This window comes from Cryptomeria japonica, chromosome 5 (assembly GCF_030272615.1).
Source record: "Cryptomeria japonica chromosome 5, Sugi_1.0, whole genome shotgun sequence".
NCBI classification, from domain to species: Eukaryota; Viridiplantae; Streptophyta; class Pinopsida; order Cupressales; family Cupressaceae; genus Cryptomeria; species Cryptomeria japonica.
Genome location: NC_081409.1, coordinates 350,369,055 through 350,441,143, shown reverse-complemented (window position 1 = coordinate 350,441,143; position 72,089 = coordinate 350,369,055).

Here is a 72,089-nt window from a genome sequence, read left to right as displayed (position 1 = left end):
TTGAATCTCTTTTGGTGACTTTGATGATGATAAACATTATCATTTTATAAGAACAACTTTTATAACAGTGATTGCTCCTTTATACTTGACTGCATTCTTTATCACTCTAAACATTAATTAAGACCATAGTATTTTGTACCATGTTCTTGCTACTTGAATGTCATGGGGCTGTAAACCATATTGTAGTTGTTCCTTGAATAAATACTTTATGAACATAATATGTATGTATGTTCACTATCATCCCATGATCATGTTGATATAATGACTTTTAACATTGCATTTCCTTCTTGAATAAGCTTAAATGAGCTCACTATTTGATATCTCAGCATGCTAGGCTCAACCCTTGTTGGAGCCACATTTCAACCCACATGTTGTAATTTGATGGACAATAACATTACTTTTCCTATATCTGCATAGTGAAAAAACAAATTAGTAAAAATAAAGAATTCATTGATTTCTTCTTATGATTTGATCTGGCATTTGTCTTTCTGGAGTTATATGACATGCTAGTTGTTATAATGCATATGAGGATTAGATTGTGTGTATATATATGCATTTGCATATAATGAATGATGACCCTCATTGCTCTAAAAACATTCTTTTCCTCAGATGCGGGAAAGGATTAGCAAGGAAGTGACAACTAAATGCAAGATTGGTGGAAGATGATATGAGGAAACTCAACCAGGATTCGTCATTTAGAAAATGACGAGTTACCCTTATATGCATTTGGTTTTCTCTATATCTACAAATATATATATTTTTATTTCATCTTCACTATAATAGTTAGTGTCATGGATTGTGTGAGACATTATGCAATCAAATTATCAATAAAGATTAATTTTTTCAAGAATTGTGCACTCTCTCCTATGCATTTGCATAATGCAATGTAATAATGTAATCTTTATTCTCTTCTTCATACACATGAATGTGATATAGAAAAAATAAAATGTACCTTTTTTTCATTAAAATATAAAAGCTCTACCTGATTGAGCTTATTAGCGAAAATAGGTAAAACTAACCTGTTAGGCATACATACAATAAAAAAGTAGATGTTGAATACTTTCCTCAGCTTCTTCACATAGCACACATATGTTCACCAAGCATAACCCTCTCTTCTAAAGATTATCAATAGTTAAAAAAACTCTATGGCTAATTGTTCACCAATAGAAGAAAATATTAGGAATAGTTTTAGAGGTCCACAATAATGTCTAGTTACAGGATGACCTAGGGAGAGGAGATAAGAGGTCAAAACAAAATTTGATAGAATAATTCCCATCCTTAGAGAGAGCCCAAATGACATTATCAATAGCCTCAAGATTGAGGAATCTCAATAGTTTGAGAATCCAAAGCAGTTCAATAGTAGCATCTCTTAAACGAGGAGAAAAATACTTCATAGTGAATCCCAATGTTAGAGGAAAGAAATGAGGAACCCAATAGTCAACTAAGAAAACACCTATCTTATTCACCAAAGCCATCTCCAAAGCTTAGTATAAAAATTGGCACTGTAGACTAGGGGTAGTCAAAATCCAAAGGTCATTCCAGAACCTAATGTTTTTCCCATCACCAACCTATCATAACAAACCTTTCTAAATAAGAGTTTTTTATTTAACCACATTGTTCCAAATGTGAGAACCTCTTGGGGGATCATCATGATAAAGGAAGGATACACGACTACCACCATTGAGATTTCTTCTTAAAATCACCTTAGTCTAGTCTTGAACACCTTTAGTGATTTTCCAACCAGTCTGAGCCATTAATGCAAAATTAAGGGATTTAGAACCTCTAATAATAAGGTCACCATTCAATTTAATAGAGAAAACTATGTTCCAGTCTGCCAAGGAGATTCTATTTTTAAGTTCAAATCTCAACCATAGAAATTTTCATTGAATTTGATCCAGATTCTTCACCCAAGTAGCTAGGATAGGAATTAAAGAGAGGGGGTACATTGTAGTTCTTTGGAGAGAGGCCTTAACAAGTTTAAGCTTTCTTGCATTACTAAGCAAGGCCCCTTTCCAACCAACTAGATTTTCTTTTTTCAAGAAGGTTAAAAAAAATAGAGATTTCCACTTTACTAGAAGTGAGCAAAAATCTAGGCAAATATGAAACAATAAGGGAGACAACCTGACAATCCAAGAACTAAGTTATATGTATCTAAATTGGAAGGGGAACACTCATCAAGAAAAGAGAACTCTTACTAAGGTTTATCACCTACCTCAAAGCGATGAATATTCTAAAAGAAGATATTACCATCCTTTAGCCTCAACCACAAAAGAATTTCCTATTAGAAGGTTGTCATTAATGAATTTATGATGCGAAATGAACAAGAGGGATGATGAAAGGTTAATGCCTCTAAGTGACCCATGTAGAATTGTGTCATCAAAGTTTATATCTAGTACATCTACCATAAGGATGAAGTGGTAGGGAGACAAAGGGTCCCCCTATATCAAATCTCCTAAGGAAGAAAAATAGCCATAAGACAATCCATTAACTAGGATGTACAAAACATAGGAGAGCTACAATAGGCCTTGAATAATTCTAAATTATTACCTTTGAAATCAAATCTAATAAGGACCTTCATAAGGAAGGCCCAAGACAACTTATCATATGCTTTGGAAAAGTTCAATTTTAGGAGCATACATTTTGTCTTACAAATCTCCATAGAGTGAAGGCCTTCCTGAACCAAGAGAACAACATCTAAAATTGGTGGCCTAGAAAAAAACCTTTGGTTATGAATCATTTTAGTTAGTAGGGGCTTTAATATATTCACCATTTTTTTGAGAAAATCTTATAGAGAGTATTACAATGGTTGATTGGTCTAAAATCAGACGTAGAATTGGCACCCACTTTCTTTGGAATCAACACAATATGTGTTTGATTAATCTCTCTGGGAATGCACAAAAAGAAGAAGAAATCACAGATCGCCAAAGTGGCATCCTTTCCCACAATATCCTATAACTCTTAAAATAAAAAAAAGGGGAAATCCATCAGGTCCTAGGGATTTGAATGGACCCATGGAGAAAGTCACCCCCTTGACTTCCTCTTCAAAAACTTTATGTTCCAAAGGAAACATGTCCTCATTGGTAATAAGTTTGGGGATGACCCTAACAAGTCTATCCAAAATATCATCCTCTTATTGGTAATGAGGGGGAGGGTTAAGCAAGGTAGATAAGTAAGACACTACCTCCCTATGAATATCTTCCTACTTCGAAAGATAGGCACCATCCAATCTTACTAACATTTTGATTTTATTTCTACTATGATATCGAGAAGCATATCGCTGAAAGAAAGCAATGTCTCTATCACCCTCACTAATCCATAAGATATAAGATCTCTTGTTCCATTATAACTCTTCTTTCTAAACAATGTTACGAAGGTCCACCAATAGAGACTTCTCCTCATATCCCCTATCATGAGATGCACCCAATTTTCTATTTCCAGCCCAAGAGGCTAAAGTTTATCTTTTAGCTCCTTTTTAGAAAAAATATTACCAAAGGAGGATTTGATCTAGATCCCAATGTTATTTCTCAAAAGTATAAGTTAATTAGAAATCTAGAATATAGTAATGCCTATGAAATACAAACTCGACTAGTTCGCAATTAGGTCCCTAAGATTGGGATCATGAATCCACAGATCTTCAAAATGAGAAGGGAAAAAATTGTTGGGCTTAAAGGAATACCATTTGAAAATGATAAGGTAATGATCAAATCGTAATTGAATTTTAGAAGAGAGGGTGTAACAACTAGAAATATCCCATGAGGCAAACAGAAAACTTCTATCCTTTTTACATGGATTAAGCTTGTACCAAAGTGGAGGTTATACCAAGTAAAATAATGGCCTAGCATCTCTAGGTCAACCAATCTTCCATCTGACAAGAAATCATGAAGATCTAGTATACTACAAAAAGAATCTGAAGAACTCACCCATTTTTTAGAGGGAAAAGGGAGGAGTTAAAATGTCCCATTGGCAACTGTCAATCATTATTGAAGTCTCTCAAACCCATTAGAATGGAAGACTAGAAAATCCTCCTAGAAACCAAATACTTAGGTGTATAGATGTTGATTAAGATCCAATCAACTTTAGTGGATTCATCAGAAAAGGAGATGATCTGGAATTTTTATCTTGGCACTTAAGGACCATAATAAGATTGTTTGGCTTCCACATAGTCACTAAAACACCTGAAGATCCTTCAGCACTCATAGCAATATAGCTAGAAAATGACCAAATAAAATTACTAATTTTTAATAAGGTGTCAAAATTCATTTTTGTCTCCTAAAGCAACAAGATGTCCAGATTTAGCTCTTTCACTACTTTTTTCACCAAAATTTATTTGTGGGAACCATTTAGTCCCCAAATATTCCAAGATTGAGTAATCATTTATGTAGGGTCCAAGGGGATATTTTCTCTAGGGTTCTTTGGCCTCTTTGAGTTTCCTCGCATCTCTGGTAGATTTTCTACCCACCTTCAAATATTTTCCCACTTCTGTCAATTTACTTGAAGTCTTAGAAGGAGAGTCAAACTAGAAACCAATCACTGAGTGGATACATGGAAAGACTGTTCCAACATATCTACCATATGAGCAAAGAAGGATAAAGGAGGAAAATCTCTCAAATGAGTTACTAACTTGGGAGAGATTAAGCTGGTATCCACCAATGAGGGAAACCCCTTGAGAAAGTTTGGTTTTACTTATGAAACAATATCCATATCAAGGAGGATAATTCTGAAAGAAAGGGATTGAAAGAGAGAACAGGGCCAATATCGACTATAATATCCTATAAAAAGAGAAACACCTCCAATAAAACTTCAATATGAGTGTCCATAGCCCTATGAAAGGAGTAATGAATATTGTTGTGAACAAAGTGAGAGAGGAACCATCATCCTATTGAGACACATAAACCATAGAATAGTTCACCACCATTGTCCACAAACAACTAGGAGCTCCAAAACTAGAGCCACCAACAACCCTCAAGGAAGGGGGCACTAGATCTTCACCTCTTACCTTCGATTTATCACCTTTGCATATAACCTTTCTGGTAATGGATACTAAGATACTCTATTAAAGATAATATTTTGAAAAAGAAGGTAGAGTTCTCATAGTCAATCAGCTGAAGCCAAGAGCCCAGATGTAACTTCAACTTAGTAGAAACTAGAAGAGGTGAACTGGGGACCACACTTACATAAAATTGAGAAAACACCAACCTGAAATAAAGCTAAGTGATAGAATCTAGGGAAATAAATTGGCCAAAGGAGTTAGGTATGGTAGCAATAATCTCATCATCCTAGAACTCAAGGGGAAGGCTACGAAAGCAGACCTAGGTAGGGATAGCCCCAGAAGATTTTTTGGCTAAAAACCTAGGCACCGTTTGCATAGGGGTTGTATCTTAGTAAAGAACCATGGCCCAGAGGAGAAAATATGGAGGAATTGTTATTTAAGGGAAAAGGAGAAGAAAACCATACCTTTAGGGAGTACAAAGATAGAGGGACTTCCTTTCACTAGCCATTTAGCATACGTCCACTTTCTAATAATAGAAATCTTGGGCCTTCTGCCTAAGAACATACCGACTAAGGAGTTCTCCATTTTGTTGAATGAGCAGTTCAAGTGGATATCCTTCATGTCCAAGCAAGTACCCTTTTTAAAACACTCTATAGAAACCCAAGGTCCATGGGGATACAAATTTCATCATCAAACAGATCCTTCCAATAGCTCTGGGATAAATTGTCATCTTGCTCCGATGAGGGAGGAGAGGACCCACATACACCTTGATCCATGTTGAACTTTTTCACTAGGTGAACCTCTAAGGAGGACACACTTCCAACTCTAGAATATCCAAGGATTTTTGGGAAAAAAATATGAAGTTTGTCCTCTTAAAATATGTCTAAAGAGGATAGCAATCCCTGAGTTGCAAGTGCTCCAAATTGTTCTAGAATCTAAAAAACCCCATCCCTAGCACCATCTCTAAGAAAATTTTGCCCATCACTCACACGTCCCATTGAATTAAGCTACATCTTTTTATAATTTTGTTTAATTGAAGTAGAAAAGTAAGGTTGAATTCATCATAAATTTTTAATTGTGGTGATGAATTTAGTCCAATTTAAAAAAATATCTTGCTCAAATGTTTGTGCTAAATTATATAAAAAAAAGAGATACATAGTACATCATTTCCTTCCAACAAGATATTAATTAAAGGTGAGTGAGAATAAATTTTGTGCCATGTACTTTTGTGCAGTTGTTGGTGATGGCAGTGATAGTTTGTGTGATGGATAACCTCTAAATAATTTACAATTATAAGAAATTATACAATTTAATTCTTGCACACAAATTTATGTGTTTGTCAAACTATAACCAAGCACATTAGAGGCCTACCATACCAATGATTACATGCTAAGGTGGAGTTAATTTCACTGAAAAACCTCTACACAATTTACTATTTTAGCAAAGTGACAATTTAATTCCTATGCATATATTTATATGTTTGTTGAACTATAACCAAGCACAAAAGAGGCTTGCCATGACAAGAATTACATGGTAAGGTGGAGATAATTTGACTATAATTTAGATTAACATGGAATTTAATGGAATATACAAGGTTAAAGCCTACTCTTGGAAATTATCTACCACTTGAGGTGAGTTAGACTTATATAGAAGATATGTTATTTTTAATGGCATATCAATGGTTGTTTGAGTTTGCAATTCTATTATTTTCAATGCAAGTGAACTATTATATATTCAAGTACAGGCACATGGTGTTCTCCCAACATAATCATTTAAAAAATCTTGAGACATGTGATTCTCCATTGAATCATACTCTATTTGAATATGCACTTAACTTCCCATCATTTTGTGAATGTTTTTGTAAGACCAACAAAACTAGATGTGGCTTGATGTTAATGTTTGCATGTATATTTCTTAGACACAACTTATATAGCTAACCAAAAAATGAAATGTAACAAACCAAGAATTAAAATATGTAGGGAAAGAGAAGAAATTTAGGGTTATTGACCAAACTACTTACCTTTACAACTTCTGACATTCTAGTGGCTAGGTGCAACCAGTGAGCCTAGGCTTTGTTAGTGTAGTTTTTTTTATATTTATTTATTCTACACATTATTAATCATACTTAGGCTATATTAGGATGGTTTATATGAGGACACATGGCATAGTCCTACATTTACATGTATCATTCACACCCACATTTGGGTGGTTGAATGTCACACCCTCTTTTGAACTCTTTTGCCACCTCCACATAACCATTTGTTTGTCCCCACTTGAGTTAGTTTGCCACATGTTTGGCATTTTCCAGGTAGGCACAGCTCCCACCTAATTTGGTTATTTGGGAGTTATTATTTTTCTTGGAATTATGTGCCCACATTTTTCTATATAATCAACACTCGCCTCTCCCTTATGAGGTAATCTAGTTGAGCACATATCATCTCTATCAGTACAAGGGAGTGTTTATCCATATTGTATCTTTTGGAGTGTGATAATATCATCATTCTATAATTTCACCATATTTCAACATTTCAACCTCTTTGTTGCTTTCATGTAGAAGGTTGATCTTGGTTTTGTAGGTGATCCAGGGAGATTGATAACATTAGTACTCTGACATGGTATTAGAGCTTCCAGAATAGCAAGCCCCTTCTCGAATTTGGGAGATTCAACATTGACTTGTTGTTTGGTGCATTTTAAGTCTAAAAGGATATCACGATCGAGTCCACAAGGCTTAACAAATGAATTTTAATATAAAAACTCTTAATCTCAGAGAAATTCAAATTCAAGACAAAATTAGCCCCCATGCATTTAATATGGTACATATTTGAAATTTTATTCAAAAAAAAAATATTATATATTTTTTTCTTGCATTAGGAAATAAATATTATTAAAAAAATTTATTGTAGGTTTTTAAATTATTTCTGAAAATTTTATTTATATTGTAATAGACTTTTGAAAAAAAACAATTTAAAATAATCATTTGAAAATTAAAAAAAAAAAATTGAAAAAATTAAAAAGACAAATTTTGGGTACCAACAGGGTACCCTGTACAAGTCACCATTAGCCCCTTTGTACCCATAGGCTACTACATTGCAAGTATAGCATAGCCCTCAGCCACCATGCTACTTGTGTGGGGTTTTGAAACCCTTGCATGACCCTCTCAGCGGGTGGGGTGTGGCTTTAACCCCCGTGTCACAATTTTTTTAATATATAAAAAATAAAAAATAAAAAATAAATAAATTGTATATCCTGTATCATCCATACATCCGACCTACAATAGTACACCACCTTGGCTCTTGTGCTTGTGAGTTGGATCACTACCACATTTGGTGGTTATTTGGCAAGACTAACAAATTCATTGGTTTAGCTATATTTGTTGGTAGTTTTCTAAACAATCTGGTTGTTCTTCTATTTGGTGGTTTCAACAAATATAGCAGCAGTTTCATGAAATTTGGAGGCGGATACTTTTTCAATTTATTGACCCCCTCTCCATTGGAGGTTTTCATTTTGCACCTCAACTTTGGAAGGCAATATCTCGATCCTACGGAGGTACTTTTCAACACAATTTTAGTTATTTATTTAGGGTAGAATTTTGCAAGGTTTGCAGTGCTATCATCATTTTTTCTTCAAGTGATCTAGATTTTCCATAAAATTAGTTTTCTTAGCAAATTTGAAGGACAATCCCAATTTTTGGAACTTTAAATGGTTATAACTTTGACATATGACCTGAGATTGAGGTGATTCTTTGTTTGAAAGTTGATATTTTTCTTACCACTATCCATTGGTGCTATTTTGAAGTTGTATTTCTAATATTATATTATATCTTCAATGTTTGAGTCCACATTTGGATATTGTAAAACACAGGAAAAACTCTAGAATTGTAAATGCATGGATTTCTAAAGTGCCACCATCATATTTTTCTAGGGGGAATCATTGATTTAGTGAATTTTGGGGGTAATCTTGTTGTGTTTTTATTTCTTCTATTGTGTGTTAGTAAAATGGGGAAAACTCAAATTGAACTCCTAACTCCATATAATTATGAAACATGGAAAAAATTAGTATGAAATTATCTAAGGGAAAAAGGTTGCACTGGCTAAGTTAAAGAAACTATTCCTATACCTACTGATGCTAATGCTCTTCAAGAATGGGAGATCAATCATGAGAGAGCTCTTGGTTACATTTGTTCACTAGTCTCTTTTGAGTTACAATTTCATATTGAATCAAGCAAGACACCAAAGGAGGCTTGGGATACTCTTGAAAATTTGTATGGTAAAATTGGTAAGATTAGGGGTTATTAAATTGATAATGATATGATGAATCTTGATCCAAAAAGTTTCAACAACATCCAAAACTATATCTCCAAGATAAAGAAACTAAGAACATAGTTAACAGATTGCAAGATTACCAAGGAGGATTTATATTTGATTTTGAATGTGTTATCCAAGCTTGGTCCTGAGTATTATGTCTTTATTTATGGCTTTCATACCAATATGGTTTCTATGGGAACTGCATATGTTCAACCCACTTTTGATTCATTTTTAGATCTTCTAATCCAAGAAGAAGTGAAGCTAATTCAAATAGGTATCATCAAGAATTCCAAATCACAATCATTGGTTGATAATAAACCTAAGGTACATAAATAATTATGGAATCCTAATCAGAAACAAAAGAAGGAAAATAACAAGTCATAGAAAGAATTAGAATCCTCTTCCTGAAAAAAGAGAATCATCCAAAAAGGAGAAGCCCACTTGTGCATATTGCAAGAAATATGGGCATGATGAACATCAATGCTATTCAAAATAAGTTTATGAGTTGAAGTATCTTTTGGAAAATAATAAAATCAATCTACCATCAACTATGTCAAAGGATTCATCATCTTCAAGTAATAAAAAATTAGAGAAACAAATGGGGAAAGCACTTGTAGTAGCTGCAGATTCTAAGTTATGCAGATGGATCCTTGATCTTGACATCACATGGCTTCATCACAAGATATGTTCTCTTCATTTAAATTTTTTTCATCACCCAACATTTTGATGGCTAACAACACATATATGCATGTTTGTGGGAAAGGGTTTATTGACATAGAGGAAGGATCATTTGATGATGTCCTTTGTGTACCCTCATTATCAACAAATATCCTTTCTATCTATTGTTGGCAATTTGGAGGAATAGATTATGTGTTGCATTGATGTTTTTCATTGATGTCAACACTAGCTATTTTGCTATCTACCGGCTTTCGATAGAGTGGTTGGTCTCTAGTGTTGATCTAAAGATTTATCTCCAGTTTTGGTCCAGCTATTGGACTTGATTTGGATTGGTTATTAATGTATTCCTAGTTTGTATCCCATTCATTTGGTTTAGGATTTGATGATCGGGATGCTATCGTTTGTTCTCATAAGCCTTTTGGTTATCGGTAAGGGTTTTACCGGCAACACTTTGTTGAAGATATTTTGATGAGTCCTATAAGTAGTGTTGGTGCATCTTCTAGAAGGTTATCAGGATGTTGATGGCTATCATTTGCATGTTCCAGTTGTTCGTGGTGTTTCATTTGTCTTATGGTGACCTACTTTAGGTCTGGTGGTTATTTTGTTAGGTTATGGACCGATTTATGTAACGTGTTGGTTGATGCTCCTGACACATCACTAGTTGTATTTATTGTTTGGATTATGTTGTTTCGGTCTTAGGCTGACTTGGTTTATCATTGTTTTGCTCGATTATGTAATGGATTTATTGTATTATCTTTTAGGTGGCCAACCTAATTGTTTAGGTCCTGGGTTGGTATAAATATGATGTAAGATCTCATTGTAGATCGTGGTCTTATGCGATATAGGATTATCTATGTGCAAATAATGTTGTAATCAAATGTAAAGGTTTTGGTTGATTATAGGTGATCGAATTAGGTTTGTGGAAGAGGTTTAAGGCCTTTTCTATTGACCTTAACGAAAGCTGTACTAAGGCATATGAGATGCTATACTTACAGTTCAATCTTCACTCTGGATTATAGTATGATGTTTTCTATAGTCAGTGAGGCTCCTTTTGTGATGAGCAGTGTGCTCTAGGTTGTTGGCCTTCCTACATGTGTAGGCCCCTTATTGTAATATTTATTCACATGATCAGTGGATAGATATTGTGGGTGTCCAATCCCACCATGGTTTTTCCTCTTTGAATTTTTCCACATATAAATTTGTGGTGTTATGGTGTTCATCTTTGTGGTTGCATTGTAACTCATTGCTATATGATTTTATGTTTACCAGTTGTTGAGTTGTTGTGTTAATAAGGTTAAATTTATCCATTATGGTAGAACACTGATTCACCCCCCCCCCCCCTCAGTGTTCTAGGATCCCAACAATTGGTATCAAAGTCTGGTGCCTCAGAGTAAGAATAATAGCTTGAGGAAGATCTTGTATATAGAATCTATGGAGATAAGTTTGAGGAAGGAACTTCAAGTAGCACTTGAAGACTATGATGTTGAAATGTTGAGGAACATGAAGTTGCAAGATGAGTTGAGATCTGTGAAGGAAATCATTTTTACTCTACAGGAGAGGCTGTCATCTGCACAAGCTAAAAGGAAGGAACTTTGTGATCATTTACAAAATTAAATGATGGAGAGAAGAATACTTTAAAGGAATTATGTCAAAAGTTGAGTCAAGAGAATGGTGTCATGAAAAATGAAATGCAAGCCTTGACTATGAGGATGTCTAAGGAGATTGAAGACCGAAAGAAGAATGAAGAAAATATTGCTATATCTCTGAAATACAGATTTGAGGAATGCATTAGGTTGGCTCATGAGAATGATATATTAAGAATTAAATTGGTGCAATTACACAACAATGAGCAAGAGTTGGAAAGAATTATGTCAATAAAGAAGTGATCTGGATGGTGCAAATGAATACAAAGATAAGTTCAAGGTTAGTTCTTCTAAGCTTGATGAGTTATTGAAGGATCAAAGAGACACTAGAGGTCTTGGATTTGAGCATGGAGAAAGCTCTAGTACTGTAAATCAAGATAACACATCCAGTCAGAAGGTCAACTGGAACTAGAATTCATTGGTTAGACAACCTAATGCACATAAATGTAATGGTAGATGCTTTGTTTGAAATAAGTTTGGTCATAGAGAAAGTCAATGCAGAAATAGAGAAAATCAAAATAATAATGCAGTTCTCGGTCAATTTTCAAATTGTAAAAAGTATGGTCATAGGACATAAGATTGTAGAATGAATGTGAGATGTGATGAATGTGGCAAGTTTGGACAAATGGCTAATCAATGCTGATTAATGAATGATGAAAGATATAGTAAGGCAATTCAGAAAAATGATGTCACTTGTTATGCATACAACAAAGTAGAACATCTTGCTAAATTTTGTAGAAGCAAGAACCTACCAGTAGGAAGTGATAAATATAATGAGAAGGGAAAGCAAAAGGTTGATGATATTCAGAAGGAGCATGAGAAGAAGTGGATTATGAAGTCTGAGGCTCAATCGACAAAATCAATTGCCCCAGATGTTCATTTGGCTAAAGCTTATACCCTGGTTACTCAATCAGCAGAGCAGACTGTCCCTGCATGGACAAAAAACTTATCCTAAATCTGAGGCATTCACCTTAGCGGGAAGAAAATTGATGACATATCTTGCATTGCCCCTCATAGTGGTCTGAAAGCTTGTTTCAGATTTTGGAGAAGTTAGTTTGAAGGTTAACCGACGAAGATTTGTTGGATCTTGGATCTAGTTTGGTTTACTGGTAAGTCACTTTATGAGTCATGGTTTTTTCATACACCTACAGTTAAGTATTTCAGAATCTTTGGTAGTGAATTGGAAATTTGATCCTAGATGTGATGAAGGGATATTTCTTGGTTATTCTAATGGAAGCAAAGCATATAGATGTTATAACAAAAGATTGCAAAGAATTGTGAAGAGTGCATATGTCAAAGTGGATGAGCAGAACATAGGTCAAATCAGAACTTATGAGAGAGAACCGGAAGTGGAAATCATTATAATTGAACTAGTAGCAGCTGTACTAGAGCATAATGTTGAACTAGTTACCCTAGTAGTATCAAAAAATTTAACTATAATAGAAGATTAGAGCCAAGAAACAAAAAGTCAGAAGACTCCTAGGTATGTAAGGTTAAACCATTCAAAAGATCAGATAATTGGACAAGAAGAAGGTTGGCAACTGATGAGGTATGCTTAATTTCTTTAATTTAACCGACATCAATGGATGAAGCTTGTAAGGATGAATGTTGGATGTGAGCTATGGAAGAGGAATTGGATCACTTATAAAAGAACAACACATGGACTTGGATGTTATGTGAACTAGGCTTGATTGGTTTGTAATGAATATTCTCAAAAGGAAGGAATTGATTATGTTGAATCCTTGCTCCAGTAGCTAGCATTTTCATATATTTTCAAAGATTTTTAGGTTTGGTTTTTGGTTTATGAGGACTTTACACTATGAGCATAATCAGGTGCATATTGGGATAGAGATATAAGTAGCTAGATAGGCTCATCCGGTGAAGTTTTCCTTCTTAGAAAGACACTTGTTTCATGGATCATCAAGAAACAATCATGTACTTATTTATCTACTACTGAAGTTAAGTATGTTGCTATTGCTACTAACTCTACACAAGTTCTATGCATGAAGAAAATGTTGAAGGATATAAGGGTAGATTGTAATGAACTAGTAGTTACTCACTGTGATAACTTTGTTGCTATTGACATATCAAAGAATCTGGTATTTCATTCCAAGACTAAGAACATTTCTATCATGTATAACTTTCTAAAGGGAAAGGTGGAAGCAAATGAAGTTAGACTGGTTTATGTGAACACTAAAGAAAAGATTGCACATATCTTCACTAAACCTTTGCCTAAGGAATTATTTGAGTACTTTAGAGATAAATTGAGAGTTTCTGCCCCTCTAGTAGAAACTTGAGTGATGTTGATTGGCATCAGTCCGACATGCATTATCAAAACTATCATTCATTCTGGATTGATGAGTTGGTGCTACTACTAAGGGGGAGTAGTCAGCTTAGTGGTTTAGAGGATTTTTTAGTTTTCTTTGATGTTTGTCATATGTTTGGCATTGATGTCAAAGGATGAGATATATATATGTGAAAAATAGTTCTTAACAGAGATACCAATCTAAGGGGGAGATTGTTGGCACAAGGAGGAGGAACAAATTTTAGATCGGTTGTATCCCATTGGGCCAATTTTGTCCAGGACTATGGATGGTTAATTGGTACACAGATAATTGTTTCAGAACTTCATTATATCATCTTGGGGATATTGTTGATGTCTTCCTTTTGTGGGATAATTGTTTGGCATTTCTTGGCATTTGGATGTTTTTCACATCTAGTGTTGCCATCAATGCCAAAGGGGGAGATTGTTGGCAATTTAGAGGAATTGATTATGTGTTCCATTGATGTTTGTCATTAATGTCAACACTAGAAGTTTTGTTGCCTACTGACTTCTGGTAGAGTGGTTGATCTTTGAAGATGATCTAGAGTTTTGTCTCTAGTTTTGGTCCAACTGTTGGAATTCATTTGGATTGGTTATTCAAGTGTTCCTGGTGTGTATCACATTCAGTTTGTTTGGTATTTGATGTTCCAGATGCTATCATTTGTTCTAGTAAGCCTTTTGGTTACCGGTAAGGGTTTTACCGACATCGCTTTGTTGAATATCATTTGATGAATCCCATAAGTGGTGTTGGTGCAGCTTCTAGAAGGTTATCAGGATGTTGATGGTTATCATGTTTTCATTCCTATTGTTCATGGTGTTTTATTTGGCTTATGGCAACCTATTTTAGGTCTGGTGGTTATTCTGTTAGGTTATGGACCAGTTTATGTAACATGTTGGTTGATGCTCCTTATTCAATGCAGTAGGACATTCATTATATTTGAAACACAACTACTTTGGATGAGTACTTGACAAACATTGCAGGTTTGCTTTGTGAGTCCTAACTTTAAAACTTAGAGGACACTATTGAGTACATACATCTTATCTTTGATGAAGTCACTTCATCTTCTTCAGATGTTGACCAGGAACCTTTCAAACCTCTTGGTCTATATCCACATGATCATTCCTCATAGTTTAACATGACTATGGCCATTGTTGGCATTTTGAATATGTTGATATGGTTTTGTCATTGATGTCAACAACTATCATCACCTCTCAACACTTATCATCACTTGGAGATCTTTGGTTATGTTCACCAGCAAGTCAGAGACTTATGCACAGTCAGTGGTGTTTGGTTCACCGATAGATTATATTGTTCATCGGCACTTCGAATGACTTGGAGACTACTTGGTTATGTCGAAGACATTATTCGATCACTTAGTTTCGATGATTTGGTTATTTTCTTATTCGGATTTGCATATTTGTTGTTACCGACAAATAGGTCTAGGATAAGAACTGATAGGCATATCTATTCTAGATCAGCATGACATGTTATGGAGATGATTTATTATTATTGTAAATGCATTGAGCTGACATCATGCATCGGATAATGATTTATTTGTAATTAATTTTATTGTCATATCTTTTAGTGAGCTGACCTATTCAAATTAGTCTTAGGTTATGATATAAATGTAAGATTTCATTTGTGAGATTAATATGAGATTACGAAAAGGATTGTAATAAGATATATGTGAAAATAAGAAGAGCTATACACACAAACATCATTTTGAAGGTTGAAGGAAGGATTTTGTGAAGGCAATCAGAACTAAACCGATACTGAAACCAGCATATGAAGATGTTATTTTGTGCAATACATTATCATTGGATCTAACCATCTAGTTGTAGTTAGTATGACTCTCATTTTGTGATTGAGTAGTGAGCTCTAGGTAGCTGGCCTTTCTGCATGTGCAGAATCCATATTGTACACATGTACTATCTGCAGTAGTATCATTTGATTGTGGGTAAGGCTTCCCACTGTCATTTTTCCCCTCAAAAGGTTTCCATGTACAAATATTTATGGTATGTGTTGTGGATGTTATTGTCTTTTTGTTTCATGCATCAATCTTTACCGGTACTACAATTTACTCTTAAGACTGTCTACCGGCATAAAGTTTAGTTTACTGGTATTAAGCATTAAGTTTTGGTTAAGTTAATTTTGGTTGAATTTATTGGACAACTGATTCATCCCCCCCCCCCTCTCAATTGTCTCTGGGACCTAACAATTGGTATTAGAGCTTAGTCCTCTTTTTGTAGAAGTTTAACATCTTGAGGAGATCCAATGTCTTCTAACTATTTCAGGAAGTAACTATGGCATATCGAAGATCAGGATGGGGACACATTTGAATTGCATTGGAAAGGACATATGGGATGTTACAAATAATGGCTATATTGCTCCTACTCAAGGTCAACCTAATCCACCAAACTTGGATAAAGATGAGGAAAATGATTACAAAGCAAGAGAAGGACTTTTGAGCGTATTATCAGATCAGCAAGTCATGGGATTGTCAGATAGATCTACTGCTAAAGCTATTTGGGAGAAAATAGAAACATTTAATGAAGGAGATTCCATAGTCAAAATTGCAAAACTTGAATGCTTCTGGGTCAGGTATGAAAGTCTAAAAATGGAAGAAGAAGAAAAAATTTCTGCTTTTATGGAAAGAGTAAATGAAATTGTTTTGGGTATACAATGTTGTGGAGGAACCTTAAGTGAAGATGAAATTGTTTCTAAGTTTTTAAGATCTTTGCCACCGGCATATAAAATGAAAGTTGCTACTATAAATGAATTGAGAACAATGCCTAATGCATCAATATCTAGAGGCACTTTCATTGGAAAACTTTCAAATTTTGAGCTTGAGGAATTTGGTCCTCTTACTACTATCAAGACAGATCTATCTTTCAAGGCATCATCATCAACTGCAACATCATCATCATCATCTAATAAATCTGATTGGAAAGCCTTCTATGCAAGAGAACTTGAACAAAGCAAGAGAGAAAATGAAGAACTTGAAGAACTTGAAGCACTATTTGCAAAAAAAATGCCTAAAGTTCCAATTGGAAGTAACTATGAAGGTAAATCATGCTTTAAATATTTTAACTATAATAAGATTGGTCATATGGATTCTAGATGTCCTGATAGACATGCAAGATTAAGAGAAGAAGCTAAAAGAACATATAAGCCTAACCCTGATTATCAGAAATACAAGTTTAAGAAGAATAGAGACAAATCTTTTTATTATGCTGATGAAGGAGTCACTAATGATTCTGATGAGGATCTAATAGACAGTGGATGGGATTTTGTTGCTATAACAAAAGATCAATGGACACCTACTATTCAACCGGTAGAGTGGGCCCTAGCAGCTAAAATTGAAGATAAGTATGAATGGATTATTGATTCAGGATGTTCACATCATATGACTGGTGATAAGAGTAAATTCTTAACCTATTAGGATTACAATGGAGGTCTAGTAAGTTTTGGAGATGATAAAGCTTGTTTGATCAAAGGAAAAGGAACTATATATTTTGATGGTAAGCACAATACTGATAATGTTTACTATGTTGAAGGTTTGAAGCATAATCTTTTGAGTGTTGGTCAATTAGTTGAGAAAGGATTTCAGTCACAATTCAAAAATGGTAAATGCAAAATCTTAAACAAAAATGGTTTGGAAATTGCAATCGATAATTAGACTAGAGGTAATATCTTTCACTTGAACAACAATGAGAAAGCATGTTTGATTGCACATATTGATGAAAGTTGGTTATGGCATAAGAGACTTTTTCATGTAAAATTTGATTACACTGTGAAAATCAGTACTACTAAGGCAGTTAGAGATTTACGTAAGATTGTTAAACCTCACAGTCCGGTATGTAAGGAATGTCAATTTGGAAAGCAAGTTAGAGCAACTTTCGGGAGTATTCTAGAGAAGTCTAACAACATTCTTGATTTAATTCATACCAATTTATGTGGTCCAGCAAGAACTAGAAGTATACAAGGAGATAGGTATTTTATGCTTATCATTGATGACTATTCTAGAATGTGTTGGGTTACTTTACTCAGGGAGCAATTAGAAGCATTTGGGAAATTCAAACTATTCAAGATGATGGTAGAAAATGAAATGGACAAGATAATCAAATGTTTGAGATCAGATCAAGGAGGTGAATTCACATCTAAGGAATTTAATACATTCTGTGAAGTGAATGGGTTCAGAAGACAGTTATCAGCACCCCAGACACCCCAGCGGAATGGAGTTGTGGAAAGGAAAAACAAAAATATCTTGGATGCAGCTAGAAGTATGATATCTAAAGAAAATCTACCTCATATGTACTGGAGAGAAGCGGTCAATACAACTATTTATACATTCAACAAATTTCACATCAGAGGAGAAACGGGTAAGACCCCACATGAACTATGGTTTGGTAATACTCCTACTCTTAAATATTTCAGAATATTTGGAAGTAAATGCTATATTAGAAGATGAGTATATTGGAAAATTTGATCCTAGAAGTGATGAAGGAATATTTCTTGGTTATTCATCTAAGAGCAAGGCATATAGATGTTTTAACAAGAGATTGCAGAAAATTGTTGAGAGTGAAAATGTGAAGATTGATAAACAATTTAGAGGAAATTCAAGGTACACAGACTCTAAACTGGCAATATAGATAATCACAAATAAACCTACTATGAATACACCGGTACAGAATGGTGATCCAATAACACTGACATCATCTGGAGACTCAATAGTCACTGAAGAACAACAACAAATAAAAATACCCTGGTATGTAAGACTGAATCATTCTGAAGATCAGATTATTGGAAACAAGTTTCAAGGAGTTATGACTAGAGGAAGATTGGTAAATGATGAGGTATGTCTTAATTTTCAAATTGAATGTACACCAATTAATGAGGCATGTGAAGATAAATACTGGATTAAAGCTATGAAAGATGAATTGGAACAAATTGAAAGGAATAACACTTAATCATTAGTTCCCCAGCCTAAAGACAAAAATGTAATTGGAACTAAATGGGTTTTCAGAAATAAACTTAATGAAGATGGTATGGTAATCAGAAACAAAGAAAGATTAGTGTGTAAGAGATATTCACAGAAAGAAGGAATTGATTACAATGAAACCTTTGCATCAGTAGCTAGAATTGAAATAGTCAGACTTTTATTGGCTTTTGTAGCACATAAGAACTACAAAGTATATCAAATGGATGTTAAATGGTTTGTAGGTTAAGGAAAGCTTTATATGGATTGAAACAAGATCCTAGAGCTTGGTATGCTAGATTGGACAAATATCTTTTGAAGCTTGGATACACTAAAGGTAATGCTGACAACAATCTATACTACAAAGTGACTAATGATGACATCTTGTTTATTGAAGTTTTTGTTGATGATATAATCTTTGGAGGAGAAGATGGATTGTGTAAAGACTTTTCTAACAAAATACAGCAAGAATTTGAAATGTCTATGATTGGATAGATAAAATTATTTTTAGGATTGCATATTTCACAAATTGATAAAGGTATATTCCTATGTCAATCTAAGTACTTGAAGGAATTACTAAAGAAATTTGGCATGGAAAATTGTAAACCGGTAAGCACACCTATGACTACAACTGATAAATTATCTTTGAAGGATGAATCTACACCTGTTAATCCGACTAGATACAAGTTTATGATAGGAGGTTTACTATATTTGACACAAACAAGACCTAATATTATGAATGTAGTATGTATTGTACCTAATATTATGAATGTAGTATGTATTGTTTCAAGATTTTAGAGTAATCCTAAAGAAAATCATGAATCAGCAGTAAAAAGGATTTTTCGATACCTACAAAGCACTACAAATCTTGGTTTATGGTATCCTAGAGATGAAAATTTTGATTTATGTGCATACACAAATGCTAATTGGGCCAAAGATGTGGATGATAGAAAAAGCACCATCGATAAAGCATTTTTTCTTGGCAGTAGACTAATTTCATGGTTGAACAAGAAACAGTGTTGCATAAGTCTATCAACAACAAAATAAGAATATGTTGTAGTAGCAACTAATTGTACATAGGTATTATGGATCAAGAAAATGTTGAAGGAAATAAAGGTAAAATGTAAGGAACCTATAACTATCTACTGTGATAATATGGCAGCAATTGATATATCAAAGAACCCAGTATTTCACTCTAAGACTAAACGTGTTTCTATCAAATTCAATTTTCTAAAGGAGAATGTTGAAGCAAAAGAAGTGAAATTGGTTTATGTGAATACTAAAGAGCAGATTGCAGATATTTTTACAAAGCCTTTGCCTAAGGAAAATTTTGAGTATCTCAGAGAGCAACTTGGAGTCCTACCCCCACTGGTAGAGAGTTAGACAATTGATGTTTGTCGTCAACCGACAGAATTAACAGAGGAATCTTTTATTCTGACTTTTGATGAGGAGAGCTACTTGTCAGGGGGATTAGTTGGTATTTTGTATTTGGTTTTGTAATGCTTTGGCATTTGATGTCAAAGGGCTACAGATTGATATGGAAAAACACATTATCTTTTTCGTTTAGGGAGAGATTATTCCTAGGGGGAGAGATATTATGTATTTTGATTTCTGGTTAATGATCTCTTTGGGAGATTGTTGGTTTTTGGTTTTTGGTATTTCTATTTTGGCACTTTGATGGTTTTTCCATCTTGTGTTGCCATCAATGCCAAAGGGGGAGATTGTTGGAATTTTGGATATGTTGATATGGTTTTGTCATTGATGTCAACACCTGTCATCACCTGTCAACACTTATCAGCACTTGGGGATCTTTGGTTATGTTCACCGGCATGTCAGAGACTTATACACAGTCACTTGTATTTGGTTCGCCAGCAATTGAAATGACTTGGAGACTACTTGGTTATGTCAATGAACTTATTTGATCACTTGGTTTTGGCGATTTGGTTATTTTCTTATTCGGATTTGCATATTTGTTGTTATCGGCAAATAGGTCTAGGATAAGCACTGACATTTATATCTATTCCAGATCAACATGACATGTTATGGAGATGATTTATTATTATTGTAAATGCATTGAGATAACATCATGCATCAAATATTGATTTATTTGTAATTGATTTTATTATAATATCTTTTAGTGAGCTGACCTATTCAAATTGGTCTTAGGTTATGGTATAAATGTAAGATCTCATTTGTGAGATTAATATGAGATTGTGAAAAGGATTGTAATAAGGTATATGTGAAAATAAGCAGAGCTATACATGCAGACATCATTTGAAGGTTGAAGGAAGGATTTTGTGAAGGCAATCAGAACTAAAACGGTACTTAATCCAATATACGAAGATGCTATTTTGTGCAGTACAGTATCATTGGATCTAACCATCCAGTTGTAGTCAGTGTGACTTTCATTTTGTGATTGAGCATTGATCTCTAGGCAGCTAGCCTTTCTGCATGTGCAAAATCCATATTGTACACACATATGATCTGTAGTAGTATCATTTGATTGTGGGTAAGGCTTCCCATTGTGGTTTTTCCCCTTACAGGGTGTCCACGTAAAAATATTTGTGCAATGTGTTGTGGATATTATTGTATTTCTATTTTATGCATTAATCTTTACCGATACTGCAATTAACTATTAAGATTGTCTACCAGCATAAATTTTAGTTTACCCGTATTAAGCATTAAGTTTTGGTTGAATTTATTGGACAACTGATTCACCCCTGCCTCTTAGTTGTCTCCAGGACCTAACAACCACTATTGAGAAGCATTTGGAGGAGGCACCTTTTTCTTTGGAGGATATCCCTTTGTCTTTGGATTTTGTTCTACATGCATCTTCACTATTTTCTAGATTGTCATCTTCTACAGTGTGGCCTAGAACATCCGATTTGATGATGACAAATTGTGGCATCAACATGGGGACACCTAAGCAGAGATTAGAGACATCATACATCTTCAACATTCTTCCTACATATTCCATTTAGGAATGGGAAGATGTCATGTATTCATCCTTGGTCTTATTTCTTCCTAAGGGGAGGAATATCATTCAACAATCTTGGACCATCTACAAATTCTTTTTTCCAGCATTCACTAACAATGTAGGAGATTCTACATTGAGGGACTGTATGGTCTTAATTTTTCACTCTTGGGGGAGGGCTTTGTCCTACAGGTTTCCTCTTTCTCATCTTTTGAGAGTTGTCATCATTATACATGGGTGCCTAACATGGCCTAGTATCTGAGACCCATATTTGCATCTTTTTACCCACCTAAGCTATTCTTCAGGGGGGGTTCTAGTATAGGTTTTTTTTATATTTATTTTTCCTACACATTATTAAGCATACTGAGGCTATATTAGGATGGTTTATATGAGGACATTTGATACAGTCCTACATTTACATGTGTCATTCACACCCACATTTGAGTAGTTGAAAGTCACACCCTCTTTTGGACTCATTTGCCACCTCCCCATAACCATTTGTTTGTCCCTACCTAAGTTGGTTTGCCACATGTTTGGCATTTTCAAAGTAGGTACAACTACCACTTAATTTTGTTATTTGAGAGTTTTATTTCTCTTGGAATTATGTTGCTAAATTTTTCTGTATAATTAGCACTCACCTCTCCCTTACGAGGTAATCTAGTTGAGCACATATCAGCTCAGTCAATACGAGGGAGTGTCGATATTTAATCATTTGGAGTGTGATAATATCATCATTCTATAATTGCACCATATGTCAATATTTCATCCTCTCTTTTTCTCTCATGTAGAAGGTTGATCTTTGTTTTCCAGGTGATCCTTAGAGATTGAGTCCATTAGTGACTCTGACAGGCTTGGGTCATTCATAACTTATTTTACACCTAGTATACATGGATCCTACACAAAAAAATTGCAATTAGGAACGTACAATGATAACAAACATGCAATGGTTCAAATTTCAACGATTACAAATAGATGCAATAATAAGATAAATATTGATTAATATATTTTAAAAAATGTAAGACTTATTTAGGTAAATATTAGTTGAAGTGGAGGATTATCTCTTCTAAATTGTAATTTTTTTATGTGCTTGTAAACTTATAGATCATTTTTGTATTTCTTATTTAGAGAAAATAAAATAATATGTTAAAAATTTAACACAATTCTTAAAAAATTTCTATGTAAGAAAACATAAAATACTTCTTTTATATAAGCCAAGCATCTTCAATAGTTTTTGCTTCTCTTTATAATGACTATTTTTTATTTGGATTTATTACATATCTAAATATGTAAATTACTTTCAAGTCTTGATATTTTTAAATTTGACTCTGAGGGATTGCACAACTCACAAAACTTATCTACATACCCATTTCTCCTACCGAGCAATGAATTGATTCAACAAAAAATCAATCTAGAAAAGGCTTCTTGGTGCTTTTCATAGATGTATGAGTGCACAACAAACCAATTCCCACACTAGTCAAAACTTTGTATTCTAATTCATAATACCAAATTGACTCTTTGTCTTCATATACTTCCTTCTATGCACTCCCCATATTTTCTCTTACCTGCTCATGCTCTCTCCAATGCCTCTCTTATGTCTTCTCATCATGTTTCCTTATCTTCATCTCGTAGGCCCTTCATCCACCTCTATTTTTTATGCCTTGTTTACAATAATAGACCTTCCATTCCCTAATATGCATTGAATATATCCACACTCAACACCCAAACTCATTCTATCAACCATGCCTAGCTCCAATTTTTCACCTTTTCTCCCTTTTGTCCTCCTCCTTACATTTATATGGTCTTCCCTCTCAAAGGATAATGAACACTAGTCATAAAATTTTAATTTTTTTAAGATGTAATATTCTTAAATCTATATATACAATAATATATTCTAAAAATTATAACAAAAAATTTAAAAATAATGAAATAATTTTAAATTATGTATTATTTTGAATTTTATTATTATTTTTGTATTCTATCACCTACCAATCGAATGAAGACTTCTTCCTTTATGTAATTTTACCTTTTTCAAGGGAGTAATAATGTATCATTGTATATCATTTCAATTTTACATTCAAAAATATTTTATATTGGATCTATGTTAGTTGTTACTCATATCTATTGAACATAAGACAAAACCTTGGAAGGACTCATTTCTTGCACTAATCTAGTGTTGTCCACCCATTTAGTGCATAGATCCTTTCTAGTAAATGTGTACTTTAGATGTAGACTACAACTATACATTCAAATATAATAAAAATAAATATATAAATCTATAATAGAATCACCAATAAAGTAAATATTTATACTTGTAACTATGAGTTATTTTCAATTATGCAAGGAATTTTGTCATAGTTCTTGATTATTTAGGGCATTTGTCATATTGATTGATAATTATGGTTGTGAATATCTATATATGCAGGGTTACTGATGTATTCTATAGTTCATCAAAACTTGCAATGTCTTAGCATATTCAATATCTCTAGTACTTTTGTTGACAATTAGGTCTATTATTTTTCTTAAGTTTTTTGGCAGGTTAGTTTTCTCTTTTGGAATGGAGTCATTTGTCTAGGGTTTTCTAGGAAACAATAGTTGTCAATGTTCAAATACATTCATCAATCTTTTAGCTAATATTTTAATAAAATCTTATCAATTTATACAACATAATATCTAAATCGACTATATTTAAAAAATTTAATTTACAGATTTTAATATAGTCATCTAAAAATGTATATGGAAGGAACCAACTTGACACAATATAAAATAAATAAATTTTAAGGCTTATTTAGATGGTTGTCTTTAAATTTATAAATTATATTTTTTAAACTACATATAATTTAGATATTTTGTTGCATATATTGATAAGCTAAAATGTTAACTAACAAAGACCAAAATATGTGAAACGTGGGTAAGTGCACAAAGATGGTGGTCAAAAAGGGGGGTATAAGTGGACACTTTTTTTTAGAAATCAGGTGAACATGAACTTGGAGGCAAAAATTGAAAGTCATCTTCTCAAGATATGAAGATAATAAAAGAACAAATATTGTAGTACTATGAATCTAGTTTCCAAACTACTAAACGTTTTCAAAATTGGATAAGATTAAGGGAGTCAAATCCTTCGTGCAAAAAAATAGACCCTGATTTTTTCTGAAGAACATTAACATAGTGTCTAACATGCACATCAAAAAAGTCATAGTCAGATTTAGTATTTTGAGAAATACTTTGGTATAAATATAGTTAAGAGTGAGCACTAGAGTTTATGTATATTTTGTAATTTTTTGTTGAGTATTTTTTTTTTTATGATTTTTCCAACCCAGCACATCCTAAAAATTAGGTACCTGTTCGTGTGCGAAGCATAACTTGCACTAAAAAAATTGAAAATAAAAATTTGTTCTTGTAAAGTGTAAAGAATCAAGTGCACTACAATAATAAATAAAGATTTTTAAATTTGGATAAGTAGATCAATATTTATTAAAAAAATGGTACATGTATGTTTGTGAGAACTATGGAGACACTGGTAAAAGAAATTCAATAATAATATGTTATTATTGTTCAAATTTTTTTAAAAAAATATATGGTTAGAAAGCTCAAAAGATGGGTTAAAATATGGGGGAAATTTTAGAAATACCCACTTCATGAAGTGTAAACCTGATGATGACAAAGTCGAGAAAACAAGTTGATAAAATAAAACACGTCAAAAAGGAGGGAAATGGAGGGAAATCAAACTTCCAACTCATAGGTTTGTCATCCAGGCCTATTTCCAGGCCTAAACAGTCAAAATCATGTACGAGGTACCTATGGTATAAGAAGCGTGCATGCATTGTCTTTATTGTAAACAGTGTGTGCGTGATAATAAAGCTAAAACAACGAACACGGGCTACTTTTATTTAATATTTGGGAGTGTGTATAATACGATATTGTATGTATAATGTGTATATACATCTAATATATAATATATTAAGTATATATACACACACATATGTGTGTATCCATGTGTATTGTCTCCCTCTCTCAAGCGCATACAGGGTGCCTCTCTTTCTTTCCCTCTCCCTCTCCCCCTCTCTCTCCTCCTCTCTCCCCCTCTCTCTTCCCCCCTCTTTCTCTCTTTCTCTTTTCCTCTCCCTATCTCTCTCTCCCTCCCCCTACCTCTCTCTCCCTCTCTCCCCTTCTCCCTTCCTCCATACCCCATCCCTCTCTCTTCTTCTCTCCCTCGCCACTCTTTCTCTCTCCCTACACCCTTTATCTCCCTTACTCTATATTGTTGTATTGCAATTAGGTCTTCCATGTAGTGGTCACCATTTGGATGAGCAATAGACCTAACAATCCCAAGGTCCATAATTTGAGCTAGAGAGGCTATTCTTTCCTTGCTAGGCTTAGCATTTGACTCAGTGTACAAAAACCATTGTGCATCATTTCTCTCTCCCTCTCTCTCTCTCTCGCTATACCTCTCTCTCCTTCTTTCCCCTTCTCCCTTCCTCCATACCCCATCCCTCTCTCTCTCCATCTCCCACTCTCTCCCTCTCCCCCCCCTCTCTCTTTATCTCCCACTCTCTCTGATGGTATGATGTGATGAATACTAAGAGGGGGGGGTGAATTAGTATACTAGAAAATATTGAACTCAAACACTTTAACAATTTAGTAGTAAACTAGTATAATAGTTTAACTAACAAACCGATTAACACAAATGCAAACAAAACAACAAGGAAGGCATTCACCCACATAAGAACAATCACCATAAAATAAGAGATTTTGACGTGGAAACCCAAATGGGAAAAACCACGGTGAGATGAAACTCATAAGTAATTATCTGCAGAATAGTAACCAGACCGGTTAAGGTCATACAATGTTCTTTACCAGAACAGATCCTATTAGGAATCTCAATCTCTATTAGGAGATAAGTCTGATTAAAGACTACCTTGTGAGACGATTTCAGATCCACAGATGTGAACCACCTTGTTAGAGGATTTACAAAGGCTTTTCTGGGCCTACCTAGTTAAGGGTTTCCAACTTGTCAAAGATGTGAGTAATCAACAAGTGAATGATCTAGCAAATAGCACAATCTGCTTGGTTAGATCCATGATAGCTCATTGCTAATGCATTTCAGCATTACAGTTTTCAGTAAATCCACACTCTGTTACAGCACGCAGATTTGATCATCTCTTCTAAGATCACACATACAAAAACTCATCAACCACCAAAAAGCCTAACAACTACCACACCTAAAACCCTAGACATGATGTCCTTAAAAAAAGGATCTAATTTCATGTCGGTCCAATAGGATTACATTGCAAGTTCCTAGGTTCATTGCATATAGACACATTTGATAACATGGCACAAATCACCATCAAAGTGTTCGTGGATTGTAACTCATCACAAAAATACTAGTTGGTAACTCTCATAGAGTATTATCGGTTCATACAACTTTACCGATTACTGGTTGGTAACTCATCATAGAGTAATATCAGTTTAAACATTAAACCGATTACCGGTTGTCCAAAAATGAAGACTATAAAAATGATAACTGTGCTTCAGTTTCTTCACTCCGCTTTAGATCCTTGAACCGCTTGAGGTCTTCATACCCCTTGAGATCAGTAAACACTGTCTACAAAACACTGATAGCCTATAGACTATAATGCAATACTGGTTTGGAACAAATACCGGTTGAGCATAACTCATACATACAAAAAGTGATCTCAAAGCAAGTGTGTGTCCATCAATGGCAATCACAACATAAACATAAAAAATGCCAACAATCTCCCCCTTTGGCATTAATGGCAACACTTAGGAAAAATTTGACATCTAAGTGTTTTACAACAAAAATATGCGATAATCACAACTACTCCTCCTAAGCATATGCACTATCCCTTTTGTAGAAAATACAATGTATACTACTCCCTTATAGAGATAAACATGGAAGTATACATAGCATGCATCAAAATTTTGAATACAACAAACTAATCCCCCTTTGCCAATAATGACAAAGTGCACCTGAATAACCCCTATGTCCATTAACATTAAAGTAATAAGAGTTTATGACAATAAAGAGTTAAACTTGTCAAAAACCGATTTAAAGTCTTGCATAAATGTCTTCATAGAGATAGACCATGACTCAAGCAATGATGTAGCAACCTCACTCTCCGTTTGCATCTGGGATACCTATTAATCCATGGTGTCCAAGGTACTCATCTCTTGAGTAACGGTCAAGGCATCTGGATTGAGATAGCATTTCTGAAGTATTTGCAGTCTTGGTAGGAGAAGTAGTTGCAGTCTTGCAAATCCCTGGTCCAGTTGTTGATCTCCAAATCAATTCTTCCGGCTTGAAGTTGAAACCAGTGAACGGTTTACCCATAAGTGGTAAAGGAATCATATGGCATCTTGAAGGTGCTTATGAATGTTTGCAATTCAGTTTTTAATTTGTCTTTCTGAGCAAGCACATCATCATAGAATAGATGGGGTTGACATATCTTGCTGAGCAGTAGATTCCCCTCATCTAGAACATCTTTAATGTCCTTCTATGCCTTTTGTAGATCGGACCTGAGCTCATTCAACTTCTTCACCAAGGTAGTGTTCAGAGCCTTTTGATGCTTCTTTTTGGCATTAGCTTTGGTAACATCTTCCAGGCATTGCACTTGGTCCTCTCTAACTATGTATAAGAGCTTCAATTGAGCTAAAGAGGAATCGATACTTGGGAGATTGGTACCAGGAATCAAACTGGTGAGTGTTTCCACCATAGTTTGAATCACATCTTCGTCCTTTTTCCTCCTTAGTGCATCCAATCACTCTTGAGCAAGCTTAATGCTTTGCAGTAACTCCATATCATTTGTAAATTGGAGGTCAATGGGACTGGTGATGTCAGCCAGTTCGGCTTTATCACCGATTGCCTTTGGGGTCTCTGTATGAGCACTCTTTGTCGCTTCCTCCTTTTCTTTGGCTTTCTTCTTATCTTCTTCTGCCTTCTTCTGCTCTTCAAATTCTTTCTTTATTTTCTCTTCTTCCTTCTTCTTTTCTTCTTCTTTTCCTTTCTCTTCTTCTTTCCTTTCCTCTTCCTTCTTCTTCTTCTTTGCTTCCTATTTCCACTCTTCTTCCTTCTTCTTCTTCGCTTCCTGTTTCTTCTCATCGTCCTTCTTCTTCTTCTCCTCTTCCTGTTTCCGCTCTTCTTCCTTCTTCTTCTCTGCTTCCTGTTTCTTCTCATCTTCCTTTCTCTTCTCCTCTTCCTTTCTCTTCTCCTCTTTCTTTTGCTTCTTCTCATCTTGTTTCTCCTTTCCTACCATTTTTGATGGTGTATCAGGGGTAACATCTTTACAATTTAGGGCATCAACGTCAATGGGGTCCATTTTCTCAGTGACCTGTTTTCCCTCACTATTATACAGTTCATCTAGTTTTACATTTTTTGGTTCTTATTCAGCCTTCTTGCTGGCTTTGGATACTTGATGCAATTTCAGAGCAGCTTGAGTATGAGAGTGGGTATCTTTTACCACCTTAGGGACTTTCCCTTCTAACAACAAGAGTCTCCTTCTTCACATAAAGAAGAGGCCTTTATATTTTTCCATAACTTCATAGAGTTTGAAATTGGATACATTGGGAAAATATTGTGCAAATATTTCCTCTCTTATTTCCTATTCTTTTTCTATGGTAATGCACCATTTGTTGTCCAAAGAATTATATAAAGAATCCAGTGTCATAGATTTAATTTCTAATGATGACCAGTCATTAATACATAAATATTGAATGACTACCTGTTCTACTTCCTCCTTATCATTAATATTGAAATCATCAAAATAATCTACTAAGTCACTCATCACTTTCCTCTTAATATTCTTAATGGTTCTTTGACAATGTGTCAAAGGTTTGTAAGAGGAGATATCAATATTTACCAGTGCTGATGATGCTGGTTCACTGCAGGTTGCCTTTGTCTTCTTCCTCATTTACCTAGTCTTCTTAGGCGGTTATTCAGATATTGTGTCTTCTGAGTCTGGTGTGTTGCTTTTTGTTTTCCACTTTCTCTCAAAGACTTTGGCAGGAGTAACTTCCAGTTTCTTCTTTTTCGATGACCGCTTGGTCACTTTAGGACTCGTTGGAGTAACTAGTACTGATATAAATGGTACTGCTTTCCCTTTCTTCACTGAGGGCTCCTCAATGGGTATAATCCTCTCTAGATAGGTGCCAGTTCTCTTCTCCTTGGGATCAAGTGGTGAGGCAAGTAGGGTAGAAGCATACCCATCCAACATGTTGTACAGTACCTCATAACCCATAGGCTCCACTTCTTCTTTTCTGGGCTCAACAGCCTCCATTATGCACTCATCTACTTTGATGATAAAGGAGATGTCCTCTTCATACTTCTTGACAATATCACTAGATATTCTCACCCTGTGGCTCATCTTGCATCTGAACTCATCAAAGTATTTGTTCAGGACTTTAGGGTAACCGGTTCCAACCGCTTGTAGACTTTCCCTAATTTTCTTTGTAACCTATTGGTCAACAGACCACTAAATATCACCGACTCCTGGAAAGTAGCCTTGGAAGTAGAAGAACAATCTAACCAATAGTTATCCAAATTTAAATCTCAAGGTATTGTCCTATTTTATTGACTTCAGGTTCACCAAGATTTGCCTTTGCATACATGTGCATAACTCAAATGAGGCATCTTCCATAATCATCCAGTACCCAACATTTACTGCTGCAGCAAAGACAAAGTTGATCCTACTAGCATAGAATGTCCAGTAACCTATCACCATGCATGCATACTTGACCAGATCATCCTTGATGTTATTGATGGTCATTCCCCTTTGGTCGCTCATAGAATTGGTGAGCCTAGTCATTTCAGTCTTGTTGATCTTCCTTAGGGCTGGCACTTCCCCAATGTTATAGAAACTGATGACAACATGAATTGCTTCCGGTGTGATGTCATGCATCCACTCCAAATACATTTTGTCACCATGCACTCTGCTTCGAATGATGCGAATGTGATCATCTGAGAATTCTTCAAGGAAGTAGACCGCATTGTGAAGCTTCTTCTTTTCCAAGATGCTGAATTCCAGTTTGATCTTCTTGTCCTTTCCACAGAACAAAATCAATTGAGAATGGATCACTAGAGATCCTAGGTCTTTAATTTTACAATCAATGTAATCTGAAATACCTTCCTCTACTATAACACCAGTAGGAATTTGGGATAGGGCATTATATTTTGCCTTTCGTTGTATGAAATCAACTGAATCAATGGGTGTACTAGAGCTAGAGTGAGATGTTGAAGCCATGATAAACAGAGAAACTCGAGAAATACCTTCGAATGTCAAGATTTAGGGCTTGCAATTTCTTCTTCAACACTCACCACTTCATTTGTTGGATTACCGCTTTGGGTTCTACAATTAACCGATTGATGATACCTTCAGATTCTTCTTCAAGGTTTTGAAATCTCACTGAATTGCAAGACAAATCGCATTTTGCCATTCTGTGCTTAAAAAATTCTTCACTCAAAAATTGATAAGTGAAAATGACTTGAAAAAACTTTTTAAATAAATTCTTTGCCTACCATAATAAATGCTCCACTATTAGGGCGTAAACCCTAATTTGCCTTTTACCTTTTCCTATCTTCTCCCAATTGACAGGTATCATATACAAGTTAAGGTCTTTTATCAGTGTAGACTGGGGGTTCAAAACATTTCACCGATTTGTTCCCCCTAAGCTTTTATGTTGCTTAGTTTGCCGATTCAGTGACTTCCACATTAGGTGCAGAAATCGGTTCTTCTTGAGACACTTCTTCTGGCTTCTTCTTCCAGGTTTTCTTCATATCCACTTGAATAGTTTCAACATCAATCTTTCCTTTTAGAGTGACTGGTATATCATCTGATATATTCTTTCTCGTTTCACAAAATCTTGTTGTATGACCCGGTTTGTTGCAATGATAGCAAATCATTCCAGGTGCTCTCCAAGGTCCATTATCCATGTTTCCATTCTTCCTTCTAAATGTTGTAGTTGTGTGGCCACTACGATGATAGATCAAATAGGTTTCTCTCCATCCGGTTGCCGCTTGATAGCCACCGCTTCCTGACTGATGATTATAGGTATTAAATCGGTTTGGATTTTGGTTCCCAGAGGGTTTGGGAAAGACTCCTTGACTCCTTTGAGGATACCTTCTGGTGGTGTGCATGATAGACCTACATTCAAATTCTCTATGCCTAGACTTGTTGCATGAATAACAATTTCCATTGAATCTATTGGATCTAGGCTTATTGTTTAGAAAGTAAGGAAAGTTATTGTAAGCCTTGTTTCTATATACATTAGCAATATGTCCTTCCTTGAGACAATTAAAGCAAACAGGTTTGAATTTTTTCTTACCTTTATCCTTTGGTGTCAATTGCTTCTTTGATGCTACATCTTTTTCTCTAGAGGTCTCACCTTCCTCATAACCAGAAAAACCAAGTGCAATGGTATTCTTCACCAGCTTAGCTGATTCAAGCTTTTGCTCTAGCTTGATAGTGCTTTTATTGAATTTGGCAAGTATTTCCTTTGACTTAGTAAGTTCTTTGGCAATAGCAGCATTGGATTCCTTCAAGGTTGCATTCTCAGAAATAGCCATGTTTATTTCACCTTGTATTTCCTCATTTTCCACTTTTCTCTCTTGGAGATGAGCAGTAAGTGCACTGATTTCTTGCTTCAGCTTGGAGATCTGATGATCTTTGTCTTCTACCAAATCTTTAACTTTTCTCTGGTTCTCAAGTTCTTGACACATCCTGATAGTCAATCCTTCAAGTTCCCTTCTTAGGTTGGCATTAGACTCATTCATCTTTTCAACTTATCCAATTAGGTCTTCCATGTCCGCATCATCAAAGGAATTGTTTTCAGTTAGCTCCATCAGTTTCTCAACATGCTCTCTCCTTTTTGCCAAAGAGGCCTTATACTTGACTTTGAGTTCATCATAGGCTTTCTCAGACTGAGTGAGATGATGAGTAAGTTCCCTCACAGTGTACTTCGCCATATCTCTTTCCAAGTGATTAAAATTATACAAAGGCTGCATCTGATACCAATTGATGAATACTAAGAGGGGGGTTGAATTAGTATACCAGAAAATAATGAACTCAAACACTTTAATAGTTTAGTAGTAAACCAGTATAATAGTTTAGCTAACAAACCAGTTAACACAAATGCAAACCAAACAGCAAGTAAGGCATTCACCTATAGAAGAACAATCACCATAACTCAAGAGATTTTGATGTGGAAACCCAAATGGGAAAAACCATGATGAGATGAAACTCACAAGTAACTATCTACAAAAAAGTAACCAGACCAATTAAGGTCATACAATATTTTTTACCAGAACAGATCCTGTTAGGAATCTCAATCTCTGTTAGGAGATAAGTCCGATTAAAGACTACCTTGTGAGAGGATTTCAGATTCTCAGATGTGAACCACCTTGTTAGACGATTTACAAAGTCTTTTTTGCACCTACCCGGTTAAGGGTTTCTGACTTGTCAAAGATGTGAGTAATCAACAAGTTAATGATCTAGCAAATAGCATAGTCTACTTGGTTAGATACATGATAGCTCATTGCTAATGCATTTCAGCATTACTTCAGTTTTTAGTAAATCCACACTCTGTTACAGCACACAAACTTGATCTTCTCTTCTAAGATCGCACATATGAAAACTCAACAACCACCAAAAACCCTAATAGCTACCACACCTAAGACCCTAGACATGATGTCCTTAAAAAGGAATCTAATTTCATGTTAGTCCAATAGGATTACATTGCAAGTTCCTAAGTTCATTGCATCTAGACACATTTGATAACACAACACAAATCACCGTCAAAGTGTCGGTGGATGGTAACTCATCACAAAAATAATGGTTGGTAACTCCCATAGAGTAATACTGGTTCATAAAACTTTACTGATTACCAGTTGGTAACTCATCATAGAGTAATACCAGTTTAAACATTAAACCAATTATCGGTTGTCCAAAGATGAAGACTAGGAAAATGATAACCGTCTCTTTAGTTTCTTCGCTCTGCTTGAGATCCTCAAACCACTTGAGGTCTCCATACCATTTGAGATCGGTAAACACTTTCTGCAAAACACCGATAGCATATAGACTATAATGCAATATCGGTTTGAAACAAATACCGGTTGAGCATAACTCATACATACAAAAAGTGATCTCAAAGCAAGTGTGTGTCCATCAATGACAATCAAAACATAAACATAAAAAATGCCAACAATGATGATAGAATAAGTATCCAGTAGAATACTCAAAGCGGGGGCTGAATCAGTACATTGAAAAACTAATACAATGTTCCCAAACTCAAACTTAGTCAAACAAAGTAAACATATCTCAGTTGAGATCAATACTCATAAGAATACTTGACATCAATCGGTTTAATTGTTATGACAACTTTAATAGTAAACAACTTCAATCTTGTAAACATCAACAATTCTTAATCATAACTCAACATATTCATCTCTCAATGCTTCTACTTAATATGCCTTATTAGAAATTAACCATATCAACAAATAAGATCACATCCACAAAAGCATTCACCACTTGACACAAATGTTTATACATGGAAAATGCAAATAGGTAAAAACCACGGTGAGATGGGACTCACAAGGATAGCTATCTGAACTCTTTTGAACTTCACCCTGTTAGGAGCCAAGCTTGTTAAAGCCTTACAATAAGTCATGTTAAGAACTAGTTTCGGTTAGGAATCACCCGATTAAGGGATTTAGAAATATGCCTTGATTAAAAGTAAAATACCCTATTAGGAGTAACCTCGATGGAGGATTTAAGAATCCAAGATAACGGTGTTATGTCCCAGAGACAAGTGAGAGGGGGGGGGTGAATCATATGTCTAATAAATTCATATAAAAAACCATTTAACCAACTTAATGCTTAATACCGGTAAACTAGTTAAGTATGTCGGTAGACAGTGTTCACAGTAAATTGCTATACCGGTAAAGATTAATTTATGAAACACAAACATAAAGTCATCCACAACACATAACACCAATATTTGTACGCGGAAAACCTGTAAGGGGAAAAACCACAGTGGGAAACCTTACCCACAATCAGATGATACTACTGCAGATAGTAAGTGTACATAAATGGGGTATGCACATGCAGAAAGGCCAACAACCTAGAGCTCACTACTCAATCAAAAAATTGGAGTCACACTGACTACAGTTGGATGGTTAAATCCAATAAGAATGTACTACACAAAATAGCATCTTCATATGCTAGATTCAGTACCGGTGTAATGCTGATATGCTTCTACAAAAACCTAGCTTCACCTTCAAATGATGTCTTCATGTATACCTCTACTTAATCTCGCATATACCTTCTCACAAATCCTTTTTTGCATTCCACATTCGATCTTGCATATAATATCTTACATTTATACCACAACCTAAGACCAATTTTAATAGGTCGGCTCCACAAGATATTACAGTAAAAACATTTTACAAACAATATAATATCCAATGCAATAACCAATTGAACATGTCGGCTTAATGCATTTACAACAATAATAAATCATCTCCATAGCGTGCCATGCTGATTTGGAAAAGATAAACCTGCCAGTGTAACCCTAGGTAACCCTAGACCTATTTGCCAGTAAAAGCAAATATGTTAATATGAATGTACCAATGATTAATTCTTCAAAACAAAGTGTCCACATGATGTCTTTGACATTACCAAGTGTCTTCCATATCATTCCAAGTGCTGGTGATCATTATATCTTGTCAGTGAACATTATATCCTATCAGTGAACATTATATCTTGCTAGTGAACCATATACCAGTAACTGTGCAATAGTTACTTACTTTCCAGTGAATGATGTTGGATCTCCAAAGTGCTAGTGTTCTAGTAGGTGTTGACATCAATGACATAACCATACCAAAATACCAACAATCTCCCCCTTTGGCATTGATGGCAACACAAGATGAATACTAAGAGGGGGGTTGAATTAGTATACCAGAAAATACTGAACTCAAACACTTTAATATTTTAGCAGTAAACCAGTATAACAGTTTAACAAACAAACCGGTTAACACAAATGCAAACCAAACAGCAAGTAGGGCATTCACCTATAGAAGAACAATCACCATAACTCAAGAGATTTTGATGTGGAAACCCAAATGGGAAAAACCACGGTGAGATGAAACTCACAAGTAACTATCTACAGAATAGTAACCAGACCAGTTAAGGTCATACAATATTTTTTACCAGAACAGATCCTGTTAGGAATCTCAATCTCTGTTAGGAGATAAGTCCGATTAAAGACTACCTTGTGAGAGGATTTCAGATTCTCAGATGTGAACCACCTTGTTAAAGGATTTACAAAGGCTTTTTTGGGCCTACCCGGTTAAGGGTTTCTGACTTGTCAAAGATGTGAGTAATCAACAAGTTAATGATCTAGCAAATAGCATAGTCTACTTGGTTAGATACATGATAGCTCATTGCTAATGCATTTCAGCATTACTTTAGTTTTTAGTAAATCCACAATTTGTTATAGCACACAAACTTGATCTTCTCTTCTAAGATCGCACATATGAAAACTCATCAACCACCAAAAACCCTAACAGCTACCACACCTAAGACCCTAGACATGATGTCCTTAAAAAGGAATCTAATTTCATGTTAGTCTAATAGGATTACATTGCAAGTTCATAGGTTCATTGCATCTAGACACATTTGATAACACAACACAAATCATCGTCAAAGTGTCGGTGGATGGTAACTCATCACAAAAATAATGGTTGGTAACTCCCACAGAGTAATACCAGTTCATACAACTTTAGTGATTACCAGTTGGTAACTCATCATAGAGTAATACCAGTTTAAACATTAAACCAATTATCGGTTGTCCAAAGATGAAGACTAGGAAAATGATAATCATCTCTTTAGTTTCTTCGCTCTGCTTGAGATCCTAAAACCACTTGAGGTATCCATACCATTTGAGATCGGTAAACACTTTCTGCAAAACACCGATAGCCTATATACTATAATGCAATATCGGTTTGGAACAAATACCGGTTGAGCATAACTCATACATACAAAAAGTTATCTCAAAGAAAGTGTGTGTCCATCAATGACAATCACAACATAAACATAAAAAATGCCAACAATGATGATAGAATAAGTATCCAATAGAATACTCAAAGCGGGGGCTAAATCAGTACATTGAAAAACTGATACAAAGTTCCCAAACTCAAACTCAGTCAAACAAAGTAAACATATCTCAGTCGAGATCAATACTCATAAAAATACTTGACATCAATCGGTTTAATTGTTATGACAACTTTAATAGTAAACAACTTCAATCTTGTAAACATCAACAATTCTTAATCATAACTCAACATATTCATCTCTCAATGCTTCTACTTAATATGCCTTATTAGAAATTAACCATATCAACAAATAAGATCACATCCACAAAAGCATTCACCACTTGACACAAATGTTTATACATGGAAAACCCAAATAGGTAAAAACCACAGTGAGATGGGACTCACAAGGATAGCTATCTGAACTCTTTTGAACTTCACCCTGTTAGGAGCCAAGCTTGTTAAAGCCTTACAATAAATCATGTTAAGAACTAGTTTCAGTTAGGAATCACTCGATTAAGGGATTTAGAAATATGCCTTGATTAAAAGTAAAATACCCTATTAGGAGTAACCTCGATGGAGGATTTAAGAATCCAAGATAATGGTGTTAGGTCGCAGAGACAAGTGAGAGGGGGGGGGGGGTGAATCAGTTGTCTAATAAATTCATATAAAAAACCATTTAACCAACTTAATGCTTAATACTGGTAAACTAGTTAAGTATGCTGGTAGACAGTGTTAACAGTAAATTGCTATACCGGTAAAGATTAATTTATGAAACACAAACATAAAGTCATCCACAACACATAACACCAATATTTGTATGCAGAAAACCTGTAAGGGGAAAAACCATAGTGGGAAACCTTACCCACAATCAGATGATACTACTGCAAATAGTAAGTGTACATAAATGGGGTATGCACATGCAGAAAGGCCAACAACCTAGAGCTCAATACTCAATCAAAAAATTGGAGTCACACTGACTACAATTGGATGGTTAAATCCAATAAGAACGTACTACACAAAATAGCATCTTCATATGCTAGATTCAGTACCGGTGTAATGTTGATATGCTTCTACAAAAACCTAGCTTCACCTTCAAATGATGTCTTCATGTATACCTCTGCTTAATCTTGCATATACCTTCTCACAAATCCTTTTTTGCATTCCACATTCGATCTTGCATATAATATCTTACATTTATACCATAACCTAAGACCAATTTTAATAGGTCGGCTCTACAAGATATTACAATAAAAACATTTTACAAACAATATAATATCCATTGCAATAACCAATTGAACATGCCAGCTTAATGCATTTACAACAATAATAAATCATCTCCCTAACATGCCATGTTGATCTGGAAAAGATAAACCTGCCAGTGTAACCCTAGGTAACCCTAGACCTATTTGCTAGTAAAAGAAAATATGTAAATATGAATATACCAATGATTAATTCTTCAAAACAAAGTGTCCACATGATGTCTTTGACATTACCAAGTGTCTTCCATATCATTCCAACTATCGGTGATCATTATATCCTGTCAGTGAACATTATATCCTACCGGTGAACATTATATCTTGTCGTTGAACCATATACCAGTAACTGTGCAATAGTTACTTACTTTCTGGTGAATGCTGTTGGATCTCCAAAGTGCTAGTGTTTTAGTAGGTGTTGACATCAATGACAAAACCATACCAAAATACCAACAATCTCCCCCTTTGGCATTGATGGCAACACAAGATGAATACTAAGAGGGGGGTTGAATTAGTATACCAGAAAATACTGAACTCAAACACTTTAATAGTTTAGTAGTAAACCAGTATAACAGTTTAACTAATAAACCAGTTAACACAAATTCAAACCAAACAACAAGTAAGGCATTCACCTATAGAAGAACAATCACCATAACTCAAGAGATTTTGACGTGGAAACCCAAATGGGAAAAACCACGGTGAGATGAAACTCACAAGTAACTATCTACAGAATAGTAACCAGACCAGTTAAGGTCATACAATAATTTTTACCAGAACAGATCCTGTTAGGAATCTCAATCTCTGTTAGGAGATAAGTCCGATTAAAGACTACCTTGTGAGAGGATTTCAGATTCTCAGATGTGAACCACCTTGTTAGAGGATTTACAAAGGCTTTTTTGGGCCTACCCGGTTAAGGGTTTCTGACTTGTCAAAGATGTGACTAATCAACAAGTTAATGATCTAGCAAATAGCATAGTCTACTTGGTTAGATACATGATAGCTCATTGCTAATGCATTTCAGCATTACTTCAGTTTTTAGTAAATCCACACTCTGTTACAGCACACAAACTTGATCTTCTCTTCTAAGATCGTACATATGAAAACTCATCAACCACCAAAAACCCTAATAGCTACCACACCTAAGACCCTAGACATGATGTCCTTAAAAAGCAATCTAATTTCATGTTAGTCCAATAGGATTACATTGCAAGTTCCTAGGTTCATTGCATCTAGACACATTTGATAACACAACACAAATCACCGTCAAAGTGTCAGTGGATGGTAACTCATCACAAAAATAATGGTTGGTAACTCCCACAGAGTAATACCGGTTCATACAACTTTAGTGATTACCAGTTGGTAACTCATCACAGAGTAATACTAGTTTAAACATTAAAACCAATTATCGGTTGTCCAAAGATGAAGACTAGGAAAATGATAACCGTCTCTTTAGTTTCTTTGCTCTGCTTGAGATCCTCAAACCACTTGAGGTCTGCATACCATTTGAGATCAGTAAACACTTTCTGCAAAACACCAATAGCCTATAGACTGTAATGCAATATCGGTTTGGAACAAATAACGGTTGACCATAACTCATACATACAAAAAGTGATCTCAAAGCAAGTGTGTGTCCATCAATGACAATCACAACATAAACATAAAAAATGCCAACAATGACGATAGAATAAGTATCCAGTAGAATACTCAAAGCGGGGGCTGAATCAGTACATTGAAAAACTGATACAAAGTTCCCAAACTCAAACTCAGTCAAACAAAGTAAACATATCTCAGTCGAGATCAATACTCATAAGAATACTTGACATCAATCGGTATAATTGTTATGACAACTTTAATAGTAAACAACTTCAATCTTGTAAACATCAACAATTCATAATCATAACTCAACATATTCATCTCTCAATGCTTCTACTTAATATGCCTTATTAGAAATTAACCATATCAACAAATAAGATCACATCCACAAAAGCATTCACCACTTGACACAAATGTTTATACATGGAAAACCCAAATAGGTAAAAACCATGGTGAGATGGGACTCACAAGGATAGCTATCTGAACTCTTTCGAACTTCACCCTGTTAGGAGCCAAGCCTGTTAAAGCCTTTCAATAAGTCATGTTAAGAACTAGTTTCGGTTAGGAATCACCCGATTAAGGGATTTAGAAATATGCCTTGATTAAAAGTAGAATACCCTGTTAGGAGTAACCTCGATGGAGGATTTAAGAATCCAAGATAATGGTGTTAGGTCCTGGAGACAAGTGAGAGGGGGGGGGTGAATCAGTTGTCTAATAAATTCATATAAAAAACCATTTAACCAACTTAATGCTTAATACTGGTAAACTAGTTAAGTATGCCAGTAGACAGTGTTAATAGTAAATTGCTATACCGGTAAAGATTAATTTATGAAACACAAACATAAGGTCATCCACAACACATAACACCAATATTTGTACGCGGAAACCCTGTAAGGGGAAAAACCACAGTGGGAAACCTTACCCACAATCAGATGATACTACTGCAGATAGTAAGTGTACATAAATGGGGTATGCACATGCAGAAAGGCCAACAACTTAGAGCTCACTACTCAATCAAAAAATTAGAGTCACACTGACTACAGTTGGATGGTTAAATCCAATAAGAATGTACTACACAAAATAGCATCTTCATATGCTAGATTCAGTACCGGTGTAATGCTGATATGCTTCTACAAAAACCTAGCTTCACCTTCAAATGATGTCTTCATGTATACCTCTACTTAATCTCGCATATACTTTCTCACAAATCCTTTTTCGCATTCCACATTCGATCTTGCATATAATATCTTACATTTATACCATAAGCTAAGACTAGTTTTAATAGGTCGGCTCTACAAGATATTACAATAAAAACATTTTACAAACAATATAATATCCAATGCAATAACCAATTGAACATGTCAGCTTAATGCATTTACAACAATAATAAATCATCTCCATAGCGTGCCATGCTGATGTGGAAAAGATAAACCTGCCAGTGTAACCCTAGGTAACCCTAGACCTATTTGCCAGTAAAAGCAAATATGAAAATATGAATATACCAATGATTAATTCTTCAAAACAAAGTGTCCACACGATGTCTTTGACATTACCAAGTGTCTTCCATATCATTCCAAGCGCCGGTGATCATTATATCATGTCAGTGAACATTATATCCTATCGGTGTACATTATATCTTGTCGGTGAACCATATACCAGTAACTGTGCAATAGTTACTTACTTTCCGGTGAATGTTGTTGGATCTCCAAAGTGCTAGTGTTTTAGTAGGTGTTGACATCAATGACAAAACCATACCAAAATACCAACAATCTCCCCCTTTGGCATTGATGGCAACACAAGATGGAAAAACCATCAAAGTGCCAAAACAGAAATGCCAAATGCCAAAAACCAACAATCTCTTCTAAACAACAATCTCTCCCCTTAGGAACAACATGTGTTATCAAAAGGTTTTCAGTACCAATCTTTCTTTAAAAGATAATGTGTTTTTCCATAGATATCTCTCCCCCTTTGACATCAAATGACAAAGTTACAAAAATCAAGTTCATATACAAAATACAAATCAATTCAATATACCAACCAATACTAATCAATACCAACTACTCCCCTTGAGAAGTAGCTTCCTCATCAAAGACTAGAGTAAAAGATTTGTCTTTTAATTCTGTCGGTTGATGACAATCATCAACTGTCTAAGTCTCTACCAGTGGTGGTATGACTCCAAGCTGATCTCTGAGATATTCAAAAGTCTCCTTAGGAAAATGTTTTGTGAAAATATCTGCAAGTTGTTCTTTAGTATTCACATAAACCAGTTTTATCTCTTTTTCTTCAACTTTTTCCATTAGAAAATTCAGCTTGATAGAAACAAGTTTTGTTTTAGATTGTAATGTCAGATTCTTAGATATATCAATTGCTACAGTGTTATCACAATATATAGTAATAGGTTCCTTGCATTTTACCTTTATGTCTTTCAACATTTTCTTAAGCCATAGTACCTGTGTACAGTTAGTTGCTGCTGCAACATATTCTGATTATGCTGTTGATAAAGATGTACAACTCTATTTCTTACTCAACCAAGAAACTAATCTCTTTCCAAGAAAGAATGCTACTCCAGTGGTGTTTTTCCTATCATCCACATCTCCTACCCAATTTGCATCTGTGTATGCACATAGATCAAAATTTTCATCTCTAGGATACCATAATCCAATATTTGCAGTGCCTTGTAAGTATCGGAAAATCCTTTTTACTATTGATTCATGATTTTCCTTAGGATTACTTTGAAATCTTGAAACAATACATACTACATTCATAATATCAGGCCTAGTTTGTGTCAAATACAGTAAACCTCCTATCATAGATTTGTATCTAGTTGGATTAACAAGTGTAGATTCATCCCTTTGAGATAATTTGTCATTTGTAGTCATAGGTGTGCTTACCAGTTTAGAGTTCTCCATCCCAAATTTCTTTAGTAACTCTTTCAGATACTTGGATTGACTAAAAAATATACCTTTGTTAGTCTGTGAAATCTACAATCCTAAAAATAATTTTATTTCTCCAATCATAGACATTTCAAATTCTTGCTGCATTTTAATAGAAAATTCTTTACATAATCTATCTTCTCCTCCAAAGATTATATCATCAATGAATACTTCTATAATCAAGATGTCATCATTAGTTATTTTGTAATATAAATTGTTGTCTACATTTCCTTTAGTAAAACCAATCTTTAAAATATACTTATACAACCTTGCATACCAAGCTCTTGGGGCTTGTTTTAATCCATACAGAGCTTTTCTTAACCTGCAAACCATATCATTGTTATCTGTCAAAGAAAATCCATCAGGTTGTTCAATATAGACTTCCTCTTCAAGATCTCCATTCAAGAATGCACATTTAATATCCATTTGATAAACTTTGTAATTCTTATGAGCTGCAAAGGCTAAGAATAATCTGACTACCTCAATTCTAGCTACTAGTGCAAAGGTTTCATTGTAATCAACTCCTTCTTTCTGAGAATATTCCTTACACACTAATCTCTCTTAATTTCTGACAACCTTACCATCTTCATTAGGTTTGTTTCTAAATACCCATTTGGTTCCAATTACATTTTTATCTTTAGGCCGGGGAACTAATGTCCAAGTATTTATTTTCTCAATTTGTCCTAATTCTTCTTCCATAGCTTTAATCCAAAATTTATCTTCACATGCCTCATTAACAGATGATGGTTCTATTTAATAAATAAGACATACCTCTTCATTTGCCAATATTCCTCTTTTCATAACTCCTTTAAATTTGTTTCCAATTATTTAATCTTCAGAATGATTCAATCTTACATACCGGGGTGTCTTAGTTTGTTGTTGTTCTTCAATTACTATGGAATCCTCTGATGGTATCGGGGTAACTGAATCTTCATTCTGTACTAGTGGATTTAGTATAGGTTCATTTGTCACAACTTTTATTGCCGGTTCAAAGTCTATATACATTGAAGTTCCTTTGAATTGTTCATCAATCTTTACATTTGTACTCTCAATAATTTTCTGCAATCTCTTATTAAAAAATCTATATGCCTTGCTCTTAGATGAATAACCAAGAAATATTCCTTCATCACTTCTAGGATCAAATTTGCCAATATACTCATCTCCTTTAATATAACATTTACTTCCAAAAATTTTGATATACTTAAGAGTAGGAGTATTACCAAACCATAGTTCATGAGGGGTCTTACTAGTTTCAGCTTTGATGTGAACTTTGTTGAGTATATAGATGGCTATGCTAACTACTTCTCTCCAGTACACATGTGGTAAATTTTCTTTAGATAACATACATCTTGTTGCATCCAAGATAGTTCTGTTTTTCCTTTCAACAACTCCATTCTGCTGTGGTGTCCGAGGTGCTGATAGCTGTCTTCTAATTTCATTCACTTCATAGAATGTATTAAAGTCCTTAGATGTGAATTCTTCTCCTTGATCTAATCTTAAACATTTTATTTTCTTATGGGTATCATTTTCAACCATTACTTTGAACAGTTTGAACTTTCCAAGTGCTTCTGATTTTTCTCTAAGAAAAGTAACCCAACACATTCTAGAATAATCATCAATAATTAGCATGAAATATCTATCACCTTGTAAGCTTTTAGTTCTAGCTGGACCAAATAAATCAGTGTGAATCAAATCAAGAGCATTATTGGATTTTTATGGAATACTTTTGAAACTAGCTCTAACTTGTTTTCCAAATTGACATTCCTTACAAATTGTATTATGAGGTTTCACAATTTTGGGTAGATCTCTAACTGCCTTAGAAGTACTGATCTTCACCATGCAATCAAAGTTTACATGACATAGTCTCTTATTCCATAACCAACTTTCATCTATATGTGCAATCAAGCATGCCTTTTCACCATTATTTAAATGAAAGATATTACCTCTAATCTGATTACTGATTGCAATCTCTAAACTAGTTCTATTCATGATTTTGCATTTTCCATTTTTAAATTGTAACTAAAATCCCTTCTCAACCAATTGACCAACACTTAAAAAATTATGCTTTAATCCTTCAACATAGTAGACATTGTTAGTGTTATGCTTACCATCAAGAGATATTGAACCTTTAGCTTTGATTGAACATGCTTTGTCATCTCCAAATCTTACTAAACCTCCATTGTATTCTTGAAAGTTCAAGAATTTACCTTTGTCTCCTGTCATATGATGTGAGCATCCTGAGTCAATGATCCATTCATCCTTTACTTCAACTTTAGCTGCTAGGGCTTGTTCTATCGGTTGAGCAGTAGGTGTCAGTTGATCTTCTTTTATAGCAACAAAACCCCATCCATTGTCTGTTGGATCCTCATCAGAATCATTAGTCACACCTTCATCAGCAATGTAACAAGATTTGTCTTTGTTCTTTTTAAATCTGTATCTCTGATATTCATGATTAGTCTTGTATGTTCTTCTAGCTTCTTTTCTTAGTCTAGCATGTCTATCAGGGCATCTCGAAGCCATATGACCAATCTTATTGCAGTTAAAACATTTAAAGGGTGCTTTACCTTCATACTTACTTCCAAGTGGACCTTTTGGCATTTTTCTTGCAAATAGTGCTTCATGTTCTTCAAGCTCTTCATTCTCCTTCCTAGTTTCTTCAAGTTCTCTTGCATAAAAGGCTTTCCAATCTGATTTGTCAAATGATGGAGCAGATGATGTTGATGCTTTAAAGTCCAAATCTGTCTTTATCATCGCAACAGGACCAAATTCCTCAATTTCAAAAGCTGAAAGTTTTCCAATCAATGTATCCCTAGTTACTGATGTATTAGGCATTGTTCTCAACTCATTTATAGGAGTAACCTTCATTTTATATGTTGGTGACAATCCTCTTAAGATTTTTGAAAAAATTTCATCCTCACTCAAGGTTCCTCCACAGCATTTAATACCCAAAACAATTTCATTTACTCTTTCCATAAAAGCAAAAATCCTTTCATCTTCTTCCATTTTTAGATGTTCATACTTGACTCAGAAGCTTTCAAGTTTTGCAATCTTGACTGTGGAATCTCCTTCATTCAATGTTTCCAAATGATCCCAAATAGCTTTAGCAGTAGACCTATCTGATAATCCCATGATTTGTTGATCTGATAAAGTGCTCAAAAGTGCTTCTCTTGCTTTGCAATCATTCTCTTTATCTTTAGCTAAGGTAGTTGGAGCAGTCTGACCAGCTACAACAACAGTATAGCCATTCTTTGTAACTTCCCAAATGTCTTTACCAATGCAATTCAGATGTGTCACCATCCTCATCTTCCATATCGCATAGTTGGTTCCATCAAGTTTAGGACTGTCCTTCCTAAAATAATTAGTAGTTATTGGATCTCCTCAAGTTGTTAAACTTCTACATAAGAGGACTATGCTTTTATACCAATTGTTAGGTCCCAGAGACAACTGAGAGGGGGGGGTGAATCAGTTGTCTAATAAATTCAAATAAAAAACCATTTAACCAACTTAATGCTTAATACTGGTAAACCAGTTAAGTATGCCAGTAGACAGTGTTAATAGTAAATTGCTATACCGGTAAACATTAATGCATGAAACACAAACATAAAGTTATCCACAACACATACCACCAATATTTGTACGTGGAAACCCTATAAGGGGAAAAACCACGGTGGGAAACCTTACCCACAATTAGATGATACTACTACGGATAGTAAGTGTACATAAATGGGGTTTGCACATGTAGAAAGGCCAACAGCCTAGAGCTCACTGCTCAATAACAAAATGGGAGTCACACTGACTATAGTTGGATGGTTAAATCTAATAAGAATGTACTACACAAAATAGCATCTTCATATGCTGGACTCAGTACCAGTGTAATGCTGATATGCTTCTACAAAAACCTAGCTTAACCTTCAAATGATGTCTTCATGTATACCTCTTCTTAATCTCGCATATACCTTCTCACAATCCTTTTTTTCATTCCACATTCGATCTTACAAATATGATCTTACATTTATACCATAACCTAACACCAATTTTAATAGGTCGGCTCTACAAGATATTACAATAAAAACATTTTACAAACAATAAAATATCTGATGCAATAACTTATTGAACATGTCGGCTTAATGCATTTACAACAATAATAAATCATCTCCATAGTGTGCCATGCTGATATGGAAAAGATAAACCTGTCGGTGTAACCATAGGTAACCCTGGACCTATTTGCCGGTAAAAGAAAATATGTAAATATGAATATACCAATGATTAATTCTTCAAAACAAAGTGTCCACATGATGTCTTTGACATTACCAAGTGTCTGTGATCAGTATATCCTAGCGGTGAACATTATATCCTATCGATGAATATTATATCCTACTGGTGAACCATATACCAGTAACTGTGCAATAGTTACTTGCTTGTCGGTGAATGCTACTGGATCTCCAAAGTTCTAGTGTTTTAGCCAGTGTTGACATCAATGACAAAACCATACCAAAATACCAACAAATGGACCACCTTGTTAGAGGATTTAATGAGTAAACAAGCTTGTTAGAGCTTACCTGGTTAAGGATTTTACTTCTACTATAATTGTTAGAAATCAACAGGTTTTCTTGATCTGTCTGAGTAGCACTATATTTTCTTAATCAGATCCTTCTATGCTTCAATCTGCCTTCACTCAAAGTGAAGATCCATTCACCGATTAGGCAACTACACACTCAATTGATTTTCTACCAATCTTGCCAACAACATTTACAACAACTTCATCAACTTAAATAGAAATCAATTAGGTCATTAACACAACAAAAACCTTACTCTCATCATCAAGATTACAAACAAGTCGGTACAATCTTTACTTTTGGAAATCATGACAATCTCTTCACATTCTTTAAGAAATCATGACAATCTCTTCACAAACTTAACATACAGGTTTACAACATCTTCCACAAAGCTCTTCTTACCGATTACTAGCCAATATCAACAATAACATAAATACCATTACCAATTCAATTGACATCAATGCCAACATATCATTAATGCAATCTCTATGCAAAATACCAATAGACTCAAAATACCAACAATCTCCCCCTTTGGCATTGATGGCAATACAAATATCAACACTTCTGATTGCTGCTGAGACTGGTGAATAGGAATCCTATTTTACATTACCAAGTATTCACCTTGCTCTGTTTGTCTTCAGCCTACCACTGATTCACCTAATCAGACACATAATTCTTCTCCCCCTTTGACAACAATGCCAAAGTGAAAGTAAAACATGTTTTTCTTCTCTCATTGCGATGTTGATGCTCCCGCTATGGAATACATCTACTTCTTCACCAATCCATGTAAAATTATGCAAGTCGTTCAGGGATTGATACAATAAGCATCATGCTTAACTAACTTCATGAAGTGGGATAACCCCGAATTGACTTCTAAGATACTCGAAAGTGATCTTAGGCAGAGGTTTGGTAAAGATATTTGCAAGCTGCTCCTTGGTAGAAACATGCTCCAAGATAACATCTTTACTTTGAAATTTTTCCCTCAAGAAGTGATATTTCAATTCAATGTGATTAGTCCTTGCGTGCAAAATAGGATTTTTTGAAATATTTATTGCACTTGTATTATCACACAAAAAAATTTATTGGTTTTAATATTTCCATCTTCAAACCTTCCAAAATATCCCTCATCCACATAGCTTGTGTGCAATTCATATAAGCTACTACATACTCATTTTCAGTAGTAGATTGTGAAGTGCAACCCTACTTTTTGCTACTCCAAGAGACTAGCCTTCCTCCTAGAAAGAATGCTCCACTGTTAGTACTCTTTCTATCATCAATATTTACAGCCCAATTAGCATCTATGTATGCTTTCAAATCAAAATTTCCACCATATGGATACCATAATCAATAGTCAACAGTACCTTTCAGATATCTGAAAATTCCCTTGGTTCCATCAGATGTACCTTCTTTGGATTCTTCTGAAATCTAGCAACAATACCAACTGCATGGGAAATATCCGGTCGACTATGAACAACATAGTTTAATTTTCCAATCATTGACCTATATTCTTTTTCATCTGTAGACTTAGATGCATCTTCCTTGGACAATTTACAACTTGTAACCATGGGGGTTCCAACTGGTTTAAAATCACTCATAGCGAAAGTCTTCAAAACCTCTTTCACATACTTGGATTGAGTAATAAAAAAACCATTCTTCATCTGCTATATTTGTAAGCCTATGAAATTTTTTATTTCCCCTACTAATGACATCTCAAATTCATTCTTTATTTCATCTACAAATCAATTACTCATGTCATCATTACCTCCAAATATAATGCCATCTACAAATACTTCATTGACCAGTATATCATCTCCTTCAGACTTGAGATAAATGTTGCTATCACCATTGGTTCTAATAAATCCTATCTTCATCAAATGAGTATGAAGTTGTTCATACCATGATCTAGGTGCCTGCTTTAATCCATACAAGGCTTTATGCAATTTGCATACCATATCTTCCTTATCTGTTAATGCATAGCCATCAGGCTTCTCTATATAAACCTCTTCTTCTAATATCCTATTCAAGAATATAGACTTGACATCCATCTAGTATACGTTAAACTTCTTATGAGCTGCAAATAGAAGTAGTGTTTTGACACCTTCTAGTCTTACTACTGGTGCAAAAGTTTCTCCATAATCTCCTCCTTCTTCTTGTCCATATCCTTTGCATACTAATCTTAACTTATTGCAAATTACAACACCATCTTCATTTCATTTTTTTCTAAACACCCATTTAGTACCTATAACATTCTTTTTTACCAGTAGGGGTACCAAGGTCCAAGTGTTGTTCTTCTCAATTTGATCTAACTCCTCCTCCATAGCTTTCACCCAATGATCATCACCAAATGCCTCCTTATCACTTCTAGGTTCAAAGGTGGATATCATGCAAGAGTTCTCTCTTATTCTCCTTCTAGTTAGTACTCTAGCATCCTTATCACCAATTATCTGTTAAGGACTGTGATTCAGTCTCACATACCTAGGAATAACATGATCATTCTCTTCAGGTTTAGCTTCTTCATTATCATCTTCCTCTGAATTTATTTATTCTAGTTGAACAAGTACATCGGGATTTTCTTTACCGATTTCTGATTTAATAGTTTCAGGTTCCAAAAGAAAAATGCTAGTATCTTCATCCTTCTTCTCAGAACTGGTTCCTTCTGAATTTTCAGGACATTCATCTACACGAACATCAACACTCTCAACAATTTTTTATGTCTGATTGTTGAAGCATTTATAGGCCTTACTCTTGGTGAAATATCCAAGAAATACACCTTCATCACTCTTAGCTTCAAACTTGCTTATGTAATCACCTCTTTTAATAAAACATTTACTTCAAAATATCTTAAAATAGCTAACATTAGGTGATCTCCCATACCAGTACTCATATGGGGTTTTGTCCTTACCTCTTTTTACCAGAACTCAGTTCATTGTGTACATAGTTGTACTTACAACTTCTTTCCAATTTTTTTTTGATACACCTCCTTGTATTAGCATAGTTCTAGTCACTTCAACCACTGACCAATTGTTCCTCTCTTCTATACCATTCTTCTATGGTATCCTTGGTGTAGAAAGCTGCCACTTGATACCATTATCATCACAATATTTAGTGAACTCTGTAGAAGTGAAATCACTACCTTGATCTGTTCTAAGACATTTTATCTTTTTGCCACTCTCTTTCTCAGCTAAGGCTCTGAATGCCTTGAATTTACCAAAAGATTCATTCTTATCCTTCAAGAATGTGACCCACATCATCCTTGAATAATCATAAGTGAAGATCATGAAGTATTCATCACCTTGAATTCTTCTTGTTCTTATTGGTCCACATAGATATGTATGAACCAAATCTAACAAGTTCTCTGCTGAGAAGGACTTGCTCTTAAAATTTGAAGAAGTCATCTTTCCTAGTTGACATTATTTACAAAGAGCATTAATCGGTTTGTCTAGCTGAGGCAGACCTCTTACTGTCTTAGACTTGCTTACTTTAACAATATTATCAAAATTAATATGACAAAATCTCCTATGCTAGAGCCAACTGTCATCTATTTTTGCAATCAAACAGTTGCTAACTTTAGGATTGCCATGAAATAGATTACCTCTAGTCTGTTTCCTGGTTGCAATCAATTCACCTTTGTTGTCAAAGATTTTGCACATTCCATTTGCAAACTCTAGTGGGTATCCTTTGTCATTAAGTTGTGCCATACTTAACAGATTGTGCTTTAAGCCTTCAACCCAATAGACATTGTGAGCACTGCTCTTCCCATTAAGAGAAATAACTCCCTTACCTTTAACCATATAGGGTGAGTCATTGCCAAATCTGACAACACCGCCATCAAATTCTTTCCGGGAAAGAAATTTTCTCCGATCACCGATCATGTGATGTGAACAACCACTATCAATGATCCAATCATCAGAGTTATCCATTCTAGATACTAGTGCCTTCTGATATGATATTTCTTCCTTAATAGCTAGAAACACAATATCTTCACTAGCATCATCATCAGATTCTTCATTAGTAATACCACTATCAATAGCTACAAGAAAATCTCTCTTGCCTTTACCCTTATATTTCTTAAATTTGTCTCTCTTGTATTCATTTTCACCATTAGGGCATTTTGCTGCTATATGACCAATCTTGTTGCATGCAAAACATTTTAAAGGTATCTTACCTCTATATCTACCAATGCCTCTCGACAGTCATTTTGCCAACAATGATTCAAGTTCCACTAAGTTATCTTCATCTTCAACATCTCTGCTAGATCTTGATTCATAGTTATGGCCGATATCTCTACTTCTTCTCACAAATGGGTTAGAGACAGAAGCTCTAAATGTAGATTCTAATTTCTGTACACTACCATCATAGCCATTTAGTTCAAAAGCAGTAAGTTTGCCAATAATAGAGTCAAGAGTTACCTTTGTCTTGTCAATGGATTTTAGCTCCTGAATAGCTGCAACTTGGATAGCATAGACTAGTAGCAAGGTTCTTAGTACCTTAGTAATTACTGTGGCATCTCCCACTTTCCTTCCTACACTCTTTATCTCACCAACTATCTCTTTAATCCTTTGACTGTAGTGGTGGATATTCTCACCTTTAGACATCCTCATGTTGTCAAACTTTCCTCTTAAACTCTCCTCTTTTCCAATCTTAACATGTTCATCATTGGTATAAATCTCTTCTAATTTCTTCTAGACATCATATGTAGTTTCAAGACAATGAACATCTACATATTCAGCATCAGATAGGGAACTGATAATAGCTTCTAATGTCTGGTAATTTTATTGTTGTTCTTTTTTATAATCATCAGTCAGGGGTCCAATAAGTGTAGTATACTTATTTTCTATATGATCCCAATACTGACTACCAAGACTCTTAATGTAAATATTCATTCTGTCACTCCATATTCTATAGTTATCATTGCTGAACTTCAAACCTTATTTCTTCATCATGATCTACAAGATATTTTCCTCAAGTTGTTAGGCTTTTAGATTAAGAGGACCTAAGTCGCTCTGATACCAATTGATAGTATGATGAAATAATAAGTATCTGGTAGAAAACTAAGAGGGGGGGGTGAATCAGTATATTGAAAAACTGATACAAAGTTCCCAAACTCAAACTCGGTCAAACAAAGTAAACATATCTCAGTCAAGATTAATATTCATAAGAATACTTGACATCAACCAGTTTAACTGTTATGACAACTTTAACAATAAAAAAATTCAATCTTGTTAACATTATAATCATAACTCAACATATTCATCTCTCAATGCTTCTACTTAACATGCCTTATTAGAAATTAACCATATAAACAATTAAGATCACATCCACAAAAGAATTCACAACTTGACACAAATGTTTATACATGGAAAACCCTAATAGGTAAAAACCATGGTGAGATAGGACTCACAAGGATAGCTATCTTAACTCTTTTGAAGTTCACCCTGTTAGGAGCTAAGCATGTTAAAGATTTACAATAAGTCATGTTAAGAACTAATTCTGGTTAGGAATCACCTGGTTAAGGGATTTACAAATATGCTTGGATTAAAAGCACAATACACTATTAGGAGTAACCTCGCTGGAGGATAAGAATCCAAGATAATGGACCACCTTGTTAGAGGATTTAATGAGTAACCAAGCTTGTTAGAGCTTTCCCGATTAAAGGATTTTACTTCTATTGTACTTGTTAGAAAATAATAGGTTTTTTTTATTTGTCTGACTAGCACTACATTTGCTTGATTAGATCCTTCTATGTTTCAATCTTCAAAGTGTAGATCCATTCACTAGCTAGGCAACTACACACTCAATAGATTTTCTACCAATCTTGCCAACAACATTTACAAAAACTTCATCAACCTTAAATATAAATCAATTAGGTCAGTAACACAACAAAAACCTAACTCTCATCATCGGGATTACAAACAATTTGGTACAATCTTGATTGTTAGAAATCATGACAATCTCTTCACATTCTTCAAGTAAATTTCAACCACTCCATGATCACTGATTCATAGGACTTTGTAACTGATCACACATTGTGCATTAAATGCAATCAATTTTTCTCCTTCCCTAGACAAGAAAAAATGCACCAAAACAATTTGAACATATCCTCATACAATGATCACACATGTCTTCATCATTACCTCTCATCAGATAATAAACCAAAAAACCCTACTGGTTAGGGTTTAATAGGTGATAGGGTTTACTGGTTACAATACATAGAAAGGTTTAACCCTTTACACCAACTCACCTGTTTATCTCACAAACTTAACCTACAGGTTTACAACATCTTCCACAAATCTCTTCTTACCGATTACTAGCCAATATCAAAAACAACAATATTAGCAAAAACATAAATACCATTACCAGTTCAATTGACATCAATGACAACATATCATTAATGCAATCTATATGGAAAATACCAACACTCTCCCCTTATCCCTTCCTCCTTATTCCATCTCTCTCTCTCTCTCTCTCTCTCTCTCTCTCTCTCTCTCTCTCTCTCTCTCTCTCTCTCTCTCTCTCTCTCTGTGTGTGTGTGTGTGTGTGTGTGTATATATATATATCCCCCTCTCTCCCCCTCTCTCTGCCTCTTTCTCTCTCTCTCTCTCTCCCTCTCTCCCTCTCTCTCTCTCTCTACCTCTCTCTTCCTCTCTCCCCTTGTCCCTTCCTCCATACCTCATCCCTTTCTCTCTTCTTCTCTCCCTCCCCACTCTCCCTTTCTCCCTCTCCCTCTCCCTCTCTTCCTCTTCTCCCCCTCTCTCTCTCTCTTTGTCTCCTTTCCCCCTCTCCCTCTCCCTCCCTCTCTTTTTCTTCACATTTTCTTTACTACAAATAGCGCATACATGGTACTAATCCTATTAGTTCGCTGCCCTACCATAACATTTTTTAAGGCATAGGAGCTTGTATGTGGTAAATATGAGTTCTAAGCATGTACAAAGTAAAAAAAAATATATCATTGGGCTTGCCAACATTTTACAGACTAACCACACATATGCAGTTATTTATATACCGCGTACGCGATACTTAGACATAGTTTTATTTGCCCAAGAGCCTCAACAACCTCAAAATTTTTTTTTGAGGTCATCGAAGGCCCCACTACAAAGGCCCTACTACAACTATGTCTGCACTTCTATCACTATTTTATACATAGAAGTAAGTGAATTTTTTTGGTTTTGCATGATTTCAAATGATTGAATTATTGTTCTTATTAGTTATGTCAATATTATTGTGATTGTTTAATAGTTTTGATTCAAAATAATAATAAGATGCATATTTATGGTTATTTGATTGTTTATGAACATTTGTTTATATATATATGTAATATTATTTTATTTAGGACAATCGATATCAACCAATGGAAAGAAAAAGTGAGAAACGATGGAGCAATGAGAGGCTGAAAAGGAAAGACAAAGGCAGTGTATGAAGAAATTACATGACATAAGAACAATGGGACAAGAAGGTATGTCATCCTCAACATCTCAATTCTATTTACCAAATGAACATAATGCACCTAATTCAATTGAAGAAGAGACATTTGATTTACTGTATGAACCATATACAATTGAAGAAGAGACCATATTGAATAATCAATTAAATGATGAACATACACCTGCTCTATTTGATGAATTGAATGTACACAATGCACCGATTTTAACACCTCCTAGAATCATTCGTACAAAACAAAAGTATCTAATTGACATTGATGAGAATATATTGAAGCCAGTGTCTGATAAAATCAATGAATGAACTTGTAGGAGAATAATTAAAAGAATATGACAAAATTATTTTGAAAACTTAAATAAAACCGCAAGATGTCAATTAATTGTTCAAATGATTAAAAATTTAAATTTTAGAGAGACAATGAAAATTCTAGGCCTAAGATCATCTGAAAGTAACAATGAAAGAAATATTGTGAGAAATATATTTGATGCATATCAAGCTCTTGGTTCAAAATCATGTACTAAAGATTATAATGTTACTTGACATGTCATTACATCAACCATAATAAGCAAGAAAATAAAAAAATATTGTTTGATAAGAAAAATAAGTAAGTGATTAAACGTTAGTAGAACAACATTAAATAAAGCATTATAGAGGTGAGAAATAATAGAGGAACCTAACAATAATTCTCTTTGGGCATTCTCGGGTAGACAACTAGACAAAGACAAGGTTGTTGTTGATGCACTAAGAACATTAATTGAAAAATTTTGGCATGACAACACAAGAGTTTCTCCCAAGAAAAGAGATGTTGTTAGAAGGCGAATTGGGTCTACAAATCATGAGCCACATGCCAAACACTATTTGGATATTACTCAAACAAAATTTTATGAAGAATTCCTTGAAAAGTTTCCACAAATAAGAATTTCTCAAAGATTTTTTGAAATGGAAAAACCTTTTTATATTAAGATTATTCATGTACTCACCACGTGTTGTTGTAGAATGCATATTGAATTTTCCATGCACTATGATATTTTTAATCATATTTGCTCTACTTTTCACACTAACGATGTTTTGTAGGAATGCAATATACAAGCACCTTCTAAGTCAGTAAGATAATTTATTTTAAGTGTGCTATGTAATAGACATGATGGGTGCATTTATTATAAGATACCTTGTTTCTAAGGTTCTTGTGCTAAATATGGTGGTTTGCAATATTTACCAGGATGTGTACATTTGGAGAGCACACATGAAATTGGTGCGAAATTATTTTCTTTTGGAAAATACAAGACATTCACATATGGAGTTAAAGATGGAATATATTTGAAGAGATGTGAGTTAGTGAAAAATGATATATGTGTAGATAAATTAATGAAAATGTTTCAAGAGAAACTAATTTATGAGTACATAATGCATACACATAGAGCTTGATGGTTAGATGAGAAATTCAAGTTACGTAAGGACACATTTCCTCTTGGCACCATTGTCTGTATCATTGATTTTGCTTAAAATTATACACTACAACCTCAAAATGAAGTGCAATCTATGTATTATCATTCTACAAAAGTTTCTATTTTTTTACACATAACATTCATGCATGCAGATGATAGCACAAAGGAGGATATAAAGGTTGTAAGAGAGTATCACTTATACATAAGTGATGATCGTACTCATTCATTAGAGTTTGTACAAGGATGCTTTAAAATTTTCTATGATAATTTAAATGAAAGAAACATACAATACAATTGATACTTAATATGGTCAGATAATTGCACTACATAATTCAAGAATGCAAGGATGTTTTATTGGTTGAGAAGGATGCATATGACAAGCAGTGTATAATATTTTTGGAATTTCACTGATCCTGGATATGGTAAGGGAGAGCATGATGGTGCATGAGCATGTGTAAAAAGAGCCCTAACTAGAGAAGAATTGAAGTAGGAAGGTGGTGTTGAGTTGATAGATGTAGAAACAACTGTGTGATGGTGTAACTCTATGGTGGGTGCAGGTAATCTAGGTACATCAATGTTTCGTAGATATTTTTGGTTGATCACTGAATCTAACATTGGAAACTATCTAGATTATTGCAAAGTTGTAGGATCAAGTGACATGCACTCATTTATGAGTTCAAATGCAAGTTCACTAGTAATTTATACGGGATAGATGGTATGTTTTTTCTATTCATGCATTTCTTGTTTCAGGGAAGAATGTGAATCACAAGAGTGGGTTGACAAATGGTCTTGTAGACTATTGGTTCCCATTGATACATATCAAATTCCCAAAGAACTATAATTGAGTCAGATGGAGATATCAATGGATTTTGACCATGTATCCGCCCTAGTGGATTCAAGTGATTTTTTGAGTTAATGTTTTTGCAAGTATTCTTTTTGGTTCATTTTGTTGCACATCATATTTTATTTTTGGTATTAATCATCACTTTGTAAAATACAGGTCATGTGTATGTAGTTGTTGTAGAAGAGAATAATGAAGAAGGAATGGATTAATATTTGTGTCGTTGTGTTGAGCCTAAAAGAAAATTGACAACCACAATCATTAACATAAAGATAGTGAGTACCTAATAGGGTCTGTTGTCATGATAGGAACATGGCTTAGGACATACCCTATCAAGAATTCTGATGTTTGTTTGTTCGAGAACTTTTAAATACACATGCATATTCTTCATTTTTCTAACATTGTTGTTGCAAAAAATATTCATTTGATGAAGTATCATGGTAGACCTCATAACAAGATTTTATGGAAAGTTTGTGAATCTGACCATGAGGCAATACTTGACAAAATATGGGTTAGAGCCAATCCTGAAGGCTCACTTGATTGATTCTATGGTTCAGAGTAGAATGATTTTGAGAATTTTGTATATATCATCGATGAATTGTTCTATATTCATTGTTTGTATATATAAATTCCCATGAGCTGATTTGTACATGTTTAGGGGCATAATTTTGTATATTTAAATGGCAATAAGTTGATTTGTACATATTTAGATGCCAAATTTTGTATATTAAAATGGCGATGAGCTGAATCACACATATTCTAATCCCAAATTTTGTATAAAATCCCATGAGATGATTTGTAAGACATATTTTTGTATATTCAAATAGCCAAGAGTTGATTTGACCATATTTAGAAGCAAATTTTTTAATAATATCTGACAATGTTTTGTTACTATTTTTGGTGTCTATGTTTTGTGACTATGTTTTGAGTTTATGTGATGTGATAAGGTCAATCATGATAATTCTTGATTATTGTATAATCATGGATAATTATTTGAGTCATTATCGGGTCATAGTATTCATAGATTGAGTTTAGATATAATTTGAGCAAAAATTATCCAAAAAGTTGTCAAGCAACTTGTACATCACATTGGTAGGGTAGGTCTCTCAATGTTATGATGCTTTAGGATGCAAGAGAGGAGAATTCCTAGCATAAACCTTCCCAACCAGAAGCACTCATGACCTCTATTTGTGCACAGGATGAATCGAATCAATTCTAGCCTATCTTGCAACTTTGCATTGCATGCAACTTATAGTTTTTGGTGCAAGCGAAAAAATGCTACCAATTGAAATTGGCTCCAAGTCATCAGAAACCAAGATAGGCCATTGTAGAAGAGCCTCACATGACTCTACATGTTCAAATGAATCAATCATATGTGTCCTCGATTAGCAGAAATAGTTCATCAAAGTTTGACAATTGTTTGGACTCGGGGAACTTAAGAGAGCGTGTCGGTAAGGTATGACTGTCAATGTTCTGACACTTTGGGATACATGAGAGGAGAATGCCTAGCATAAACCTACCCACTTAGATGCACTCATGATGTCAGTTTATGCACAGGATGAACCAAATCAATTCTACCCTATCTTGCAACTTTTCATTGCATGAAACTGATAGTTTTTGTAGCAGGCGAAAAAATGCTACCAATTGAAAATGGCTCTAAGTAATCAAAAACCAAGATAGAACATTGTAGAAGAGCCTCAAGAAACCCCATAGGTTCAAATGGATCAATCATATAATTCTTGGATTGGAAGAAATAGTCCATCAAAGTTTGGGAAGTTTTTGGACTCGAGGCACTTGGTATGACTCTTGATGCTCTGATGCTTTGGGATGCATGAGAGGATCATGCATAATGTAAACCCTCCCACTTGGATTCTCTCATGACATTGGTTTGTGCACATGATGAACCAAATCAATTCTGCCTTATCTTGAAACTTTGACAACTTTGACAACAACTAAGCAACTTTGACAACAAGTGAGCAACTTTGACAACAAGTGAGCAACTTTGAAAACAAGTGAGCAACTTTTAAATCTTTTATCCAAATGAATCCAAACTTTGATAACTTTGACAACAATTGAGCAATTTTACATCTTTGATCCAAATGACCCCAAACACGAGAACCAAAATTTGACCATTGCAAGCATGAGGGTGCTCTCCCACCACACACATGTTGTTGTTTATATTCATATTGTCGATTTTTGTAGTTTATATTCATATTTCTGATTACATAGGCAAATATTTATTTAAATTTATAAAAGGGCAGCCACCAAATATAGCAAATACACAATAATTAACTGAATACAAGGAGTTTTGTAAGGTTAATTCAACATTTTAGAAATTTTATCAAATCATATTCCATGATTGTAATGTTTTATATCATAGATTTTTGTTGTTTATATTCATATTGTTGATTACATAGGAAAATGATCAATTAACTTTATAAAAGGGCAACCCAAAATACAACGAATACACAATACTGAACTCAGTACACATTTATTGGATCGAATATCAACATTTATATATATATCAAAAAAAGGCATGTATGCCAAGTCAATACAAGTATTACAAAAATGTGGCATATGCCATGTCCAAATCGATATACAATAAAAATGTATAATATATCTACATGTATTGGTCATTCTATGACCACAACTAATAGTATATGATCCTAAACTTGTGGTGGATCATCAAAATCAAGCCTCTTCGATGCAGTACACAACTCTATAGATGGCTGGAAAACCACAATTCAAAAGCCAAGTTAGAATTCTTTTGTAGAAAATAGTTCACAATTAACAACATAACTATGCATTTAACTATAATTTCTTTGCAATTGAAGTGTAGATTACCAAATTGGCTGATGTTAGAGCTAATGTCTTCACTCTCCTCTCCTTGTCACTCGTAGGAGTTTTCTTGAAGAAAAACTTAAAAGGATCCACATTATGGCCGAACTACGAAGGTGGCTATTGTAGATTAGATATATAATTAATACAATGTATTAACATAAATACATCAAAAACACTTAAAATCTATAATATAGAGAACAATGATGTACTGGTGCTTGAGATGCTTCTCCAATGGACTGAGGATGGCTCACCATCAATGGAGAAACTATCACTGTTACCTATACAAAAAATGATCAAGATTAAATACAAATAATATAATGATAAGTATTGTAGGTCAAAAACAATTAATGTAATATATCAAACAAAATTGTACCAAATCTTGAGATGCTTCTCCAGGGCATGGAGGAGGGCTTGCGATTGATGAAGCAACTATGGATATTTCTTGTATGAAAAAGTTATAAGATTATAATTTATTATAAGTTCACATGTACACGTGCATATAATCATGAAATCATGAAAATAAAGTAAAGATACATACCTCTAGCCTCTCTCGATCCACAAGCGAATCAAGTGCATTCAACAAATCCACATAGCTCAATGGCCAATGTACATGTAAAACAGACAAAAAACACTATTCAATCTACAAATCCCAACTAAGACAATTTCAACATTTTCAAACAATTATACAACTGAAAATATGTTCAATTACCTTCTTCCCATGTTTTGGCGTCTTTAAGGTATTCTATTGCTTAGGGTCCGAGGGCTAGGCACAAAGGAGGTATCCTAAAAACACAAAACTAACATGAGATATTAGTATAGATAATATATTAAACATAAATTAAAAAGTCTAAAATGAAATGACTTGCATATTCCATCAAAACAATACATAAAAAAGGGTGTACAAATATGATACCGTATAGCCTTGTAGGCCAAAATTGATAACTGAGAGCATTATGTCATCAATCTAGGACATTTAGTACCCTGTCAACACCTACAAACCAAAAATTGGACAAAGCATTAAAGCTAGTTATTATATCTTGTAATTTTTTTGAATTCAAAGTGTACTATTCTATTTTAACATATTACAAACTTTATACCTCAAGCATCAAAGTTGCAACTGTAGTAACTGTGGGAGAAGTATGGGATATTGTTGTTGCATCTTGAAATGCATATTATTTGTATCAATTTAAATCAATCTATAAATGAAAACTCATTTATGTAATTAGAAATTTATAGTGACTGATAAATTAAATGCTATGAATTCAAATCAACACACCTGTGTCTGTGGCTGATGGCCAAACAACATGTCCATCAACTCCTCTGTCAGCACCACATCCTCAGCCATGTAGGTCTGAATGAGATGTGGATCCATCTGCAGCAGCTGTGTCATCTGTCCCTAAGAATACCCCCAAGAAATTGATACACATATGCTGAATAGGCTCTTTGTCACCACCTAGAGCAACTAATGGCTCATCATCCCATACAAGAGGGTGTGCTAGCTGTGTCCCATGTTGTATGATGGCACCAGTCAATTTTGTGGCTACCTGAATATTTTGTAGCTCCATCGATCCTTTCAGGTCTATTGGGACAGCCTGATGCACCTTGGGTTTGGGTGCTAGGGACCGGTGACTCTCCAGGGCTAATCACCTACGGGCTCTAGGTCGATCTTGGGAAGAGTCACCACCTCTACCATGGAACACATTGAGGACAAACTCATAGTATACTTTTCTCAAAAAATACAATGGCACCTTGTATTTATTACAAGGTGGATCATCAAAGACCATCCACCACCTCTTCCAAAAAAAGTTTCTTCATCTACACAATGGTACACCAATGTATGAGAAATCTCTTTGCATTAAATGCTAATGAACGACCAGTTTTAGGATCAACAAAAAGGGGACATATTTGTTATTTACTAATACTTTTGTTTTTCACTCCCTTGTATGATAACCACCAACATAGTATTGACAACACGTATCCCTAAAGCTTCTCCATTTTGTAATTTGTGTGTAAATGACTGTGGCACCACTAGCTAATGCTTCTAGGCTAGTGGCGAGGGATTTATGATGCTCAAGCTCAGATTTTTTCAATTTATTAATCAATCTATTTATTTTAGATGTGTTTTACCCTAACTGATTAATCAATTGCTCATGTGTTTCAGGTGTATGGTCAAAAGGAGGAACTAGAGGTGTATCTTGTGGGTTTTGTTCGGGGATTTTAGGAGGTGCTTTTTGTTGTTGTTGTTGTTGTGGATTATCAGAATCTGATTTTTGAAATAAAACATAAAAATACCTAATCAAAATGAATGAAGTTAAATTCAAAATGTAAAACAAATTGAATAAACGAGAAATAAAGATTAAAAAAAAAAAAGAAGTAACCTTGATCCATAGTGCTTGGTGGAGAAATCTGGCAGCTTGTTCGCGGTTTTGTGGAGAAAAAGGAAGAAAAAACTTCACAGTCATGGGGAAGATAATACCTAGTCCTTTTTAAAAATAAAAAAAATTGACAGGTACCACGTACGCGGTTTTTTAGGGCTTATGAGCGCATACACGATATATTTTTTAGGCTCAAGAACAATGAACCTAAGCGTGTATGATTTCAAATTTTAGTACCACGTATGCACCACTTATTTTTTTCATGTTTTTTAAGGCAGTGTCCACTTTTCTGACCACTATCTTTGTGCACATATCCACATATATATATTTGATATAAAATATAACACATTTAATAATTCAATTAACTAAATATTTTATTTTGTATAAAAATAAATAACATAATAAAAAAGAATATATAATTATAGATGGAAAACTACCTTGTTGGCTTCACAATAATTATGGTCACCTTACTAACAAACATCACCAAAATTGACCCAAAATAATTGATAATTCCAACAAGGATTGAACATAATGTACTCCAAATGAAAAATAAGTTCTCTTGAGCATACAAGCCTTCCTTTTCCATTTTAGGCCATGAAATTTTTGGCACCTAATTTAGAGGCCCAAGAACATATGTAGGAGCCCATTGAAACAATTAAATGTGAAATTAAATTAAAAAATAAAATTTGAAACTGCTTTGCAAATCTACACTTTTAAATTTGAAATATTCCCCCAGTATTGCACCTGAAAAAAAAAATGTAAAAATCCATGTACTTTTTTAAATTGGAATTCACATGACATCTCAAAATGTTTCATTAAAATTATTATGTATGATAATATTAAAAAAGAGACACAATGTAGTTCCCGCCACTAGTGTGGTTAGTTTAGAGTATAAATTAGAAAAGAAGAAAGAATAAATATGGCTGATGCATCACATCCCTTGTTAAAGTCAAGCAATTGTTTATTACTAACATAGGATATTGCTAAAGTAAAAGTACTAATAAACTTTTTCTAACAACAAAAATTAATTATTTATGAAAATGAATAACAAGGAACTTATAACTTCTTTTAACTTATTCTTTTACAAAAAATAAATCATATTAATAATATTCACAATCAAACTATCATAGCATAATCATTATGAGGTAAACATAAGTTAATGGATCTATAAATTTAATGTAAACCATGCGCATGTTCTAACAATAAACATAAATCATAACAAGAGGTGCAATGCATCAAGTTCCTACCAATAGTTAGAGAGAAAGTTAGAGATATGCAGATGGAGACTGAAATAGAGAACAAGAGGGAGACGTGGAGAGAGATACAAAGAGAACAAAAATATAGAAGGAGATGTGAGAGATATATATAGAGAGAGAAATAGATTGTAGAAAAAATATGGCCATAGAGTGATGGAGAGAAAAAGAGAAAAAATAAAATTTTATTATAAAATTGAACATAAATATAGATAAATTAATTTAAAATAAAATAAATTTAAAAGTTGAAATTGTACTACAAATTAAATATTTTAAAAAAATTCTATTAAAGTTGTTCAAGCTAAAAGTTTAACTTTTATATTTAAAAATATAAATTAAAATAAACAAAAAGAATAATTTACATATTCTAATATTTTTATGCTTAAATATAATTAAAAACATTAATATTTTTTTTGTGTAAATAAGTATCAAATTTACATAAAATATTTTAGATATCTATAACAATACAATAAAAATAACTTTAATGTAAAATTTATATAATAGAAATATTATAAAATTTAATATATTAAATTTAATATTGAAAAGAGATATGATTGGAATTAAATTATTAAATTGATATATCAAATATTATAATACAATTAAAATTTTGAATTCCCATGAAATTAGTTTTTAAAGAAGTGAAAAAATAACTTTAAAAAGGAGCAAATTATGTCAAGCATATCCTTTAGTGGGAAATTGTCGATACATGTGTTATTGAAAAAATAGACATTGACCCGAGAAAACACAAATAACTATTAACAATAGAATGACAACAATAGTGTCACAATCCTCATTTTAGACCTTGTTATACTTATTATTATTATTACTTTCATTATTATTATTAATTTTAAGAATAATGTTAGTTAGAAGCTATAAATTTAATATGGTTGAAATATTTTAAAGGGAGAAGACTGAATAGTGGTGACTCACACGTGAGGTCATAATTTACTTGGAAATTATTTATTTTTCTCAATATTTCAATTGAGCACATGGTGTAGGAGAAATAAGAATATTCTAGAACCAAATTTTGAATTCAAAATGCATGGTCAAATGTAACTGCCACTATGACAAGCTATAAGAAATATGCCTTATATCAAATAATTTAAAATTTAAATTTAATATGCATGTAACCCCCACTTTTGCATGGAATTATTTTGGGAAAAAAATAAATATGTGTATCATTTAATTCTCTTGTAGTGAGAAATGACTCTCATTTTATATATATCGAATACAAGATTTTAAAAAGAGGGAGTTCATTGTTTATTTTGGGTGAAGAAGTAATTTCTCAAGTTCTTGTGGATGCATGTTAGTAGTAGTATAATTTTGTAGCCACATTTCATTTTAGAATTTTTTTCTAAGTTTGTTCTTGAAGAAGACTAACCAAGCTACAAGGAAGGATTGCAAGAGATTAGGGGGAGATTTGAAGATGGTTCTACAACAAGTTCTTGTTCAATCCAGGTTCCTTTTTTGTTCACTTGCATGTCTTCTTTCATGATGTATTTGTATGGTAGATATTATAGGAAAAAGATCTCTTATATTTCTTACTTGCATGAATAGGTTTTCTTTGTAATGGGCTTCATGGTTTTGAAGGAAGAGAAAATTCTATTCACTCATATGCATTTCCTATCATAAATTTGGGTAGCAAAAAAATAAAACATCTTTTCCTAAAAAAAAATCCCTTCATTGGTTCAAATTTTGATAGAAGAATTTATATGCTAATAGAAAAACAAGTTTGTATAATTTGCCTATAATCAGTAGACTTCTTTCAAAATATAAATGCAATGATAATATTGTTAAAATCTATTATTCCCTTTACCTTGATTCCATTTTTCTCCTCAAAAGTTACCTTTTTCCCAAGAGATTTAAAATCAAAATAGGAATGAAAAATAAATAAAATATTTTTATGTGAAATGCATATATTTTTGCTTATTCATCTCTGTGAAAATTTATCACTAAAAGGTGTATATATATCCCTACGAATATATATATTTCGTGTTTATTTCTCGAGAAAAAAAATTGTCTGTGAAAAATATATTTTTTCTTTGGGAAATCTCTGTGTTTTTTCTCTAAAAAATTTGTCTCTAAAATATATTTATCTCTCGAAAATCTCTATGTTTATTTCTCTAAAAAAAAAATTCTCTAGGAAATATTTATCTCTAGAAATTCTCTATGTTTATTTCTCTGAAAATTTGTCTCTAAAACTATATATATATATTTATCTCTGTGTTTATTTCTCTAGAAAATTTGTCTTTGAAAAGTATAATTTGTGAAAAGCTATCTGTCTATGAAATTTTTTGAAATATTTTATACCCAAAATGAAATCTGTGAAATCTGTTTTTATTTCTCAAAGTGAAATTAGTGAAAATCTCTCTCTATAAAAAATATTCATTTCTCAAAGTAAAATTTTTGAGTTCTACCTCTCAAATATCTTTGTCTATTTATCTCTAGAATACTCATCTACCTTCATCTATTATCTCCGAATTATCCATTAAGAATATATATATATACCCTTTTTTTATGATTGTCAAATATAATAATTACATCTTTATTTTTCCATCATTAAAAGAAAATGCTTTTTGTTGTTTCCTTATTCTAAAGAATTCTTTTTAGTACCCTCTCATATTATGTTAAGAGAAAGGTTTTTTTTAAATTTATTTTTCTGAAATTTATTTTATTTTGTAACTTTGAGATTGTAAATTAATTTTTGAGTGTTATGAAATAATGAAAAAAAATATTTATTTGAGTTTATTAGTCAAAAATGATTTTATTAGTTAAAGATAACTAAAATTTATTACTAATAATTAAAATTATTTTATTAAAGGTAAAGGAAACAATCAGAGTTTTTTAAGATTATTTTGTTGGAATTTTTTTATATTTAAGCTGTTAGAAAAGATTTATTTGTATAATTAGGATTAATTTACACATTTAAAAAATTAAAAATTATTCTTATTAGTTGAATTAATTTATAGTTAAGCATTACAAATAATTTTAATAGTTAAAAATTTGTTCAATTTATTTAGAATCTAAGGATTTATTCTTAAGTGTAATATATATTATTAAAGAAAAAAACTAAAGTGGTAATAAATTTCCTAGGGAGAAGGACAACAAGCGTAACTCATGATAAAAGAGTTTGATATGGAAATTTAAGTTGTAAGTTTGGACCTTCTTTTTAATAAATACTTTATCTATAAAGATTTCACTATCTCCCTGAAAGATGGGAAAATAACCTTAGGGGTTTCTAAAGGTTAAATATTATATAAGGCGAAATGGTCAAATTACACTTATGGAATTAAAATAGATAATTGAACATTAAGAGATTTATTATATTGAAATAATCCTTCTTAGGTTGTAGATAAAATAGTTAAATATCCTTATTAAATAAAATAGTTGACTCAAGGAAAACAAAAGAAAGGGAACTAACATTGCTTTCATGCATCTTGGGAAGCTTTTTGGAGCAATGATATTATTCTAAGTATTGGATTCTCCCTCATTACTTAGTCTAAAATAGAATCTAGTAGTAAATGGATTTCTCCAAAACATTCAATACATTTCAAATATTTAATTTCTTTATTTTGAAACTACCCCTTTGTATATTTAAATTTGTGGAAGTATTAATAGATGAAAGAATTTACCTACTATGTAAATTTTCTTAGATCATAGTACTCTTCATGTATTTCAAAAAATATGAATTTACTTCAATCCAAGAAGTCAAATATTTGATTCATTTCTTTGTTAGATTTTGAGGCATAGAGGATGGCCATTTCTATTAATGGTTAAAAAAATTTACCTTCTTTCTATAAAGAAACATAGGGCTAGTAAAGGAGAAGTTACTTTTATATTGCAAGTAATTAGTATAGATAAATTTGATTAACATTTAAGTTTAGAAATGATTTTTATACAATCTAAAGGGTATAGTCTATTTTGGAAGAATAGTTGTATTAATCACGGTGTAAATATAAATTTTATTTGAAAACCAAAATAGTTTAGTAAATGTGTGTGACAAAGGTTGAAATATTTTACGTGAGATTCTTAAACCCGACTTAGCTTGCGGACCTCAAATTTAATACTTATCTCTAATTTATAAATTATCTAATGAAACTTACCCTCGAAGCTGAATAAAGTTAGGATTCATTGTTCTAAGATTATTGGGTTCTATCATTATCAAAATGAGTTTTCAAGAAAACCTCCCCATGATCACTTCAAGAGTAAAATAATAAATTTTAATTGAAGTACGTTTTAGGAGAAAGCATTAGCTCACTTCTAAGAATTTGAAATTGAAGAAGTTGTTATATGTAGGAAATATCTAAGGATAAAGTTAACATTACTCCAAGTGGAAGAAATAGTTTGTTATCTCTTCAAATCTTGTAAGCAATTGACATTGGTTCTAAAGAAACTAGAGGAATATTTATTAAAATTGCTTAGGGTCTTTATTTTAGTTGATTAGCAAGCATTAGACTCTCTTCTAATCTTATTTTTGAACAATTAGTGATTAAAAGTATTGTGTTTATTAAAGCATTTTTTTAATAGATATTTTCTTTTTCCTTCAAACAAGTGAATATTAATTTTATTTCCAAGTAATATTAGATAAATTAATTTTCTTTAAGAAAATTAGTAACTTTCAAGCATTAGGATTCATAAAGGTTATCATTCATGGAAAAAACTAATTAAAGATGAAATTTATGTTGCTTCAAGTGGAAGAAATAGTGGGTTATTAATAATGCAGTTACTTTTGAGCCTATTATTATAAATTTTTTCGTTTTTCCTCCAATCAAGTATTAAAAATTGATTTCTAAAGTCCTTCTACCTAGGCATTAGATTTTCTTTAAGCAATTTAGTACCTTTCAAGAAGTATTTCAATCTTTTTCATAAGTTATAATTTTATAAGTTTTCAAGCAAAAACTCCTTGTATATCATAGTTTCATTTTCATGATTGTATTAGTATATTGCTTAAAATAAGATTCATGAATTAAAAGGTAAATTCCTAGTTAGACAAATAAACAAGAGAAGATGAAATCAAAACTCAGCAGTGTTTGGTATCTATGGTGCCTCTAGGTCATGAATACGGGTAATGTTGTCATGTTGAACTACTACACTTAATGCCTAACAAAGATGCAACAACAACATCTTTGGCATCGTCCCTCTAAATTTCTAGGGAGTAATAAGGGTTATTTACAAGGGATAGGTAATCCCCCTTGAATCAATAATCTAAAAAGATAAATCTTAAATAGATTTACATCCGCTCAGATAACCTTAGAAAACCACCTTTAGGGTTTGGTTGTGAGTGATGATTTTGGAATATTTATTTTATCTTGATGGAATTTAGTGGATGAAAATAGATTAAGGGTGACGTATTTAATAGGAAATAGGATTAGTTATTTTAGGGCACAAGCAGAAGGCCACCTTGAGCATTTTTTTTATAGAGCTACCATCGTGGGTAGCAACTACAAAGAAACTATCTGGGACATTGACCCTACAAAGGGTTGCATACTCACCATATAGTTTACATTAAACCATAGTTAGAAACTAAAACTACATACTCTATGCCTTGATCCCTTGCCAAAATGGGTATGTAGGTAGTCTAGGGATAAAGTTGTCCCTTGTACTCAGGCGTTGGGGAATGGGGATTAGGATTTGGTTAAGCATGAGTTGATCAAGTTTTTTTTCAAAGTTCCTTGGTCCTTCAATCAAAGGGTATAGTAACACTGATTGGAAGACTAAAAGTAATTCAATGCATACTCAAGCTTGTTTACTTTTAGCTTTTTTTATATACTCCTAAAGATGGTGACCTCGGTGCATTCTTAGTAGGGGAGTATAGTCTTTAGAGAGTGACCCAACACCTAGATGGTCCCAATGAGTCTAAAGTCTCTAGCCATAGCATTTCCTATTCTTTGAATAGATGCCTACTGTGTTTGGGTAGATTCCTATTCTGAATTAGATAGAAGAAACCCCCTTATTCTGTATGTATGCCTATCCTGTTTGGATAGATGCCTAGAGTATGTGATTGAATCAAACAAAATTAAGAATAAGTGGGAATAAGTAAACATCAATCAAAAAAATTTATTTGAGATTTTTGGATTAGGTTATTACAAGTGATATCAGAGTGAAGGTTCAAGTCTGGGCCTTGAGCTCACTTCAACTTATACAATATTGAAGAGTATCTTGGAAGTAGCTAGAAGTAGTAGAGATAAATTGATTGAATAATAAATTTTAATTTCAAGTTAGACCTAGATGGTAAGGAAAGTGGAAGAGGAAATCATACTACCACAAGGAGTCAAATAGAAGTTATCAATGATGGAAATCAACAAGAACAAGGATTGAATAAACAATGAGAGTCGAAGCTATAATCAACATATTAATTGAGCAAATAGATAAGATTAGGAACAACATTGAAAAAAGAGAAGTGGGACTTAAAATGAGGATCTAGGCAATGATCGAGAAAATGAGATGGATAATTAAAGGGAAAATGATATGTTGGATCTATCTAAGGATTTGAAGGAACTTACCCCACCTAAGTTAGATGAAAAGAAAATTGGTGGAAGGAGCAGAATATTGGTTGAATAAAAATTTGATCTAAATGACATTAGTGAAACAACTAAGGCATTATGGGGTCCCTATCAACTTATCAAAGAAGCCACTAGTTGGTGGACCAATACTAAGTAACAAAAGGGTATAATGAAGATATAATCACATCAGATCAATTTGTTCACCATTTTCATAAAAGGTGGCCATTACAATTATTTTTGATGAGAAATTGACATAACTTTTTAAACTTGGAAATAAGTTCACCAAATTATTAAGTATGTACCTATGTGTCAAAAGGATGAGAAGGGATAAACTAGGAAGTTTATTTTGGGTTGAATAGAAACATAAGGGTAGAAGTTGATGAAGGAAGTAATTGAGAAATCTTTAAATCAAGAAAGGAAGCATGAATTCAAGTGGAACTCAAACAAGTATTCAGAGTTTAATAAATCTAAAAGCAGGCCACCTCCTAATCAATCAAAGCGATGGATACAATAATAATAGGGGAAATTATGGTGGAAATGATCAACAAATAGGATAACTTATTTACCAAGGTTTGATGAAGAAAGTAATTATCGTCATATGAATGAGGGGGAAGAACGATAGAACCATTCAGAGTCTTGGAGGGGAACCAATAGCAATTGAGAAAAAAAGAGAGGTTGGTTGATGCAAGATGCAAGGAACCAATATGATGAGAAGAATGCTAGATAGGAGGACACCATTGAGATAAAGAAATTATTCCTTTTTTTCTTAGACTTATCTCAGACTACAACTCCTTTTATGATTATATTAAATAAATGCATTGGGACGATACACAAGTTAAGGAGGGAAGGATGTCATAACCCTCCTTTTAGACCTTGTTATGCTTATTATTATTATTATTACTTTCATTATTATTATTAATTTTAAGAATAATGTTAGTTAGAAGTTATAAATTTAATATGGTTGAAATATTTTAAAGGGAGAAGAATGAATAGTGATGACTCACATGTAAGGTCATAATTTACTTGGAAATTATTTATTTTTCTCAATATTCTAATTGAGCACATGGTGTAGGAGAAATAAGAAGATTCTAGAAACAAATTTTGAATTCAAAATGCATGGTCAAAAGTAACCGGCACTATGACAAGTTGTAAGGAATATGCCTTGCATGAAAGAATTTCAAATTCAAATTTAATATGCATGTAAACTGCTCTTTTGCATAGAATTATTTTGGAAAAAAATGAATACGTGAATCATTTAATTCTCTTGTAGTGGGAAATTTCTCTCATTTTCTATATATTGAATACAATATTTTCAAAAAGGGGGAGTTCATTGTTTATTTTGGGTGAAAAAGTAATTTCTCAAGTTCTTGTAGATGCTTGTTAGTAGTAGTAGAATTTTATAGCCACATTTCATTGTAGAGTTTTGTTTTTAAGTTTGTTCTTGAAGAATACTCACCAAGCTACAATGAAGGATTGAAGAAGATTAGGGGGATATTTGGAGATAGTTATACAACAAGTTCTCCTTCAATCTAGGTTCCATTTTTGTTCACTTGCATGTCTTCTTTCATGATGTATTTGTATGGTAGATATTGTAATAAAAAGATCTGTTATATTTCTTACTTGCATTCATATGTTTTCTTTGATGGCATGATGAAAGAATAAGGATCTGGTCAACTACTGAGGGGGGGGGGGTGAATTAGTAGATAGAAAACTGATATAAATGTTCACCAAACAAAAACAACCTCTCAAAGAAAACTCTAAACCGACTGGTTTAATCACTGAACTTCAAATGCAATATTACTGACAAGTTAAACCAGTTGACAGTTATAACAGACTCATAGTAAAACATCTTTGAAACTCTCAAAACCTTTTAATTGAATCATTCAAATACTTTTCTAATAGTAGTTAAAATATATTTCAGATTGTTGTCGGTTAACATAACATATCAAAGTGGATTTAGTAGTTAAGCAATTCAACCATAGTAAACATAACCACAAAAGCATTCACCACTTGACATAATATTTTTGACGTGGAAACCAAAATGGGAAAAACCATGCTGGGGATGAAT